The sequence below is a fragment of the Notamacropus eugenii genome, chromosome 2, assembly GCF_028372415.1.
Source record: "Notamacropus eugenii isolate mMacEug1 chromosome 2, mMacEug1.pri_v2, whole genome shotgun sequence".
Lineage (NCBI taxonomy): Eukaryota > Metazoa > Chordata > Mammalia > Diprotodontia > Macropodidae > Notamacropus > Notamacropus eugenii.
In genome coordinates, this window is record NC_092873.1 from 51,363,492 (window position 1) to 51,434,660 (window position 71,169).

The 71,169-nt window shown below is 44.2% G+C and overlaps 2 protein-coding genes and 1 long non-coding RNA gene across 6 annotated transcripts; 2 read left to right on the forward strand and 1 right to left on the reverse strand.

Annotated features, from left to right (window-relative positions):
• Positions 1-8,924: 8,924 nt before the first annotated feature.
• SSC4D (scavenger receptor cysteine rich family member with 4 domains) lies at positions 8,925-33,974 on the reverse strand. Of its 4 annotated transcripts, XM_072640271.1 has the most exons (11): positions 33,896-33,974; positions 29,393-29,614; positions 22,908-22,943; positions 22,038-22,343; positions 20,646-20,720; positions 19,476-19,790; positions 17,039-17,119; positions 13,623-13,688; positions 13,150-13,461; positions 11,752-11,841; positions 8,925-10,321 (listed from the first exon to the last, which is right to left on the reverse strand). In XM_072640271.1, exons 2-11 carry the CDS (start codon positions 29,502-29,504, stop codon positions 10,005-10,007), a joined length of 1,710 nt encoding a protein of 569 aa, XP_072496372.1. In that variant the 5' UTR covers positions 29,505-29,614; positions 33,896-33,974; the 3' UTR covers positions 8,925-10,004. The 4 variants fall into 4 exon arrangements, with proteins under 4 accessions (XP_072496372.1, XP_072496369.1, XP_072496370.1 ...); XM_072640268.1 differs by lacking the exons at positions 22,908-22,943; positions 29,393-29,614; positions 33,896-33,974 and having other exon boundaries at positions 22,038-22,897; XM_072640269.1 differs by lacking the exons at positions 13,150-13,461; positions 22,908-22,943; positions 29,393-29,614; positions 33,896-33,974 and having other exon boundaries at positions 22,038-22,897.
• On the forward strand, positions 26,928-29,035 carry LOC140523471 (uncharacterized). The gene is made up of 2 exons (XR_011973408.1): positions 26,928-27,910; positions 28,615-29,035. It is a non-coding gene; the product is annotated as an uncharacterized lncRNA (long non-coding RNA).
• Positions 33,975-50,088: 16,114 nt separating the features above from the next.
• On the forward strand, positions 50,089-60,123 carry ZP3 (zona pellucida glycoprotein 3). Its single transcript, XM_072640272.1, has 8 exons — positions 50,089-50,518; positions 54,870-54,988; positions 57,763-57,866; positions 58,085-58,262; positions 58,339-58,456; positions 58,539-58,630; positions 59,340-59,461; positions 59,888-60,123. The coding sequence occupies exons 1-8, from the start codon at positions 50,105-50,107 to the stop codon at positions 60,085-60,087; spliced, it is 1,347 nt and encodes a 448-aa protein (XP_072496373.1). The 5' UTR covers positions 50,089-50,104; the 3' UTR covers positions 60,088-60,123.
• Positions 60,124-71,169: the final 11,046 nt, after the last annotated feature.

Consider the following 71,169-nt stretch of genomic DNA (forward strand, 5'->3'; position numbering starts at 1 on the left):
AAGGGGCCAACTCCCTCATTTGATTAACCAAGGAGGAAACCTTTGTTTCCCCAAGAAGCCACGACTTGCCCAAGGTCACACAATTAAGTGGTCCTCGTACTGTCAGTGTTCATTCCCTTGTACTAGTCAGTCAGCAAGTTTTCTTAAGCTCCTATTATGTGCCAGGCACTGTGACTGGGGATACGAAGAAAGGCAAAAGATAGTCCCTTCAATTAAGGACCTCTCAGCAACAACTAGGTAGATTCTAGATATACAAGTGGGGGGGGGGAGGGGCGGGCGTATCTCAGAGGAGAGGAATTGAGAAAAGCTGAAGCTTCTTTAGCTGAGACTTGAAGGAGGCCAGGGAAAACAGAAAACAGGGAAAACTCCCTACTGTGTGACCTTGTTTAACTTCTCAGAAAATCAGTTCCCTACCTCTAAAATGCAGGTGATAATAACCCCACTGAGGTAGCTGGGTGGTACAATGGATAGAGCACTGGTCTGGAGTTAGGAAGACTCCTCTTCCTAAGTTCAAATCTGGCCACAGACACTTAGTTGCTGTGTGACCATGAACAAATCACTTCACCCTGTTTGCCTCAGTTTCCTCATCTGTAAAATGAGCTGGAGAAGGAAATGGCAAATTACTCCAGTATCCTTGCCATGAAATCCCCAAATGAAGAGACAGACAGGGCTGAACAACAAATATTTGCAAAGGACATCTCATTTTTATCCTCACAATGACTCTGAGAGGCAGGTGTTATTATTATTATTATTTTCCAGATGAGGAAGCTGAGGCTTCTTCAACCAAGGTTAAAATGACCTGCCCAGGGTCACACGCTTAGTATGTGTCTGAGGCCAGATATGAACTCTGGTCTTCTGACTCCAGGTTCTTTGTGTTATCCGCTGCTCTTTTAGCTGCCTGATACAGACAATCAGGGTGATAGGAGTTCATGGTGGGGACCTTTGGGAGGACTTCATGAAGGAAGTGGTGATTTGTCTCTTCCAGTGAAGGGAAGCCAGTATGAATGACCTTGACTTAAAGTAGCCTCTGGAGGTGGGGGTACACTAATAGCTCCTATCATTTGACTTTAGGTCAGCTCCGTTGGCATTTACTCCTGCCTAGACATTTGTCTCTCTTCACCCAAGCTATACCATTCCTAGTGCCCACGCTACCCTTGCCCACTCAAGAGTACCTCATGCTGTCCCCTCCACCATCTGTCTGCTTTCTACTCTGTTCCCTTCTCTGGCTTCCAAATCTCTGCTCAAAGTTCACCTTCTTTGTTCTACAGGGAACCTCTCCGACCCTCTGCACAAATGCTTTACCTCACCCTAGTGAATCAGCAGCATTCATAAATGCTGTTTCACTGGGCACTGGTTCATCTCATTTTCTAAATTGGTTTTACCAAGGGAGACCCCAGTGTTCCAGCCAAAACCTCATCTTATGCACAGAAGACCTTTCCATAACTGACTGATGATGCACCAAGAGAAAAAAGATCTAATCTCACATACTGACAATCTACTTGCAGGGAGGCCCACTCCTACGCAATACCAAAGTCCCTCTGTCCTCTCATCCTTTCCCTCAGCCTGCCTTTATTCCTTTTAGAGCTGCCTTGGTTTTCATTCATTCATTCAGCAAATACCTGTCAAATGTCTGTCACATGCAAAATGTGCTAGGTACAGGAGGGATCCAAAAAAGAAAGAAAATGTGATTCCCTGATTCCTTATCCTTATAGAGCTTTACAGGGGAGACAAGGCATGTTCTCAGGTAACCATGAGACAAGGCAGAATGGAAGAGAAAAATGTAATAAGAGGTGTCAATGGAATCATGGAAGTTTTCAGAGGCAGGAGCTATCACTTCTGGTCAGGAGGAGGAGAGGATGGTCATAGTGTCATCGATTTAGAGTTAGGACAGTTCTCTGAGATCATAGAGTTCAATCCTCATCTCACAGATGAGGAAACTGAGGCCCAAAGAGATTAAATGACCTTGTCAGAGTTGAGTTAGGATCTGAACTCAGGCTCTCTGATTTCATTGGGACTTCATGATGCCTCTTCTTTCCCCAGGTCAAACTTTGCATCCTCTTCCCCCATCCATTTTATACAACTCATCCCCTTGCTTTCATTCTATGTGTAGTTATACAATTGAAATGTATGTTTTGTATGTTCAAGTTGTTGGGTTTTCCTTTTGGTAATATCTCCATTCTCTTTATTTTCACTGAAAAATTTAACCTATCTATTTTTAGGGTTAGATAATTCATTGCTAAGTGAATGAAATTCTGGGATGAAAATCACCATTTCAGAGGCAAAAAATAGTTGGGCACCAAAGAGGGGACTCCAGGCTTGGAAAGAAGGAAAAAAGGGAGGAAGAAATGGAGGGGGGGAGAGAGGGAAGGGAAAGAGGGAAAGAGGCAGAGCGGGGAGGGAAGAAAGAACAGAGGAAGGAAAGGAGGGAGGAACAGAGGAAGGGGAAAGGAGGGAAGAAGGAAGAATTTTTTAAGTACCTACTATGTGCCAGGCACTGTGGCCAAGTACTTTACAAATATTCTCTCCTTTGATTCTCTCAACAGTCCTGGAGGGAGTTTCTCTTATTGTTGCCATTAGAAAGTATCCTTTGGAAAACTTCCATCAGCAAATATTTATTTAACGCTTTAGGAACTGTCCTCAAAAAAAGGCAGGCCTGGGTGATGCCAAAGGTCTGCAGATGAGTATGCAGGGCAATTAGATGGCCCAGTTTGCAGAGAGCTAGATTTGGGATGACCAGAGTTCCAATCCTGCTTTTGACACTTACTAGCTAGCTGTGTGACTCTGGGCAAAATCACTTAACCTCCAGTTAACCTTCACTTTCCTCATCTGTAAAATGGGGATAATAATAGCACCAATCTCCACCCACTCCCAAATTGAGCAGCTCAAATGAGATAACATCTGTAAAGTGCTTAGCAAAAGTACTTAAAGAATTTTGTTAGCTAGTGTTACTATTAAATAAATATGAGAGACCTCAGGGGTCCATGAAAATTCTAGGAGGGGGAAGACACATTCCACTGGGGGATCAGGGAAAGCCTCATAGAGGAGGTATCACCAAAGGGAAGCCTTGAAGGATGCTCAAGATTCAGAAAGGCTGAGATGAAGCCAGAAGGAAGTCTAGGCAGGCGGAGCATCTGTTTATGTGCCCTGAGCTAGAGGGGACATGAAACATTTGGGAGAAAGCAATAGGACATCTCCAGATGACATCTTGTTTTAGGAGTATCTCTTTGAGAAAACTTTGCACTGACACTGGTCACGGCCCCTTCTTCTTGACCTTTTCTGGAAATTTCCATCCCCTGCAATTGTTTTCTTTATGTCATTCCACAAGGCCTCCCCTGTCCAGCATTTAGCATCTCCCCATCATTGACATCAAAGATGGGAAACTAACTATATGGGTTTGGGCAAGGACCCACCCCTTCCCTATGACCTTTGTAGAGCCCATGGAACCAGAATCATAGAACTAAGCTGGAAGAGACTCCAGAAACCATGCAGTCCAGTCCTCTCATTTTACAGATGAAGAAACTGAGGCCCAGAGAGTTGAAATTATTTGCCCCAGGTCACCCATGTCGCAAAGGGCAGGGCTTAAGATTTGAACCATGATGCTCCTGCTCTAACTCCAGTATTCTTTCCACATTTCCTCATAGGTGCCCTGTCATAGAGGTGACAGGAATCCAGATGTCCAGAAATGGGTGTGACCAGCCTCTCCAAAGGGCCATAACTGGCTCTCTTCCCTCCTCTTCCTATGGCCTGAAGGGCATCAGAATCCAAGATTCTGGCGGTTAATGTCTAGTAATTAAGACCCACCACCTTCCTCCGCTTTGGGAACCCGAACTGAGCAGTATATCCTTGGGCATAAATCTCACTTCCCCATTTCATTTTACCCCTTGGGTCTTCCCTTTGAGTCCAAACACTCCATAATAAAGGCCTAATGCCTTAGGCATCATGGCCTATGTGATCCTCTGGTGGAACCCCCTTGAAGTCTACCCACTGCTAGTATCCAGTGGGATAAGCCATGAGTCCAGTTGGCTGGAAAGTTGTGTGTGAAGTGGGGGTTTATGTGAAATAAACCTGGGAAGACAAGAGGTTTGGAGCTCAGGGAGCTGTGGCTAGATAAAATAGCTTAGATAAGTAACTGCCAGTGAGGTAGTTATGGGGAGGCTTTTGACTACACCCAGGCCAATTCCTGTTATTTCTGTAAAATGCCCTTTTCCCTGAAGAATACTAGCTCAACTTTCTTCCTGCTAAAATGGAGATAATGATGCTCCAGCTACCTGTCTCTCAGCATGGTTGTGGGAGGGGGGTAGGGAGGAGAAGGAGGAAATGCTGCACAAACCTTGAGCTCTATAGAAACCAGAGCTCTGCTCATTGTGAATAAAAGCAGCCCTGTGGTCTGAGGCATGTAGTGGGAGGGATAATAAAAGGAAGAAGGAAGTGAGGGCCAGGACTGGGTGGCAAGATATGGAAGCAGGAAGGAAGGAAGGAAGGAAGGAAGAAGAAGAGGGGTGACTAAGGACCTGGGGGGAAGGGTCACTGATCTAGAGGTGGAAGGGGCTTTGGAGGTCACTGAGTTCAATTCTCTCATTTTACAGATAAGGAAACTGAGGCCCAGAGAGGGGAAATGTCTTGTTCAGGATCTCACAGCTGGTAAATGTCTTAGATAGGATTCAAATCCAGGTTCAATCTACAGGTCACATATTGACTTGAAAAACCACAAATTGGGCCTCACTCACTGGGAGCTTTGCCTCAGCTTGGGCCCATGGGTTTGACATGTCTCCTGCCCCCATTACACTCTGGAGCCTGGAGCTTGGCTGGCCAAACTGGCTTAAGGACCAAATTCACAATCCAGTGGGTAAGCAGCTACTCATTGTGCAAGATACTGGGCAAAGATTTTAAAATGAGGTCCTTCACCTCAAGGCAGGGGTGGGGAATAGGGTGGTATGTCACACCCAAGAGGTTCTGAAGGTGCTTTTGGGTTCAGTGATCAGTAAATCTTGGGAAGGAAAGCCTGAGATGAGGGCAAAGCACCCTAGATTGAATCTGAGAAGCAGCTGAGGCCTTGAACATCTGATGAGATCTGCAATGCCCACAGCCATAGGCAGGAATTCTTGGAACCAGGACAAATCCACTTGTTGAAGAACAGTCTGTCCCCACTAATATGATGCCCCAGGGACAGCTATACCAGGGAAGGGGACAACCTATTCCTCAGAGAGATCAGCTTGTACTCTTTAATGTGTAGGAAGAGGCTGGGGTGGATAGGTAAGGAGGCTGAAGGGAGAGGTATAGCAGTAGGGGAGGCACACTGAAGGAGAGGAGCATCACAGAGATGGGACTCTTGAGGTGGCAGTACATGCTGCAGAGAAAAAATACAATGGACTACTATGGGGAGGAAGAATCGCCTCCCCTCCCCCACCTCTCACAAGATATTGGCACCATGAGACAAAGCCTTGACTGTCCCACCCTAGTTTTATGTCTGGCAAAGCCTAAGAGTCTTGGCAGAATCCTTTTTGGTGTTTGAGTATGTGAGTATAGATGGGGGTGGGGTGTACTGGGACAGACACACAGTCAACACTTGAGACCAATTGATTGCCTGGCTGATGGACTGACTTCTTGTGAGTGGATGTAGGGAAAGGGAGGGGAGGATGAAGGGAATGCCTGAGGGTCAAGAGTGGTCAGCAGAGTATGAGGTTGAAAGTATTGTACATCTTGGTCCTACTTCATGTAGGTCCTCCCTATACCTCCCTAAGCCTCAGTTTCCCCATCTGCAAATTGAGGAAACCATACCTGCTTCATGGGGTTGTTGTAAAATCCTGTCTGTAAAGCGCTGTACCCATGTCACTGTTTACTTTCCTTCTCATTAAGTGACTTTAGAAAACTCTCTCTACTTCCCTGTCCTCATATAAAAACCTCATTGTTTGTTATAGAGGTCAAATAAAATAATGTAGTACATAAAAATATTTTTTTTATTGAGAGGCAGTTTTAGGTAGAGAGCTAACCTGAGGCTCCAGAAAACCTGGGTTCGATACTGGCTATGAAACCATGGATAGGTCACTCAACTTCTCAGTGAGTAATACAGATAACTCTCTAAGACGATAAATTGTATGACAGGCATTCATCCACACTGAGAGAGCTCCCTGTACTGATGAACTTCTATGTCCAGGAAAACACAAGAAAGGCTTTTTATTTATTTTACAACTGAGGAAACAGGTTAAGTGACTTGCTATCATCACAATAGCAAGCGTCTGAGCCAGGATTTGAACCCAAATCTCCTGACTGCAGAGTGTGGAGCACAGGGAGAAAAGCGGACGTCATCTCTGACTTCTTGTCTCTAGGTTTTCCTGTCTTTTAAGCCAGAGGGCTGAGCAAGGACCTGGCGCTCATCCCTCCCTTAGTCTTATCCTCTTAGCCCCTTCCCCCTCCCTTGTTTGATGCATTGCGACTTGGAAGGCTTTAAAGTTCCACCACATAGGGTGGCATGTGGAATAGAGAGTAATTCATGCCAGGGGCCAGGTTCTCAGACAAAGAAAGCCTGCATCTCCACCATTTCCCAGTCTGGTCCAGAGCCAGGTTGGGTGGGTTGCTGCCTTTCTGTCTGCTCCCAGGCCCAGAAGGAGCAGGAGACAGTAGAGAGAGGGGCCAGAGGGTCTGGAGGTCAAACCCCCTGACTGCTGGAGATCCTAGGTTGCCCATTATATATGGGGGAAATTTATGGAAGTGGAATGGTGGACTCCAGTATCTCTAGCTTCCCAAAGGCCTGGGGATTGCCTGGTGAGGCCCCTTCAGAGGAATAATGAGGACAGAATTCTGGCTGACCTTTGAGATGGTTTGTCCAAGGAATCTCTTGAGGCAGACACAATATCCCTGGATATTGTGAATCTTAATATCATACATTTAGGGCTGGAAGGCACTCTGAGGTCATCCAACACCCTCATTTTACAGATGAGGAAACTGAGGCACAAGCCATTAAATGACTTACCCAAGATCACACAGCTGATTTAGCCCAAGCTGCCACACAGGGGCAGAATGGAAATCCAGGCTTTCCTGACTCCAAGTCAAAAACACACCATGCTTCCTTGTCTTTGGAGGAGAAATAGTAGAGAAGAGAAGGGTTTATGCCTGAGTACCGGCTTAAAGGGACTTACTCCCTTTCCCAAAGTGAGAAGGCTAGGGAGAGAAACAGAGGCAAGTTCTCTCAGTCTAATTATTTTCATGGGAAAATGAGGTCTCTATCCAGATTGCAAACCACTAGGGGAACAAGGAGAGAGAAGGTATAAAATAACCTTCATAGAATTCTTATCTTCCTCCCTTCCTTTCATCCTTCCCTCCTTTCTTCTCCTCCTCCCTAGTGCTGAACAAAGCTAAAGTCTAGCCAGAGCTGGATAGGAAGTGGGTTGGGCTAGTCTAGGCTGACCTGGGCTGACCTGGGCTGACCTGGCTGACTGGGCAGGCAGTGTTTCTGAGAGCAGAGGTTGCAGGGGAGAGGGAGGATGGATGTACTGAACTCAGGCTCATAGTTTTAGCACTAATCCAACCTCTTAATTTTATAGAGAAGGAAGCAGGCCCAGAAAGGTTAAGTGATTTCCTAGGGTCACACATCTGCCATTGGCTGATTTAGGAAAGGCCTCAGATGAACACAGGTTTGCCTCTGTCCAGAACACCTGGAGCGCTTGCCTGGGAGAATGTGTATGTTGAGGTTGGGGAGAGGCAGGAGTGGATGGCTCCTATAGCCTCCCAAAGGGAAGGTATTTGGGGTGAAGAGTTCCAGCTGCAGAGAAAACCTAATGGTCTCTACAACCTTATCAGAAGGAGGACTTTCTTGAGAGCCCCAGAGGAAGAGGGATACAGCCAGGTACCTGGTGAAGGGAGAGGGAGAGAATGAGGATTTTCTCCATGCCTTCTGCAAGTCAGTAGGAAGTAATTTCAGACTGAAGGATCTAGCTCAGTGGAGATGGGGGCTCAGAGCCAATGATGAAGTGGTTGACAAAGCATCTCCAAGTCATCACCTCATTTTATCTTCAGAACAAGAGATGCAGAGCAGTAACCATCCCTCCTGACTTTAGGGTGATTTACCCTTTTGAAAATCAATCCTGAGAGCTCCCAAGGATGAAGGGATAAAGAGGGGGCAATATAAAAGATTAGGGTGATCAGGGCAAACTTGGGTGACAGGGGGAGGAACATGATATGTAGACTGAGCCCTATAGGGTGGGCAGGACTGGGACACAAAGGAGAATAAAATAGAAGATGAGAACAGGCCCAGATAAGGGGTCAGTATTTGGGGGGAGGTAGCTGGGTTGGGGGCTCAGGTTAAAGCAGGGGTGAGGTGCAGCCTCAAGGCCACATGTGGTCCTCTAGGTCCTTAAGTGCAGCCCTTTGACTTATAGTCCTCCCTGCCTGCACTTGAGGACCTTTAGGGCCCCAGGTGGCTTCAAGGCCACAGGTTCCCCACCCCTGGAAAGGATGTCATTGGAAGGTTCTCTAGAGTAGCCCATTGCTCTGCCTGCGTGTGGAGTTTGTCCTAAACTTCATGATTTTTCCTCAACAGAAGGTATAGGCGGTGTGTCCTTTGCTCCCTGATTCAGTGGGAGGCAGGGACCACACCCCTGGAAATTCCTAGAATACAGGCATTTAGTATAGCCTTTTGCCTCCAAGGACCAAGGCCAGATGGACAAATAGGCTGGAGTGTGTGTGTGTGTGTGTGTGTGTGTGTGTGTATGTGCGTGTATGTGCGTGCATGTGCGTGTGTGCGTGTGTGTGTGCGCGTGCATATGTGCACACATACGCAGCCCTTCTGCCGACTGGAACTCTTAGTCATCCACCCCTTACACTTTTCAGACACTGTTTAGGCCCCGTTAACTTAAAAGAGCCTTTTCTTTGGCTTTTAATCGGATGCTACAAGGAATATCCCACTGATGATAAAACATTGATTTCACTTAAAAGAATGAGAACAAAATCCTTTATTTACTTGATGACTCTAACTTGGTGACTATGCAGAATCCCTATGTGGTGTGGGGACTCAGGATCCCCTGACTACTGACTTGCCCAGTAGGGAGGTGGGTGCTGTGCCCTGTAGGAGGAAAGGATGCCAAGGGATAGAGAAATCACCCCCCTGCTCCTGAGTTTCCCCTTCCTCTTGGGGACAAGAGAATTTTCCTCCTCTGCACCTGATGAGGGGACCTTTGAGACAGGGACAGAGAGCACTATACAGCCATGATCACTGCCTTTGACACCCTTGTCCCAGAATTGAAGGCACTGTGATCCCCATCCACCATGCTCCAAGCACCATGTGTGAGGGCTCTTGCTGGGGTTGGAAGGGGGGGAAAGACCCAGGCAGGAGGTGGGGGGAGGGGGTATGTCTGGCTGCCCCTTCTCAGAGAAAGATAAGCATAGTCCTGAGGTGGGAGATCTTAGGAGGGGGAGGGTCTTTCCCCAAGAAGCACCTAAGGGTGTCCAAGTTGAGGCTAAGACCCCATTGAAGCCCTACTCCATGGAGCTCACACCTCCCCCTGGTCCTTTCCCCCAGTGATGGTCAGAATTCCTGATGATCTTTGGCTTTTAGACCTCGAAAGGAGGGGAATCTGACCATGTCACCATCCCCAGTGATCCCAGGTAGGGGGAAGCATTGCTAGGATCCAAGGCATCCCTCTCATTTTTGTATGCATCTTGACTTTGAGTTCACTGTAACCCCACCAGGATCCTTCAATAATTTAGAGAAGGGTGGAGATGTTTCTTCTCCCATGATACAGATGGGGGAAACTGAGGCCCAGGGATGTGAAATGAGTTTGTGAAGGATGATGTGATGGATGAAAACTCCAATGCGGTGTTATTTTTCTTGGCTGGCACTGTCTGGATGTGTGTGGCCTCTGTCCTCACTCCCCAGGAGGGGACTCCTGGTATCAGTGAGAGCCCTTCCCCATTGAGAGTTGCTGGAGACCTGGGGGAGCCTTGCTCTTGCACACAAGGTTATGGAGTGGGCTGCTGGGAAGAAAACCGGAGGGCAGGGATGAGAGGGATCACCGTGGCTGGCACTGGGCCCCAGCATCCTCAGCATGGTCACAGTTGTGTGCATTCCATCGAATGTGAGAGCAGCGGAGCAGGGAGGCCTCATTGCCACGACATTTGACATTGTCCAGGAGGATGAGGCCCTGGCCTGGGCCATACTGAGCCTCTCCAGGGGCTGCCAGGGCTTCCCCACAGCCCAGCTGGCGGCACACCACTCCCACAGCCCGCAAATCCCAGGCATCATCACAAACAGTGCCCCACTGACGCAGGAGATACAGCTCTACCCGCCCCTCACACCGGTGGCTGCCATTTGCCAGGCGGAGATGTCCTGGATGGGAGGTAAAGGGGCAAGAAGAGGAAGAGGAAGAGGAGAAGGAAGGAGAGGAAGAGGAAGAGAGAGAAGATGAGGAATCCAATGTGAATGGGGACAAAGCACAAATAACTCCCCACTTCTCACCCTCAATCTGTGTCCCAGGAACCAAGCCCTAGAACACTGTCAGTTGGGACACACCAAGAATTAAGCAAGATGTCATCCCTGCTGCTCCCCGCAACCCCCCACCCCTGGCCTTCGCCTGATGCAAGGAGACCCATTTCCTGCCCTTTGAAAGCCCCCAGTCTGATGGAAAGACACAGCTCCTGTCTTTAGGGAGTCTCAGGTATGATGGAAGAAATATGTGGAAAAGAGATGACAGATATTTGAAAAATCTATTAACAAGTGTAAATTAATAGGAAAAATCAGAATCTTAGCGGTGGAAGAAACTTTAGAGGCAGCTGAGTTCAGCTCTTGCCTGAAGAATTCATCACTGGCAGCCCTTAGCATGGTACCTGGCACATAGTAGGTGCTTAAGAAAGGCTTGTTGATATTTTTGACTGATTCTAGAACATCCCTAGTTCTGTTCACTGGGAAGCAAACAGAAGAAGCCTGATCCCTTTCCCACACGACAGTCTTTCAAACTTTTGTAGGCTAATATCAACTTTCCCCTATGCTTTCTTCTTCAGGCTCAATATCCTTAGTTTTTTCAATAGATCCCCATATTACATGATCAATATATTCTTGGAGGGGACAGCTAAGTAGTACAGTGCCAGGCCAGGTCCAAATCTGGCCTTAGATACTTCCTAGCTATATGACCTTGGATAAGTCACTTCACCCTGTTTGCCTCAGTGTCCTCATCTGTAAAATGAGCTGGAGACGGAAATGGCAAACCACTCCAGTATCTCTGCCAAGAAAACTCCAAATGGGGTCACAAAGAGTTGGACACAACTGAAAATGACTGAATGACAAAACTCCTCCCTAAAATGTGACATTAAGAAGTAGACACAAAATTCCCACATGGCCTGACCAGGCTTGGATACAGTGGAACTCTTTACCCTTCATTCTGAACACAGGGTTTCTGTTAGTGACTTCTCCTATCTGCCATGTTCCACTTTTAGCTTGAGCTTGTGGTCAACACAAGTGTGTGTATTTCCCCCACTAGACTCTTGGGGAACCTGTGTTTCTTTAGGCTTAATCTATCATTTATATGCCATCCCTATGCCCCTTTCCAGTCCCCTTCTCTAGGACTCCATGATTATTGTAGGCTGTGAGCTGGGCTGCCCCTAGAAGCCTGACTGGCCCATTTTATAGATGAGGAAATAGACCCTGTCCAGGGTTTGAAGAAGGATTTGAATCCAAGTCTCCTGAATCATAGCCCAATTCACTATTCATTATACCACCCTCTAGTCTAGGCAGAGGGGGACCAGGTTGGGGTACCCACTTACCATCCCTGGGAGGGACACTGGCTACCACCTTTGTTGTAGTCTCAGGAACATCCTGCCAGACCTGTTGTCCTGACTCCTCTACCCCTGGCTCTGTGAAAGAGAAAGACCAAGTGGCCGGGCCAGGAAGAAACATGGGCCATTTAGAGCAGAATAGGAAGTCACAGCATTCAGGAAGGGGGGAAGGGAAGAGAATAAATGTTTATTGAGTACCTACTATGTGCTAGACCCTATGCTAAGAGCTCTAAAAATATCCCCATTTTACTTTGAGAAAATTGAGGCAGGCAGAGGTCGAGCGACTTGCCCAGGGGCATCATATTAAGTATTTGAGGTTGGATTTGAATTCAGATCTTTTTAACCCCAGGCCTAGCGCTATATGCCCTGATGCCTCTAATTTTGATTCTAAGGGGGGAAATGCTCTATGAGGTGGGCAGTGCATTGCGGCCACAGGTCGGTAGAGATCTCTTCCCAAGGTCACCATTTTTCCTGATATGGAGTCCTTAAAATTACTCTTCTTGACAAAAGGGTAGAAGCTGCCTCTCTCTTTCCTCCCCATGAGCCCCCATCCCTGGGGGATGTCTCTCAGTCCTGGGTCTGTGGGAACTGAGCCAGAAGAGATTCCCTTTCACCTCAAGTAAAGAGCTGGGATGGGAGGATCTAGAGCCATCTAGGCCACACCCCTTGAATGGATAAAAAAAAAAAACAACTAAGGTCCAGAGACAGGGAAATGACTTGTCTAGAGTCACACAAGTAGCACATAGAGGGGCTAGGAATCAATTACAGGACTCCTGACTCCCCAAACAGTGCTGGGTTCAAATGTCACCACTGATGCTTAGTACTGGTATGAACTGGGGTAAGTCACTGCACCCTGGGCCTCAGTTTCTCCATCTATCAAAGGAGGGGGTAGGCCTAGCTGGCCTCCGAGGTCCCTTTCGGCTCTGGGCCTAGGCTTCAACCAACACTTCTGTGTCCCCCTTCCATTATATCACAGGTTTAAGTGAAAGGGAGAGAGAAATGGATCCTGAGCATCTTGAAAATGAGGCTGCCTCTTCATAATTAGATATCCTTTAAGCAAGGGGAGAATTTTAAAATGTGATGGGGGTAGAGTAACCTGAATTCCAGGGACCGAAGGGAGAGAAAATTGGTTGAAAGGAAGAGGAGAAAAGACACTAAATGCTGGTGTGGTCAGAAAGCCAGGCCAGGCATGAAGGAAGAGCCAGGCTTGGTATCTAAGTAAGCTTTCTTTCTGGGGTTGGCCTCCATCTTGTTTCCCCCTTTCCACTCCCATGAGCCCTGAGAGCTTCCCTCCTCTCTCAGACCCCAAAGGTTTAGTGCCTCTCTTCTCTATACCCTCTCCACCCTCTGTGGGGGCCTAGCCCCAACTACCCCATTCCCACTCACCCCTACAGATGGCACCAGCATCCTCATGGTGTCCGCAATTGTGCTGGCCCCAGCCCAAATGGAAGCAGTCTGCCAGGCGGGTCTCCATGCCCGTGCAGTCCACATTGTCCAGCAAGACAGGGCCCTTCCCATAGCCAAAGTAGGCCAGGACGGTGGCCCCAACAGCTCGCCCACAGCCCGCCTCCCGGCATGCTACCTGGGCATCAGCAAAATCCCAGTCGTCATCACACACTGTGCCCCAGCGGCTTTCATGGAGAACCTCCACTCGGCCCTGGCAGGGGCCATTCCCACTGACCAGGCGGAGGCGGCCACCTAGCATTCAGGAGTAGGACAGGAGTAGGACAGAGACACAGTCTCCCATGCCACCCCAAGTCTTTCCCCCAAGGCTTGGCTTTCTAAGGATTTCCCCTAGCTCCTCCACTTCAGAACTGCCCCCTCCCTGGCCTTCATCCAGCCCTGAATAACTCACTTACTTTTCTTTCCTGGGGCCATGGTAAAGATGATGGTTTCCCTAGTGGGCTCCACAGCAGCTTCTGTTACTGAAAAGACCATAGGCCTGAGAAGGTTCTGGAAGCAAGAGGCCCCTTGGCTTCCTGCCAGGGGTTAATCATGATCATGGGCATAGGATAGGGACCAAGCACGGAGACGGGTCTGAAGGACAGATCTACCAAGCAAGAATCCTGAAAACAATCTCTGGTAAAGCCTAGGTCCTTAGCCCTCTACCCTCATCCAACCCCATCCTTTATCTCCTGACCAGATGCTTCCCCTTAACCTCCCCCTACCCCAGCTTCACCTAGCCAGTAACGAAGGAGGCAAGCTCACATGTTTCTGACTCCCCATCCTGGATTCCATTCACTACTATACCTAGCTGCCCTATTGATAATTGTCATTATTATCTAGAGACAGTCATGGTAGTGGAAAGGGTTTCAACTTTAGAGTCTGAGGTCCTGGGTTCCATTTTACCTACCACCCATGTGACCTGGGGCAAAGCATTTAACCTTATAGTTTCCTGATTTATAAAACCAGAGAGCTGGACCAGTCTCTGAAATGCCTTCCTACCCTAAATCTATGATCCATTTATGTCCTTCTTAGTTTCCTTGAGTCCAGGATCTCATCATAAAACTTTGGGGAACACCTCTCAGTCCTGGTTCCATAGGGACCAAGTCAGAGAGAGATCCCAAATAAGTCCTCTGGAATTCTACATCCCAATTAAAGGTCCCTACCAGCTAGGTGATACAGTGGAGAGAGCACTGGGCCTGGAGTTAGGAAGACCTGAGCTTAAATTTGGCCTTCCTAGCTGCATGATCCTGGCCAAGTCACTTAATTTCTGCTTGCCTCAGTTTCCTCATTTATAAAGTGGGGATAATAATAGTACCTATCTCCCAGGACTGTTCTGAGTATCCAGTGAAATAATCATTGTAAAGCACTTAGCACAGTTCCTGGCATATAGTCAGCAATATATAAATATTAGCCATCCTCATCATCATCACCATCACCTAGAAATGGTCCTGGGACAAGTCACTATCCATTATTTTTTCATACTCAATATTCTATAGACTATTGTGCAGGTGAATAAAATCATTGTTTTTGTGGTTGAAATAATTATTATTTTAAACCAACCCTAATCCCACCCTCAAATTTGGCCTCATTCTAATGTCCCCAACCTCACACTCGAACCTAACCCTGCTCACTTCAATGCTCTCCCAAACCAGCCCTCAAACCCTCACTGTGTTCCCACCCTAACTCCACATCCTGTTTCAAGCCCACATGAAATCCTAATTTTAGCCCCAGGTTCTAATCCCATCCCAATGTGGGTTCCAATTTAACTAAATACAAACTCTAACCTTAGTCCCCTATCCTGTTGTAATTATTTTAATTTGGTAAGGCTAACTCACATTTATACAACCCTCTAAGGCTATCCCATTGGGATGATGGGATAATTATCCTAATAATTATTCTAATAATGGGAGATTATTCCATTCCATCTTCACATTAATCCTATGAAGTAAGTGCTACCGGCCCCTCCCTCCAGAGTTGGTTCATTGTTGTCCTTCGTTCTCAAAGAGGACCAAAATGACATTACCATGATAAAGTCAAGTTTCAGTGTGTCTGACTGTGGCTGATCAGACCAATGGGCTCGGAATGCTCTACCACAGATTGGGCACAGATAGTCCATGTGAACATTTGGGGTGGACACATTTTTTTGTGTTACCACCGCAGAGTGGGATTCCCCACCTGGGTTGGGTAAGCAGACAACGTTAGGGCACCTTTTCTAGCCCCCTTCCTCACACCGGGAGGTGAGCAGTGCAATCCTTAAAAGGCTGCTCAGATACTTGGGGCTGCCGAGTTTCACTGCTGCTTCCAGTGAGAAACGACCCTATGGCCTGGGCCGTTTGCGTGCAGGGTCGTGACTACAGCTCCCAGCGTACCCTCACCTGCTGCTTCATCACTTGCCTGTCACCACAGGACTTTGAGGTATAATAGTGAAATGGTATGGGTAATGTCTTTTGTTCGTGCATAAATTGGATTTAAGTGAGGCAGAGTTGCACAAAGTCATCAGTCTTACTCTCTCCTCCAGAGTCAGCATAGTCCAGTGGTAGGACAAAGTTAAGATGACTGGTGATGGCTCAGGATGCAGTGGATGACCTTGGCGTCTTCAGTGTCTAACGAAGCTCTAAGCGCTCCACATCACCTGCTTCAGCTGCCTTCATGGCCATTGGAACAAATTGTTCTCATCTGCCTATTGCACCAGGGGAAGTCTTTACATGCTTGGGTTAGATACCCCCCCTAACTCAACAATGGGCTTGAGACCCCTTAGTTACCCTCAACCTGGTTTGGCCCTTCTGCTGAAACAGTTTACCGGGGTGCGACCTCTGGACATGCTACAGCTTCTTGGAGCCACAGGTGAGAATTGGGTAGAACAGGTGGACACCGAAAGTGGAAAGAGCCCTGAAAAGGGCTCGGCAGCCATCACACCAAAGGTACTGATCCTCTCTGAATACACCCTACATCCTCCAGGGTTAGGGACCATTTAAAAAACTCCCTTGAGGTGCCACTAGGTGGTGCAGTGAATAGAGTACTGGCCCTGGAGTCAGGAGGACCTGAGTTCAAATCCAATCTCAGAAACTTACTAGCTGTGTGATCCTGAACAGGTTACTTGACATCAAGCTGTGGCATATTGCCAGAGGTGGGCAGATATCTGCAAAAATCCCAGTCCTTATCATCCATGGGGTATTCTCTATAGCTAGCCCTGCCCTACCTTTCTAGCCTTGTGTCCCACTACTCTCTTCCACGAACCCTCCATTCCAGTTAACTTAGAATTATAGTATTACATAATAGTAGAAGTGACCTCAGAGTCTACCTAATCGCACTCCTTCATTTTACAATTGTCTTCTTGATGCTTCCCAAGTGTCCCTTTTCCTCAGTTTCCCTTCCATCCCCATGAAGATTTCTACCTTCAGGTTTTGGGGCTCTCACTGTTTCTGCCTCCTGTGGTGGTACCTACTCCCCCCTGTCTGGATCCTACCTCCCCTGAACTCCTTCACTGATCATGGCAGCCCAAGTGATCTTTGATCCTACTTCCCCTCCCCCCTTCTCAGCTGAACTCTTCCAGGAATGCAGACTTATCAGAACCTATGGTCTTTCCATGGACATGCCATTGACTGACTAACTAAATGATAAACTCCTTAGGTTAGGGGAGAAGTTAATCATCTCCTCCCCCAAATAATCAAGCTTTTGCTTAATTCTGACACCTACCCACCCTTGCACTGATGACTAAGCTATGAATGCCCTGCCCAGAGGCTCGACAGCTTGGGGATCTGCTCACCCAGGAAATGCCCCAGAGCTGTCCAGCACAGAGGGTTCAGGAGGCTGTCTTCTTCCCGCTTACCTGTGACTGGTTCAGTGAGCCTGACCTTGCTATCACGGGTGACCAGGGATGGTGAGGACATAACAGTGGGAACACTGCGTCCTATAAAAAGAATCAGAGAAAATAAGGTCTGAGATTCTGCAAAGACTAAGAAGCAGTTAAGGGACATGCCCTGCCAAGGTCGGTGATTTTATCCATGTAGGAACTTCCCAGTGTGGAAACTCCCTCTTCCAATACAGTTCCATACATTCCCTGCAATTTGCCTAGAGCACTGACAGCAACTTCAGAACAGAATAATTCACTTGCGGTAGCCCCAGCTGGGCAGTCAGAGCACCTGGGTTCAAATTCTAACTTTGATATTTTGTGACTGTGTGACCTTGGGTCAGATACTTTGACTCTCTGAGCCTCAGTTTCCTCCTCTGTAAAATGAGGTTGGACTAGGTGACCTTCAGGGTCCCTTCTAGCTCTACCTCTAGTTGCCTATGACTTGCCCAGGGTCACACAGTCAGTGCATGTCAGGAGGAAATCTTCCTCACTCTGAGGTCAGCTTTCTAGCCATTCTATTTCTTTTCTGGGTAATCCTGGGACCTTTTGGAGTAGATTTGTGTCACCAGATTAGTGGCATGAATTATTACTGGGGAAATCTGGGAAGCAGAGTTGGACACTTTTGGGGTCAAATTCAACGCTCCCAGGAGTAGCCCAGTAGTCCCTATTTGCCTTATACCCATCAGTTCTTGTGTGTACACATGTCTAGGGCAATAGAGCATGGAAAGAGGAGAAACTCAATGCCCCCCCTCTCTGGCAAAGCCCCAGAAATAGATGGTGCCCAGCTGGCTAATAAGGGATGCCAGGGGCTGATTAACATTAGAGACAGTAATCAGCAGATCCAGCAGAAATACAGAAGGCGCATGAGGAAGAAGGAGCTAGGCTGGCACACAGCAGCTCCTTCCCAGAGGCAGAATCTCAGCCATTCAGAGCCACTCCCTTTTCACACAGTCAGTGTCCAGAGCACCCACACACTCTTCAGGGATGCTCTGCGGCTAGTTGTCCTTGATCATTTCTTCCCTCCTCTCCATCAGATAAAGAGATTATGGGGCTAGTCCTTCACTAAGCAGAATGATTGTTGTTTCCATAGACAGGAGGGTTCAGAAACCACTCCTCCCCAACCAAATCCTGCTGAAAGGATTTGGCACCAGTCTGCCCTAGGATCTCCAAATGTCCATTAGGCTTTTTTTTACTCCCCTGGGGTAAGGCATTACCTTCTGCAGACTCCTGTGATAATGAAAGCATGGTCCCTGACAGGGGAGGTTCAGATAACCTGGCGAAGGTGGTGACTATTCCTTCTCTATTGAAATGCCACCACCAGACCTAGGGGCAGGTAGTTCATGGGGGAAATCTGGCTGCCCCTTTGGCAGAGCCCTGGGGGTTAGGGTTGGCACAGCTCAAAGGATGGGTGAATTTGGATTGGGGGAAGGGAGCAGGAAGGAGAGAAGGAAAGAGGAATGAAAAAAGGCAAATGGAAAGAGGAATGGAAAGATGGGTAGCATCTGGGAAGAAGCGGGACCTGGTTGACAATGAGAGTGGGTAAGGACCAGATCACATCTCCAAATGCTGAAAGCTCACCTTGAGTTCACTTTGGCAAAAACAAGCTTAATGGATTTTTGGTGTGACCTTAGGAAAAAGGCTCAGTGCCAGGGACTCAAAGGGCAGGGATGGCACTAGGACTTTGAGGTGGAGTAGCCTGTGGTATGAAACCAAGATAATCATGAATATAATTGCTATGATTATTTTTTTACAATCATTTACATCCCTATAGCGCTTTATGGTTACAAGGGGTTTTCCCAGCGGAAGACTAGAAAATCCCAGCTTTGTCATTTCTTAGCTGTGTGACCTTAGACAAGTAACTTAACCTCTCTGAACCTCATCATCCCGATGTGCAGAATGAAGGTTTTGGACTGGATGGTTCCTAAGACCCAGTGTGTCTTGGACATTTGTGATTCTGTGATCTCATTTAACTCTCACAACCCTGAAAGGGAGGCAGGATCAAAGGATCCTATTGTTAAGACTGGAAGAGACTTTAGGGTCCATCAAGTCAAATCCTCTTATTTTATAAATGAGCAAACTGAGACACAGTGAGCTTAAGTGATTTGTCCAGTCACATAGCTAGTCAATATCTGAGGTGGTATCTGAACCCAGGTCTTCCTGACTCTAAGACCAGTATCCTATCCATCTCACTATGGCAGATGTCACTGTCCTGAGACTGAGAGAGAAAGTGAATCACCCAAGGTTAAGTGGATGCCAGAGCTGACACTGAGAGCCAGGTCTCTTACTTGCTAGTCCAGCCCTCTTTCCTCTAGAATACATTATGGAGGGTTTGGCACAATAGAATGTTGTCTCCCTGGCAAATAGGAAATGTTTAAAAAATGCTTGTTTTTGATTAGCGCTCCTCTCCCAGTACCTGAGCAGATGACACCAGCATCCTCGTGGTGCCCACAGTTGTGGATGCCCCACCCCAGGCTAGGACACGCTGCCAGGCGCAGCTCTCGGCCATCACAGTGGACGTTGTCTAGCAAGATGTGGCCAGTGCCATAGCCAAAGTAGGCGTTGGTCTTAGAAGCCACAGCACTGCCACAGTCCAGTTGGCGGCAGACCACAGTGGCATCTGGGAGCCCCCAGTCATCATCACACACAGTGCCCCATGTACCACCATGTAGGATCTCCACTCGGCCTTGACAGGGGTTGGCGCCTCTCACCAGGCGGATGCTGCCATCACCTGGGAATGGTCAAGGGATAGGAAAGAATTATACCCATAATGCCATGTACCTTAGAGCCCACAATCACATTCTATGCATTGTCCTGACAATCCACAATATATCACAATGCCTAGACAGTGCCCAGTGGTCCCTTTCCATTCACAACTTCCCGGGACCCTCACCTGTCCCAGCCAAGTAGGTAGGGCATGGCCAAAAAGTCTTCCCAGTAAAGATTACCTTCCATAAAACATCATTCTGATCACATCATTTCCAGGCTTATTACTCATTATTCCTTTTCTAGAATTCTATGTTCCAGACAAATTGGCTTCTTGATGTTCCCCAAACAAAACATTCCATCTTTCCTCCATGTCTTTGCAGTGACCGACCCTCATACCTCAGATGAACCCCACCCCTCCTCCATCTCTATCTCTTAGAATTATTCCAGTCCCTGTACAGGGGGCTGACTCCGTTTAGATGTCCACTTCCTGCTCAAGGCATCTACAAAGCCTGCCAGTTGCTGGTTCTCATTCCTAAAATTACTTCATGTTTATTATTTAAAAATAGAAAAACTTTGTATTTACTTAAGATCATAGATCTAAAGGGGAAGAAATTCCCTAGGACTTTCTGGTCCAACACCTTTATTTTATAGACAGCAAATGTGAGGTCCACAGAGGCACAGTGACTTGCCAAGGTCTTATTTGTGGAATTGGCTTATCTTCCAGTAGAATATATGCTTCTTGAGGACAAGGCATATTTACTTTTAAGCAAAAGTGACTGGTACATATCACCCACTTACTGAATGTTCATTGGATGAACGGTTGAATAAAACCAGCTCTGGAGGCTAGGAACTAGGAGAATCTTCCCCAGATACCTACCTATCCCATTCTTCAGGGGGATGGTGGTGGGGGCTCTGCTTGTTAACACTTTCTTGGCCAGCGTTGGTAAGAGCTCTGAGGAGGGAAAACATTGAGGTGAGAAGAGAGGTGAATGGCTGTGATGAGTCCTGGGGGAATCTTGTATTCATCCCTGGGGGGGGGGGTCTTACCTGCCCCAAGGAACTCTGGATGGGAAATATTAGCTTCTTAGAATCTTAATGGGGGAGACAGATGGGGCAGTCAGAAGGGGGACCCAGGTTCTAAAAACTCAAAAGCACTGTCTCACAGATTTTCTAGGGAAGGGTGACCACAAACAAAAAGTGAGGGGGTGTGTGTGTGTGTGTGTGTGTGTGTGTGTGTGTGTGTGTGTGTGTGTGTGTGTGTGTGCAGGAGAGACAGAGAGAAACAAAGAGAAAAAGAAAGTTGGAGAAGGTGACAGAGACAAAAGAAAGACAGAGGCAGATCTAAACATAGAGACAGAAATAGGATGAGACATGGAGAGAGACTGAGAGACATACATACACAGAGATGTTTTGGCCCTAGATGGCCTTGGAAATTTTTTAAGACTAAGATCACTCAGGGGAGCTAGCAAATGCTGATGAAACTGTACCCTGCAAACACTGAACAGAGGGGAGAATTCTTGAGCAACAGAAGAACTGGGGAAAAGGCAGCTCATTACCCAGAGAACATGAACTCCCAGGGAGGGGGGAAGGAACCCCTTTATTATTCACATTTTATTCATCCATCCCCCTGCCCTCTGGCACCCCAAATTTCCAGGCTGTCTTCCAAGCCCTCAATTGGAAATTAGGAGACAAGTTCAAATTCCAGTCCTGCTGGTAATTGACTATGGGACCATGGGCAAATCACTTTTTTTTTCTGAGCCCCACTTTCCTCTGTATAAGCTGCAAGCAATAATTCCTTTCCCTCCCATACAGTTCTTGTGAGAGCAGAGTGAACTGAAGAACAAATTATAAGTCCTCTTCCAATGTGAGGAATCATTCTTAAAGGACTTTTAAGAAGAATCTGATCAGTGTTTCAAATGTGGAACATTAGAGCCTGTGAGGTATTTGAGGCCAAAGACGGAATCTTTAGGCACCTTCTTGGTATCTCCAGCTTCTAGTAAAGTGCCTTAAATAGAAGGAATAGGTTTTTAGTATGTCCTTGATGATCATGATGCATCTAGAGAAACTGAGGGCTGGAAAAGTCAAGGGACTTGCCCAAGGTAATGGTAGAACCTGGATGAGAACATGGGTGAACCCTGGCTTCCAGTTCAAGGATTTTCCCACAGTGCCCTACTCTCTTCTCTGTTCCCAGTCTGCTGGTCCCCAGTTAGATGAGAAGGGACCACAAGGTTCTGATACCCTCTTGTGGTTTCTTCTTCATCCCACTCACCGTCGCACATGACAGCCACATCCTCATAGTGATAGCAGTTATGGATACCCCAGCCGTGGCTACCACACTCACTCAGGGCCGCCTCTTGTCCTTTGCAGTCCACGTTGTCCAGGTGGATGGGGCCCCGGCCCTGGCCAAAGGCAAGGGGCAAGGGCACGGGCAGGGCATACCCGCAGCCCAGCTGGCGGCAGGCTACATTGGCATCTACCACGTCCCAGTCATCATCGCATACGGTCCCCCAGGAACCATTGTACAGGATCTCCAGCCGGCCCTGGCAGCGGCTGGGTCCCCCCACCAGCCTCACCTCTAGGGGCAGAGGGGGGCCAGTGGAGGGGAGGGAGCTTACTTCGGGGTAGGGCAGAGGGCAGTTTCCAGAGCAGGCCAAGGTTGGGAGGCATTCAGATCCCCAAACTATGGGATTCCTGAACCTCCTTACCCATCCCATTCCCTGCTCTCCCATCCCACCCTGGGGGAAGGGGCCTTCTAAATTCATATTTCCCACTCCTATCCATATATTTGGTACTCCACCCCATTTAGGCCATGGTCATTAGAAAACTAACCATATCTTTAGCATGGCACCACCCACCAGGTTTTCTGTGTTTGAGATGTAAAGAGGAGAATGAAAAGGGACAAACTCATTTATACTTAGGTTGTCCTTAGAGTCCCACTAGTGGGGTTCTATCACTGATTCAATCACTATCTTTTCCTCTATTTGGACTCATTTTAGCTCATCTATAAAATGGGGGTAGGCATAGCTTTTTTAAGATCCTGGGGTGGGGGGCCAGTTTGGAGTGGGAGAAGGGAGGCCCATAGCTTATCTAGGCAGGAACCCTGTTATCCCACCCCACCCCACCCCACAGAAGGTCCTACCTGGAAATGGTAATGGAGTAGGCTGCAGGGTGCTACCTGAAATAGAATGGAGGAGATGATCAGATGAGTCTGCCCCATTAGGGAAAGTACCAAGGAGTGTCACTGCTCCCTGAGTACAGTTAACCCACTGTCTTTCACATATGTCTCCTTTTTGTTCCCACTGCAACCATATAAACTCAAGGCATCAACAAACTATACCTGGATTATTAGAACAGCCTCCTAACTGGCTCCTCCACCAACAGTCTTTGCCTTCTCCAATGCATAGGTGACATAATCACTAGCACAATTTTGCCAAAGTACAAATTAGATCATGACATTCCCTCACTCTGAAACTTTCAATGGCTCCCCGCTTACTACTTAATAAGGTTCAACCTCCTTAGTTTGCAAGGTTCTCCAGAATCTGCCTTTAACTTACCTGTCCAGTCTTCTACTCTTTTCCCAGGGTTCTAGACAGACGAGAGCACTCAGGGCTCCTTAAACACGTCACACCCTTTGCTCCAATGAACTGTTTTCCCTTCTCTTTATGGTTTCCCCCAAATCATTATCTCCCCAAACCTTTAAATGCCACTTTTAAGTACCCTCCTCTGTGAAGTTTTTCCTGATTTCTCCCTTTCCCCAGAGAAGTGAGTTCTCCCTCATCTAAATTCTCCACATTCTTTGGCTCTATCCCTCATGACACTGGCTCCATTCTGTCCCAGAGTATCACTTGTGTGTATCCCTCAGTAGGCTATGTCCTTCAAGCCAGATATGGCTTCAATCATCTTTGTTATCTCCTACAGGATCGAAGACAATTGCCCTGCCAATCAGTTAAACACCACATGCTCATCAAGCAGCTACTGTGTTCAGGTTCTGAGCTAGGTTTTGGTGATACAAAAATGGAAATGAAACGGTCCCTGTCCTTGAGGATCTTACAGTCCTCCCATAAGGAAGAAAGATCTAGCCATAAGCCTGGAGTCAGGAAGACCTGAGTTCAAATCTGGCCTCAGACACTTATTTGCTGTGTGACCCTGGGCAAGTCACTTCACCTTGTTTGCCTCAGTTTCCTCATCTGTCAAATGATCTGGAAAAAGAATTGGCAGACCACTTCAGCATCTTTGCCAAGAAAACCTCCCAAAAGGGGTCATGGAGATTTCATCAGACACAGCTGAAACCTTGGCAGAAGGGCACTCATAACTAGGGGACCAAGAAAGGGCTCATGGAGAGGAAGATCTTTGAGCTGGATCTTGAAGGAAACCAGAGATTCCAAGAGCCAAAGGTGAGAAGGGAGAGCAATTCCAGGCATGGGGGACAATGAGCGAAAACACCTGGAGATGGGGGATGGAGTGGCCAATCTGTCTGGGATCTTAGAATTTTAGAGGAGGAAGGTGGGATAAGACTGGAACAGCAGGAGAGGGGGTGAGGGAAACTGCAAAGGGTTTTAAATACCACACTAAGGAGCTCATATTTGAGACTGAGTTAAGAGGGAGTCACTGGAGCTGATTAAGTAGGTGGGGCCTAGCATGACCAGACCTGTACTTTGGCTCTTTGGCAGCTGTAGAGGAAGGCTTGGGATGAGGAAGTCAATAAAGAATTTGTTGAATGAATGAACTTGATTTCGGAATTGAACGTCTCCTTCACATAGACTTCTCTGCATGAACCTGGCAGAAAGCACTTCCTCAGCTTTTGATAGAAATCTGGGACTGGATCTCTTTCTTACCTTCACTTTATATTACAACTATTTGTAGAGTTGCCCTTCCCACCAGCTAGAATATAAGCTCTCTGAGATCAAGGGCTAGGTCAACATTGGCTTTGTGTCTCCAGCTTTTAGGCAGTTACTTTGCTGACTCTTCAGACTAAGTTCTCTTTAGCACGCCTGGGGGCACTGAGGTGCTACATAGTTTGTGACTGAGTTACATAATTATGTTCATTGAAAATCCACATCTTCAGACTTTCACTCAATCCTTCATCTCCACCTGCTCCTCGCTGGAAATTTGGATTCTGTCCCAGAACCACCCTGGACTCCTAGGTTTTCTCCTGCCCCATGCAGGCCTCCAGCTCCCTCCCAGGCCATCTCCATACACCCTTTCTTTTCTAACAGTCCTTTGTGCACTGTCTTCCCCTATCTCAGTGTAAGCTTCTTGAAACCAAGGGGTAAGGGGTTCAGAGGGGGGAAAGGTTACTTGTGCCCAGGAGAAGGGGAAGGCAATGCTGAGGATCAGAGCTAGGAGTGACATTCAAAATCATCTCATCCGATCATCCCATTTTATAGAAAACTGAGATCCAAAGAGGGGAAAGGACTGCTCGAGGTCATGCAGTGAGTTAAGATCAGAGCTGGGTCTTAATACCCAAAGCTCACAATCCCCAGACCAGGGCTTTTTGCACCACTGTAGTGGAATGGTTTCCATTTTCTCATATGTAAAGCGAAAGGCATTCGACTAGGTGACCTCTATCCAAGTCTTTTTCTGTGGTCCTCTCAGGGGGGTGCCCTTGATTTTGTATGGCCAAGGAGCTATAGGCTGAGGTCTAGGCTGGCCCAAAGGTGGGAGTCTTCCAATCCCTGGCTCCATAATTGTCCAAACTCTGCTCCAAGACCAGAAGATGTGAACCATTCTCCTTCCGTTCCGTCTAATCAACACCTTCCTCTCTACTCCCCTCTTTTCACCAGTGTCTCAAGTCCTAGAAGCATGAGATCTAGAATCAGGAGGCTCTTTATTGGTTACCTAATTCAGCTATCTCCTTATTTTACAAAGGAGGAAACTGAGGCAGTAAGGGAAGAACCTGTTCAAGGTCACATATTCAAACCTAGGTCTTCTCTCGCTCTACCACCTCCAAGTCTGGGAGGTAAGTGACTGACACTAATGTTCACAATGAGGGATTGGGGACCCCATGTGTACTCCCTGAGAGGATGGAGGGCAAGGAGGAGGGAAGAAGGGAATGTGACTTTTAAAAGAAGAACCCAAGAGAGCAATGCTTATTGTAAAGGAATCTCTGGAGCTGGAAGGGACCTCAGAGGCTCCCTCTTCCACTCCTTCTTTTTCCTGATAAGAAAACTGATGTTCAGAAAGAGGAAGGAACATGAGATCAGAGGATCATACCATACAGAACTATAGCAAAGCCCTCATTTTAGAGATAAGGAAATTGAGGCCCAGAGAGGGGAAAGTTATTTATCAAAGGTCACACAGCTAGTAAGAAACAGAAGCAGAATTCAAACCCAGGGCATAGGATCATAAATTTAGAGCTAAATGGAACCTTAGAACTCATCTAGTTCAACCCCATTTTATAGATCAGAAAACTGAGGCTAAGAAGTTAAATGACTTTCCAAGGTCACACAGGTAATAAGTGACAAGATCAGGATTTGAGACCAGGTTTTCTGACTTGAAATCAGGTGATCTTTCCACTGCATTAAGGGAGGTATTTTGAGGCAAAGGAAGGGGGCAGGCTATTTCCCTGGGTCCCACAACATCAGCTTTTTCTATAAGTGACTTCAAATGCCTCCCGTGCATTCATTGAGAACTCAGGAGAAATCCTTGGCCACATTTTCAAATATTCACAGGATTGCAGACCTAGCCCTGGAAAGGACCTCAGAGGCTAGCCAACTCAACCCTTTTATTTTACAAATGAGGAAACTGAGGCCCTGGGAGTGACTTGTCTAAGGTTACCTAGGTAAAATGGAGGGGGGGGGGACTAGATGGTCTCTAAAGGTTTCTTCTAACACAATTATGGGATGACTCTAAACCTTTCCAGATCATCCATCCACTTCTCTTCCACACACACCCCCACTCCCACAAAGCAATCTTCCTACTATACATCCCATACTGCCAGGGAAGGGAAGAGGAGAGGGAATTTCTTCTTCCTTGACCTCTGTCTGGTTCATATGAATTCTCTTTCAATACTTAACCCAACTGGAGCCCATCTCCTTCCTCCCTTTCTTCCTTCCTCCCTTCCTCCCTTCCTTCCTTCCTGTTAAAGAAAGCAGGTTTACTTAATTATATCATGGAAAGATATTCAATGAGGATACTCTAGACTTACGTTGGATAGACTCATCCCCCTTCCCCCTTTTTTCTTTCTCTCTTTTCATTTTCATTTTATTTTTCTTAATAGTATTATACCACACCTTCTGAAGGACCCCAGGGCCTCTAGGGGCTGGCCACAGCCCAACCAACCCTTTGTTTCTAAAGCTGCGGCAACTACACATCTTGGATGGTTTGTGGAGCTAAAGCTCCCTCTTGTGGTAGGAACCTGTTGCTGCAGGTTTCGTTCTCAGGGATGCAAAGTGGGGAGGCCAGGGCACAGAGTGGGGGATTTTCTTCCAGTCCCCTTCTTTAGATCCCTAGGGTAATAAGATGCAAGGGATGATGGAGCATCAGGGGGCTGAGCCCTGTTGGGATGAATTGGTTGTGGGAGACCTCTTCCAGCCAGCCAGAAGGAGGCCCCTCCCGAGGACTAAATTCTCCTTTCCCCAAACAGTATTTCTGGGAACTCTCTCCTCCCGCTACATTTCCCAGAAGGTGATTGTCTGGGAAGCTAGGAGAGAAGCCGTATTAGAGACAAGACTGATGAAAGTCCCCTCTCTCAGCTCGGCGGGACTCAACGCAGAATGTTCCATGCCATTGTGGACTTGGTTATGGGCTGCTTAGCTCTGCTGAAGTGCTTTCTCCCATGTTCAGATTTTTGTGAGTGTTATAAGGGATGGTTCTGGAGAGAGGGAGAAAGAGGTAAATATACTGGGAAGTGTAGGTAATGTTAAAAAACAAAGAAACAAGTAAAACACTGCTTTTGGACGGAGGATGATAAGCAAGCTTAGATTTCACTTTCCCCTTCCTTTCTCTGGCAGAAAAAGTCCTTCCTTGCATCAGACATGGGAGGGTCAGTCTTTCGTCTCTAAGCTTGACCCCTCTTCAGCCAATAACAGGGTCCGGGGCACTGAGGACAGGAAGGAGCTGGATCCCACAGCTGTCTCGGATTTCTGTAACTGCCAACTTTCAGAGTTCTTTAACCACTTCGACTCGGAACAAGATGGAGAGGTTAGTACCACAGCTTTTTTTAAATTTTTGTACTGGACCAGTGATTTCCTAGGTGTGAGGAAATTCACTTGATTAAAGGAAAAGCAGTAAGTGCTCTGCAAATTATAATCTTGGAGAATTGAAAGGGCACTGTCAAAGCTTGAGGGACTTAGCCAGAGTCAAAGAGGCAGTGAGATTTGAATCTAAGACTTCCTGGATCAGAGACCAGCTGTTTATTCACTAGGCAGCAGCTGCTTCAGCATAGCTATTATCATTCCCATTTTACAGATGAGGAGACTGAGGTCCACCTCACACATCTGCTAAGTGTCAGAACAGTTCAGCATATACTATCCACTCTCACACTTGGTCTCTTCCTCACTTAATCTTTCTCAACTAGTTTCCTCATTTGTAAAATAAAAGAGTTGAACTGAATGACTTGTAAGTCTTTTCCAGCTCTAAATCTGTTTTTCAATTATTCTAAGTCTTCCCTGATCCCTCCCCTCTCCCCACTCAAATGATCTTGTATTTACTCATCCATATACCATGTTGAGCCCTTGTCTTCTAGAATTTGAAGGGCCAGTATGTGGGGGCAGCTAGGTGATGCTACAGTGGATAGACACTCACCTTCCTGAGTTCAAATACAGCCTCAGATGCTTACTAGGTATGTGACCCTGACCAAGTTATCTCACCCTGTTTTACTTCCTCATCTGTAAAATGAACTGAAGAAGGAAATGGCAAACCACTTTTGATCTTTGCCAAGAAAATTCCAAATGGAGTCATGAAGAGTCAGATATGACTGAAGAAAAAAAGCTTGTGGTGGAAGGATGACATGTGCTTGGTCCCAGACAGAACTAGGAGCAATGGACAGAGAAGTATGATCAGGAGACAATACAGTTCAATGGAAAGAGCATTTCCTGTGGAGTTGGAAGATTGAGATGCTTACTACCTGTGTGATGTTGGCTGGACTGCTAGACCAGGAGTCAGGACAATGAGTTCACATCCTGCCTCAGGCACTTGCTAGCTGACTCCAGGCAAGCCTCTTTGCCTCAATTTCCTCATCTGTAAAATGAGAATAATAGTCCCTACCTCCCAAGTTTGTTGTGAAGATAATAAAATAATATTTTTAAATGCTATGTCAATGCTGGCTATTATGGTTGGCTTTAATTTCTTCCTCTATAAAATGAAGGGATGGAAATAGGTGGTCTCTGAGGTCCCTTCCACCTCCAGATCTATGATAGTCATGGGCAAATTTCAGGTCAATATAGGGAAGGCCATACATATGTGTGCATGTATATATACACACATATGTATGTATTTGTATAGATATGTGTATACATGCATATATAAGTGTATATGTATTGATATGTATTTTGTGCTTATACACACACATATTCACACACCAACCAGCTTAGAGATCCTTGTACTTGTAGACCAGCTGTGATCCAATATTTGCCACAGCTGGATCTCACATTGACAGGTTGGGGGCATGATGGAGTGGCTTACCCAATGGTAGGAAGAGAAAGACCAGGGCAGGGAGAAGGTTAAGGCAGGCGGTATTCCTTTCTTCTGGTCTCCACCCTCTGCTTGTCTGAACTGGGCAGGGACCAATTCTCATTTCTGCTTCTCTTTGGATTTGGAGGGTCTTCAGATGGTCTCTCCAGGGAGTGGAGAAGTCACAGCTGGAACATCTGGAAGTCTGGGATGAGGCCTTGGGGGCAATCCGAGCTAACCAGGGGAGGGCAGGGAGGGAAGAGTTAGGCTGTGGCCTGGTAGTGATCAGTCTTGCAGGGTCCCCAGCCCCCACCCCAGATAGTCTTCCACTTGTGCTATCAGGTCTACATAATTACTTTCACATCTTGCCCATTAGAATATGAACTTCTTGAGGGCAGGGAGTGTGTTTTTGCCTCCCTTTTTTTCACTAGGTGTCTGTCCTCCATATCTGGAATGTCCCCCCCCTTCTCCACCTCTGGGCTTCCCTTGTTTCCTGCAAATCTCAGCTAAAATCTCACCTCCTATAAGAAACCTTTCCGAGTTCCCCTTAATGCTAATAGCGTCCCTCTTCCAATTTAACCTGTATATATCTTGTTTATAGGGCACTGAGGTGACATAGCTGGGCCTGAAGTTAGGAAAACTCATCTTCTCAAGGTCAAATCTGGCCTTAGATATTTCCTAGCTGTGTGACACTGGACAAGTCATGTCACCCTCTTTGCCTCAGCTTATCTGTCAAATGAGCTGGAGAAGGAAATTGCAAAATTTTTACCAAAAAACCAAAACAAAACACTCAACCCAAATAGGGTCAGGGAGAGTTGGACATGAGTGAAAAACAGCTGAATGTATTGTTTTTGTGTGTTTGTTTCATTTCCCACCATTATATTGTGAGCTCCTTGAGAATAAAAGCTATCCTTCCCCTTTCTGTGCATTCTATGCTCAGTACCTGTGTTGTTCAGTCATTGGCCTTCTAGTAGTGAGCTCACTTGGGGTTTTCTTGGCAGAGATACTGGAGTGGCTTATCAATTCTTTCTTCAGCTCATTAGACAGATGAGGAAACTGAGGAAGACGGAGGCTTGCCCAGGATCACATAACTAGTAAGTTTCTGAGGTCATATTTGAACTCAGGTTTTCCTGACTCTAGAGTCTCTGTGCCCCTAAAGGCCACAGAGCAGGTGTGGTGCTCCATCTGCACCACCAGCTGCCTGGAATGAAGGAGACCATATGAATATATATGAATGAATGAAAGATTGGATGAATGAATGAACTATAGGGAAAAATATATGGTCTCCAGGCAAGCCATTTCTTCTCTAGTCAATCAAATCTTTACTGAACTCCCCTTTGGTCCACCTTGTACTAGATGCTGTAGGATGCTTACGATGAAGGGGGGCAAAGTCTTGACAGTCTCACCCCCTTGACAAATAGCAGAAGCCTTTTAGTCTGTAGGCAGACTGAGAGTGAGGCCCCTCCTCTGAGGACTATGAGGCTGCTTTGGTTGAGATCATAGAGTTAGGTGTGGAAGGGATCTCAGGACCTCTGCCCACTATCATTTCATAGACATACTGGTGGAAATCAAATTACTTGTCTAAGGTCACATAGGCAGTAGACATCAAAGATGAGACTTAAAACCATTTTCTTTGGCCCCAGAACAATACTTCCTCCACTGTCCCATAGTGCCTTCCATTCATTTGTACTGCATTACCATCTGAACACTGGCTTCCCCTCCCCAGATTAGAATTTTCTATGGGCATCCAAAATGTCTGTGGGCCACAGACAGCAATGGCCAGGACTGGGATGGGGCAAAAAGATCAGATTCTGAGATGGGGGAGGGAGAATTGTGAGTTAAAGGTAAGTTTTTTTGTGCCAAAAAACTTTAGGTTGCTGAAGCCTATGGGCCACCTCTCAGATAAAAATGGATGAAAATGCAAAACCTCAGAGGCTGGTAAAAATCAAGGTATCATTTTTATCCACATCCTAGTTCATGGTCCAAGACAGCTAGGTGGCACATTGGGGAGCCAGGAAGACTCATCTTCCTGAGTTCAAATCCAGCCTCAGACTCTTTACTAGCTATATGACCTTGGGCAAGTCAATTAACCCTGTTTCCTCAGTTTCCTTATCTGTTAAAGGAATAGGAAATAGTAAACTACTCCAATATCTTTGCCAAGAAAATCCCAAATGGGATCATGAAGAGTCAGACATGATGCCAGCATTCCTCAAATTTTCCCCCTCCTCCTCTCTACCTTCTGGCTTCCCTGGTTTTTCTTGTCTCAGCTAAAATCCCACTTTTTCTAGGAAGTCTTCTCCAGTGCCTCCCTCAATTGATTAATCCCCAGCTTATCATTTATCTATCTTGTCAATAGTTTGTATGTGGTCTTCCCCAGTAGATTGTGTGCTCCTTGAGGGCAGGCACAGTTTTTTGCCTTTCTTTGTATCTCTAGTACTTAGTACAATGTCCAGAATATAGTGATCACTTAATAAATCTTCATTGATTTGAATTAATAGTTTGTGGTCTTGTGCAAATCTCTTTCTTTCCCAGAGCTCAGTAGACTCCTTTGTAAAAAAGGAGAGAAAAATAAGTGCCTCATAGTGTTGCAGAGACTGTTGAGAAACAGTGCAGTGTTGCTGAGAGGATGAAAACACCTGATAAAGGAGAAAATTTGTCTCAGATGCTTCACCGGGCTTCCTTGTTCAGGACTTTAATTTACACACCAATCAAAGAGGATCTTGGGATAGAGGCAGGCTGCCTCACTCTACTCAGGTCAGCTGATGGCCAGCCTTGTCCTGAGACAGAGTAGATGGTTGACTACTAGGTATTATTTCAGGGGCCCTGGGAAGACTCTGCCTGATCTCTAAATCCCTCCCTCCTGCACTCCAAAGCAGAGTAGAGGAAGGAGAAGCCCAACTGAACACTCTAAGTGTCATCAGAGAGCAGCCTCTGCATGGCTGGGAAGTTGCCTCTCCCACCTAATTCAGTGGGAGGATAAGGGTTTCTGAGGCCAAGCTGGGCAGGATCCCACCAGTGCAGTCATCAATCCCCGTACCACAAAGAGTTGGATTACAGGGGAGTCAGAAAGCCAGATCCTAGCCTGGGCACTGGTTTCTCAATACTCCATTCATCTGGCAGAGGGAAAGGCCCTCCCACTGGAATAATTGCCTTTTGTCCTCTGGGTTTGGCCCTCCCTTCTTTTCTGAGGAGCTGAGGGTAGCTGAAAGATGGGAGCTGAGATCTGGAGGAGGGGGTGGGGGCAGCTGATTCTCTTCCTGCCCCAACCCAGCCTCTCCAGCACCCAGCTCTAGGAGTGGAGCAGGAAACCTCCAGTCCCCATTTCCATGTGTCACCCCCATCTCTGTGAACCTGCCTTCCCTCATTCCTCCTTTGGTCATCTGGGCCCTCCTGGGAGTTGGAAGGATAGGAGCAGGAGGGCACTGAGGAGAAGATAATCTTTGAATTGGCCCAGGTCATCTCTTCCTCCCCCTATACAATGGAAAGAGGAGAGATTGCCAGATTCTTGTAAGGGAAACGCTCCTGCTCCCTTCCCCACCAAGGTATGTGTGTGTGGTTGGTCGTAGATAGTCTAGCTCTGTTCTCCCTTATGCCATCCCATCTCCCTTCCCTAATATCTCATAGCACCTGCTTTCAACCCCAAGGATATTATCAATTACTGGCTTGAGAATGGAAGAAAGAGGGAAGATGGGAAGGGCTGGGATGCCTTTTGGAAAAGTCTGTACATAGCTTTTCCATGTCCTTAATTTACTGTGGATGATAATATCAAGCATGTAAATCAGAGAACAAGTTAATTCCTCCTCTTCCTTTAACCTCCCTCTTTATCAGGATAGATTTAGAGCTGGAAGGGATTTGAGAACATTTAATCCAACTGTCTCATTTTGCAGATGAGAAAACTGAGGCCCAGACAAGGATGAAATGATTTGCCTAAGGAGATGCAGACAGTAAGTGAAAGAGCTGAGAATGAAAGCCAGACCTTGGGACTCCAAATTCAATACTTTCTGCCCCATTATCTTCTCCTTCCCCCCGTTTTCATCAAAGAGTAGTCTCAATGTCCAGTTCTAACAGGCTCAGTTTTCTGGAGTCATCAAAGCAGGTTCCCAGGAAGGTACACTCCAATCCAATTTTATTAAATGGCTCTGGCAGAAACAACAGCACTAGGCATAACGAGATTCTATAGGAACGACCTGAGCAGTCAGCCCAATGGTGCCAACAATGGGACTTTGGAACACTGTGGTCAGATTGGGCGATAATGGATCCAAGATGTTACTGAGAAACATCTTGGTCAAGGACGAGGTTAGAAAGGAAAGACCTTGGGACCCGGCAGTGCCTAAAACAATGATTGGTGGGAGCCTTTTACACCAGCTCGGAATGATACCTGAGAGCCCAAACTCTGGGAAGAGGCCTTTAAACTTGTTTTCTTTCTGGTTCCCTCAAGGGTTCAATAAAATCTAGCACTTTACAAATGCCCCTTCTAACTTCCCCCTGGCCAAAAGGGAATAAAAGTGTACATACCTTGCTGGGATTTCTTCAGCTTTATCTGTCTTCCGCCTCCTTCTCCCCCTTTTCCCTCCTCCTCCTCCTGCCCCTTAGAAACAGCTGCTGATTAAAAAATCAATCAATACAAGTGAGGAGTCATTGCTTCCTCTCTACCTGAGGGAGGCCACACTGAGGGATGGGTGAGTGGGGGAAATACAGAAAGCTTTTTTTCTACAAAAATAAATGGAAGGAAAAAACAAAAAGAGGAAGAGAGGAGAAGAAGGAAATCGCTCATCTGTCCCCAGTCGAGTGGTCGCCTCTTCAGATGGGGGAAGCAGGGCTTGGGGGCTTGGAGAGGTTGGAAATCCCCACTCACTTCCAGCATGACACCCTGGACCCCACACAGAAGGAGAAGGAGGAGAGAGAGATAACAAAAGGCAGGAACACATCCCAAACAGATCGGGAGGGCTGAAGTCGGGTGGTGGCTCAGGTTTCAGCGAGGCAGACCTGCCCTGGCTCTGGCCCCTGCACTGCAGGAAAAGGAAGGAAGGATGCCATTCATCACTTCGGACCCAAACTCTTCACCTTGGCATTCAAGGCCCTCCTCAAGCCCACTATGACTTACCTTTGTAGCCTCCTCTCATGCTTCTCCCTAAAAATGAACCCACAGCTCTAGTCAGGTCAGGATTCCCACTGCCCCCTGGTCACGTAGTGCTTATTTCTGATGCTGTTTCTTCTCCTTCCTCCTCTGTCCAAATTCTCATTGTCCTTCAAGACCCAGCTCTAATCTCCCCTGCTCTGTGAAACCATTTCCTTCTTGTGTGACTCAGAGCAAATCCCTTCTCTCTCCTTCATAGGTTTCAGTAAAAGTTGAAGTAGATAATGGCTAAACTCTCTTCCATCTTGAAATCCGCCAATCCTTCCCAATCCATTCCAGCCCCCAGTGATCTTTCTCCCACTCTGACCTCATGGCCCTCACCATGTCCAGAGGAACAGGAGCAAGCCCACAGGACTGGCTCTCAGAGTTCACAGAATGGACATACACCGGGGCTTTTGCTAAAAGGCATGCAAGATCAGAGGCTCCTAATCACTTGTCTTCATGATGGAGACTGAAGAGGCTAAGTGTGTGCATGGGTCACTCTGGTAAGATTCGCTTTGGCCTCTCGCCTTTTTTTAAAGTTTAATTCTGACTTTCAATGTCAAGAGAAAGCGACAAATAGAAACAGTCAGAAAAAGAGAAAGAGACAGAGAGCACATATTTCTATGCAGCAGAACACAAAAAGAGGATTCTATATTTATAAATATATAAATTGGTGAATATTTCATACTCTTAAAAAAGTAGAATAAATTCTACACATTTACTTTCAGAACTGTCCAGTTTGTGTCCACTTCTGAAAATCCTACTTTTGTGCATTTAAAGAAACATTATAGTGGTCCTCTTTTTTTTTTTTTTAACATCCTTATTGCTAAGTCCATCCATCAGTAGGATGTAGACTCCTTGAAAGCAGGGTCTGTTTTGTTCTGGTCTTTGTATACCTAGAATCTAACATAGTGCATCACCCTTAGCAGGAATTAAACAAATGCTTGTCAGACTAAATTGAGTAATCTCATTGGATCCTTACCACAACCTCAAGAGGTAGGTACTATAAATTTTACTGTCCCATTTTGAAGATTCAGAAACAAGTCCACAGAGGTAAAAATAACTTGGTCAACACCACACAACTAGTAAGAAGAAAAGAGAAATTCAACATCACATTGATGCCCAGGTTGCTTGATTTCAAGTCCAGTAGTACAGCTAGAATGCCATGCTCCCTTATCTGCTTCAACATCAAGGAACAGTTGCTAAGCACTTACTATTTACAGGGTCCTTCCCTATTAGTCGTATGATGAAGTTGAAAGCTTTTATGTCCACTGCTGGTCCAGTCTCTTGGCTATTTCTACCCTCCAAGACTCCTTCAAACACACTAACTTCCCAGTTCCTCCATTTCCTCATGACCCATTCCTTTACCCTCCCTCAGCTACTCACAGAGATGGGCACACCCTGGATCTTGCCATCAATCACAAATGTTTCACTTTCATGTTCATAAATTCTGAAATTCCTTTATCTGATCATAATCTTTTCTCATTCCACCATTCCCTTTATTTTATACCTCCTAGCTTTGTTTTTCATCCTCACTCTGACCTCCAATCGCTTCACCCATCAATTCTTTTCTGGGTCATCACTCCTAAACTTGCTATACTCTCCTGCCTTTTCTACCTTGACCCTTTGGTGAGCCACTTCAATTCTGTACTCTCCTCTTCTCTCTCCCTTGTCCTCTTGTCCTATCACTGATCTTGTTCTGCTAAGCCTCAGACTTGGATTAATTCCACCATTTGTTGCCTTTGCTCTTATTTACATACCTGAACAAATCAGTAGGAAATCAAGGAACCATTGCGACTCAGTCCCCTAAGTATTTCTATTACATAATCTTACCTGGGCCCTCACTACAACAAGGCAATCCTGCTACACCTTTTTAACCTACTCATGATCCCACTCACCACAGCATGTTTTCCAAATTTTTTCATGCTTTCTCAAACTTCCCACAGCTTTTCCTCCTTCTACCCTGTAAGCTCAGAACCTTGTCTCATATTTCACTGAAAAAAGAAATTGAGGCCATTCGCCAAGAACTCCCTCTTCTCTCCTGTTCCCCATCTTAGCTCACTCAGATGCCTTCAACCATTTTTTTCACCTCTGCCTCACACAAAGTGGCCCCTACGCCTTGTCAAGGCAAATTCCTATAAATGTACAAGTGATCCCATTCCATGCTCTCTTCTCCAGAAGATTAGTCTCCAGAGATGATTTCAGAAAAATCTAGGAAGACATCTACGAAGTGATACAAAGAGAAGAGAGCAGAACCAGTAGAATACTGTACACAGTAAACAACAATGTTGTAATAATGGCCAACTCTGAAAATCTTATCTGCCCTAAACAATACAAAGGCAATTCCAATAATCAGTACTGAGACAATTCCAAAAGACCCAAGATGAAAAATGTTATCTACTTTCAGAGAGCGAACCGATGAACTCTGAGTGCAGATCAAAGCATATTTTTTTAAAAAATTTTCTTTGTTTCTCTTTTTTGGTAACATGGCTAATATGGAAATATATTTTACATGAGTATGCATATATAACCTATATAAAATTACTTACCATCTTAGGGAGAAAATTTGAAACTCAAATTTTTTAATTAATTTATTTGTTTTCAGTTATCTACAATCACTTCCATAAGTCTTAGATTTTCTTCCTCTCACTCCCCCTTCCCTCCCTGAGATGGCATGCAGTCTTATATGGGTTCTACACATGGGTTCTTATTAAATACACTTTCACATTAATTATGTTTCATAGAAGAATTAAAATGAATGGGAGAAACCATGAGAAAAATCCAAGCAAAAACAAAATATAACACAAGAGAAAATATTCTGCTTCATTCTGCATTCCAGTTCCATAGTTCTTTCTGTGGTCAAAATTTTATTTTTAAAAAAATGAATGTTAATTATTTTTACATGTATTTGGAAAAATAAAATATCACTTATAAGAAAAAATATGTTTCACATGATAAATATCAAACTGCCTACCATTTTCATAAGAAGGGGAGGGAGAAAATTTTAGAACTCAAAATCTTGCAAAAATGAATACTAAAAAATTTTCTTGATATGTAATTGGGAAAAAATAAAATGCTTAAATTTTTAAAAAGAAAGAAAAAATAAAAATAAAGATCAGCAACAAAATAAATTTTAAAAAATGATTAAAAATAAATAATTTTTAAAAAATCATACCCTTTATCTTCTCTACTCTCTCATTAATCTTATATCTCTCCTTGTTTATTGGCTACTTCCCTGATGCCCATAAATATGCCCATACCCCCACCTTTCCCCAAAGCCCTTAACTTGATCCATCTATCCCTACTAGCTATCTTCCTACCTTGCCTCCCTTTCATGGCCTTGAGAAGGCTGCCTACAATTAGTGCCTCTGCTTCCTCCCTTCTCACTCTCTTAAGGCCTTGCTTTTCCTCACATACCATACTCCATTTCCTGACTCTAAGTATTTTCACTGACTGTCCCCCATATCTGGGATTCTCTCCTTCCTTATTTCCTCCTCCTGGTTTCCCCAGTTTCTTTTAACTGCCAGCTAAAATCTCACCTTCTACAAGGAACCTTTCCCAACCTCCCTTAGTACCATCTCTCCATTATTTCTAATCTATAAATTGTATATAGTTGCTTCCATATTTTATCCCCCATTAGTCTGTGAACCCCTTGAGAGAAGGGACTGGCTTTTTGTTTTTCTTTTCATTTTCTCTGGCCTTTCTTTGAATCCCCAACACTTCATACAGTACCAATCCCATAATAAGAACTTAATAAATGCTTGTTGACCTACTGAGTCTCTGCAGTCTGGTTTCTGACCTCATCATTTGATTTGAAACTGCTCTTTCCAAAGGTACCATTGATTTATTAATGGTCAAATCCAATGACCATTTTCTCAACCTTCATCCTTGACCTCTCTGCAGCCCTTAATTCTGTTGAGATTCTCCTCTTCTCCTAGATACATGTTTCTCTCTAGGTTTTCATAATGTGCTCTTTCCTGGTTCTCCTCACTCTCTTCCTACTCCTTCTCTGCCTCCTTTGTCATCTGGGCCTCCCTTGCTAAACTTGAGTATCCCCCAAGTCTCTGTCCTTGTCCCTTTTCTACTGTTTCACTTGGTGATCTCTTCAGCTTCCCTGGATTCAGGGATCACTTCTATACACATGATTCTCTAGCTCTAGTCATCCAACCTTAACCTCTTCCCTGACCTCCAGTCTCCTATCTCCTTGAACTGTATTATCCTGTAGATGACATCTCAACATGTCTAAATCTAAACTCATTATCTTTTCCCCTAAACCCTCTCCTTTTCTTAATCTCCTTACTATTAAGGGTACCACCATTCTCCCATTTACCAGGCTTGCAACCTGGGTATCATACTCTATGCATCACTCTCTCACCCCTCAGATCCAATCTGTTGTCAAGGCCTGTCAATATTACCATTGTAACAACTCTGGCACAAATGCCCCTTCTCTTCTATGATTCTGCCACCACCCTAGTGGAGAACCATATCATCTCATATTTATACTCTTGCAATAACCTGCTAGTTGGTCTCCTGGCCACAAGTTTTCCCCACTGTAGTCCATCCTCCACTTAGCTGTCAGATGATTTTTTTTAAAGATCTTTTAATGGTTCATTACTGGGTAATGTCAATGTTACCCACTCCTATTGGATAAACGTCAGTGACTGTCTATTTACCTCCCAGATCAAATACAAAATCCTTTGCTTGGCATTCAAAACCCTTCATATGCTGCCTTCCCCCATCCTTTCAGTCTCCTTACAGTTTACATCCTACCATGTACTCAGAGATCCAGTGATATTAGACTCTTGCTGCTCTCACACTAGGTACCCCATCTCCTGACTCCAGACATTTTTCCTGGTTGACCCCATGCCTAGAAAACTTTCCTTCATTGCTGCCTCTGGGCTTCCTTCAGATCCCAGATAAAACTTCATCTTCTACTAGAAGCCTTTCTTTATCCCTCTTCATTCTCCGATTGTTCCTGTCCATGTATGGTTTGCATATTGTCTCCCCCACTAGGCTGGCATATCCTTGACTCTTTTTGCCTGTTTCTGTATGCTCAATGCTTATAGCACAGGGTCTAGCACACAGTAGGCACTTAATACATGCCTACTGGCTTCACTTGCCTCTACAGGACTGTTGATGGTGCCATTGAACTACTCCTTGAAAGTCCTCTACTTCCATCTGCTGGTCTTCTTCAAAATTGTAGCTGCTATGCAACTTCTCTATTGAATGGGGAGACATCTGTTTACTTTTTAGGGGACAGTCTTAGGAAATGTCTCATCAACCAGGCTCTAGCAGTTGTGGGGTAGGGTGGAAAGAGTTGGGGGAAGGGATGGGGAGAAGGAGGGTTTGAGGTGAAACTTGGAGGAAGCTGGAGAAACCAGGAGGCATTCTAAACATGGTGGACAGCCATGAGAAAAAGCCAGGGCTGGGATGTATTTGGAAGGGAGTAAAGTATAATAGGAATAAAAAAGAAAGGGGCCAGGCAGTGAAGGAATTTAAAAGTCAAAGGGGATTTTAGACTTGATCCTAGAAGTAATAGGGAGCCACAGGGGTTTATGGAGAAGGGGAGTAACATAGTCAGACCTGAGCTTTAGGAAGATCACTTTGACAGCCATGTAGAAAGAGATCATGGGGCAGCTAGGTGGTGCAGTGGATAGAGCACCAGTACAGGAGTCAGGAGGACCTGAGTTCAAATCTTACCTTAGACACTTGGTACTCACTAGCTGTGTGACCTTGGGTAAGTCACTTAACCCCAACTGCCTCATCCTGGGTCATCTCCAGTCATCCTGATGAATATCTGGTCACTGGATTCAGATGGCTCTGGAGGAGAAGTGAGGCTGGTGACCTGCACAGCCCTCCCTCCCTCAAAACAAAAGTCAAGTGCAAGTCATGTCATTACTCTGATGGCATGGTCTTCTTCAGCAACAAAGGACAAACACACACACACACACAGAAAGAGATCAGAGAGGAGGAGACCACCCTGAAAGCTATTGCAATAGTCCAGGGGAGAGGATCCAAATGAGGAGGATGAGAGAGGCTCAAAAGTGTCTAATTAGAACTGAGGAGTACAGTGCTATGTCCACTATACTGGTTAATTGCCTAATCACCTTAGGAATTTCACTTAACAAATCTATAGTTTTTAAAATATCATGCTACTAGTAATAAAGTCTCTGCTCTCTCTAAAATATTACTTGTTCAGCCTATAGAACACATATGGATTTATATATGTATTCACAGAGCCTCTTTGCCATAAATCTAAGGGCTATGGTCAGGTTGGAAACCACTGACCTACACAATATCTCAGGCCTTTTCAGCTCTGGTGTTCCATAGGTGTTGAAGGGACTGACTCAAGTCTAGAGATGGTACCAATGTCACTCTTAGACGAGGCACAGAACCAGATGACTCTTTGAAACTCCTTTCATATCTTTCCCATAATCCAAAGTAAATATTTTGTTCTAGTTTGGCCCAACTGTGTTTCTCTTTTAGAAAGATGAGGAAGTGTGTGTAAATAACATCTCATTGGAGAAAGAAGCTTGTTGGAGGGTGGGGAAGACTAGGGGCAAAGAGCTGGGGCACTTAAATTCCTTTCAGTAACCCACTCAAGGCCTTTCTCTTTCAAGAAACTTGCTCTGACAGAACCAGAACATTGTAGGCAGTAACGGCCACATTGTTCGATGCCCAACTGATAGACTTAGCTCTTCTCAGCAGTACAATGATCCAAGACAATTCCAAAAGACTCATGATGGAAAATGCTGTGCACACCCAGAGAAAGAACTATGGAGTCTGAAGGCAGAGGCTGCTTTCTCTTTTTTGTTGTTGTTTCTCTTTCTGTCATGTTTGTTCCGTTTTGTTCTGATTCTTCTTTCACAACATGACTGATGTGGAAATATGTTTAATAGGATTGTACATGTATAGCCTAAATCAGATTGCTTGGCATCTTGGGGAGAGGGGAGGGGAAGGAAAGAGGGAGAAAAAAATTTGGAACTCAAAATCTTATAAAGAGGAATGTTGAAAATTATCTTTACATGGAATTGGAAAAAATAAAATACCATTAAGTGGGGAAAAAAAACCACAATAAAATAAAGGAAAATAAACCTGCTCTGAGTTCTCCAGCCCAAACTGATCCCCCTCCCCTCTCCCTGGATTCCTGTGGCACTTCACTATATCTCTCTTAATAGACCAGTGGCATTGTAATTCATAGGATGGAGGCTTATTCTTCTTAGACTTGACTGTAAACTCCTAGATGGGAAGTTGGGGCCACCATTCCTTTGTTTCTCCCCACAGGGCCAAAGCAAGACCAGAGGCAGAGCAGATAGTAAATGTGTAAAGAATAAATGGGTTGATAAATGATTCACTCCCCACTGAGACTTTGTTCATCCCTCAAAAAGGACATTGAGGCCCAAGTGGGGGAGCAATCCGGCCTACAATTCGTTAATTCACTGATCAGGTCTAAATCATTAATCTGTGCTTTCTTTGGTCTCTCTGTACAGTCTTTCCCCCATCGATGAATTCTGCCCTTCCCATTCTTTGATTGTTTCCCCAAGGTGATAACAACCTTTGCTTGGCTCCACTGTTCTTTGAGACATCCTTACTGGCCAGACCCTCTTGCTGCCTCAGTATCGAATCTTTCCCATACAGCCAGTCATCTGTATCAATAAGAGAAATATGCCTTGGGTTTGCAGTTAGTGGAGTGCTGGTGGTTAGTCCTTGACCCCTAGAAGATAATTGGATGCATCTCCTCCCAAAGGAGCTGCAGGCTTTCTGCCACAAAGAATCTGAGCAGGGGTGCTGCAGTGGCAGCCCTTTTCTGGAGAAGTGGGATAAGCTGGGATGCTCAGTCCCAGGCCTGGTGCTTCAGGATTTTTATCCACTGCTTTTAAGAGAGGCCATGTCAACCTTAACTTGCTCATTTCTGTTTTGTGCAATTCAATGAAAGGCAATAGATAATTACCAAGCCTCCTTGCATAGATCCTTGTGTTCAACTATGTTGTGCAGGGTAGAGGAGGAAGTAACTTCAGGAAGTGACCAGGACATGAGACTGGTGACTTTGCACAGACCTCCCTCACTTGCAGCCCTCCATTCACTTGCAGGTCCTGGTATCACCTTCCTGATGTCACGGTCCTCTTCAAGGATGAAGGACAGACAACATCTCATTGGAGAAAGAAGCCCAAAGCCCGTGAAAGCTAAATTAAAATATAATACTGACTGTATCTTACAGTGTAAGACTATCGATGAGCGCTGGGTTAGAGGTCAGATAGAGTTGAGAAGTCAAGGAAGTCTTCATAGTGGAGATGGGATTGGAGCTGGGCCTTGAAGGATGGGAAAGATTTGGAGAGGCAGAAAGGAAGGAGGCAGGCATTCTATCAGGGTGTCTAGGTAATAGAGTGGATAGAACACCAGACCTAGAGTCAGGAAGACTCATCCTTGTGAATTAAAATTCTGGCCTCAGCCACTTACTAGCTGTGGTACCCTGGGCCAGTCACTTAACCCTGTTTGCCTCAGTTTCCTCATCTATAAAATAATCTGGAGAAAGAAATAGTAAACCACTCCAATAACTTTTCCAAGAAAACACCAAATGGAGTCACAAAGAGTTGAACGCAAGTAAACAAGACAGAGGAGATTAATAATTTAAGGGTCTGTCATTAAGTATATTAATAACTAGCACTTTAAGATCATCTGAGTGAATCTTCACTGTGACCCTGTGAGGTAAGTGTTATTATTATCCTTTTTTACAGATGAGGAAACTGAGCCTGAATGCCCTGAGTCCCAAAGCCTCATAGTGTCTGAAGTAGGATTCAAACTCAGGTCTGTAGAACACAGGTCTCTACTTTCTTCACTGTGCCAGAGAGCTGCCTCCAGCAGTGTAGACATGTGTGCCATACCTCAAAGCAGTGGGTGGCCCCAAGGTTCAGCAGATTTCTGTTCCACGCAAGGAAGAACAGTTAGAACCATCCAACAATGAAATGGATGGTTTCTGAGAGAAGCTAGTGACTAGGAGAGCTTTCAGGCAGAGTCCAAATACCTACCTGGGAGAAATGTGACAGAAGGGAAGCCTGCATCAGACAGGGGTGAGACCAGATGATGGCCAAAGGCCCTTCCAAATGTAGATCTCCATGATTCTGCAAGAGGAGAGCCAGAAAGGGTAAATTGGGAAGGGGGACATGAGAGAATAGGCCCTTCCTAGGGAGAGGGTAGGGACTGTAGAGACCATGGTCATTGAGGCACACCCTCCAAAAACTGAGTCCTGGAGGAGAAGGTGAGGGTGTGGAGGATCAGGAATTAAGTGGGGAAAGACACACCTTCCACTGTCATCACATCATTTTTACCTGGGCCAATCCAAACCTCTGCCTCTTGGACACACCAGCTCAGGCAGCATGTACCGAATTCCGAATTCTGTTCCCTTCTCCTCATCTCCCACCTGGGGGGCAGGAAGGTGATTCCTTTCTGCCAATCAGAGGAAGCATACAGTCTTTCTCCCTAGTTAGTGACACTCTCTAGACTTTCTCTCCCAACCCACGTGCCCATGAGCAGGTTAGGTCCCCAGAGCTTGACTGACTACATTTCCCCCTTAGGATTCTAGGGGCATTCCAGGGGGCCACAGGGCTCTTCTAATCCTATCATTCTGAACCCGCTCTAGTGCTCCAGGAAGGGTATTTATTTCCACAGCATCACCGGTGGTCAATGCTTCAATATCATTTCACTCACTGATATTTCCTGAGTGTCATCACAAAGCAATTCCAACAAATGATTTTTGACAAAGGAATGTTTTCTTGAAAGATATAGCAAAAACCCAAATTACAAAATTTTTCCTTCCAAACCAGGGACACATTTCCCCATTCCTACCCCCACCCCTACTACCACCACCTTGGATCAAACTTAAAATAATTAACATAAGGCATTTGCCCCACCCAGGTCACTTCCAGCTAAGGCACAGCCATGGTGCCCTGGGAGCAGTCACTCCCTGACCACAGCTAAGACAAGGCTCCTCAGAATTGATCTTCTGCTGGATCCAGCGGGTCACTTCCCAGGGCTGGAGGAGAAGGCAACCAGAGACCAAACCCAGGTATCTGTTTGTTTGTTTGGCGACACAAAGGCCTATTGTGTGTGTGTGTGTGTGTGTGTGTGTGTGTGTGTGTGTGTGTGTGTGTGTGTGTGTGTGTATGTGTGTGTAAATATCAACTCACAATTGAATTCAGTACCACCATGTCAGAGAATTCTTATAAATTTTGCAGAAATGAAAAGTCTGTTTGTAAGAGTTTCACCAATCATATGCATAAAAGAAATCATTCAAGAAAGAAGCATGAAAAATGCTGTTTGGCTATGAATTCATTTAGAGCTCCAGATTTTAATGACTCCAGTTCAAGTGGGGCCAGAATACCTACAAATGAGAAGAATGTGGACTTTACTTCCTTAGAATATCACTGTGTTCTGTGCCTCACAAAATAGCCTCAGGGAAGCAACATTTGTGGAGGCAAATACTGGAATATGAATTTGAATTTTCACGCCTATTACAGAATCCACTCTGGTGAGAAACCTACAAATATATTGAGTGTGAGAAATGCTTCAGTGTCTAGTGTCTACACCAGAAAAAAATCCTATAAATGTGACTGTGAGAAATAAATACTTGAACCAAAAGTTCACTGTACTCTTCACACATTAGAGAGTGCTACACAGGGGAGCAGGAACAGGCAGTGTGGCAAGGAGAACACAGCTATGTTTGTATTTTGGCTTCTCTGCCACACTCTTGACTCATGTTGATCTTTACCACTAAGACCCTCAGATCTTTTTTTTTTTTTTTTTTTTTTTTTTAGTATAGACCTTTGATGGGAGAGGCAATCAGGCAATCAGGGTTAAGTGACTTGGCTAGGGTCACACAGATAGGAAGTATTTGAGGTCGAATTTGAACTCAAATCCTCCTGACTCCAGGGCTGGTGCTCTACCCACTGTGCCACATAGCTGCTCCTAGACTTTTAAAATATGTTATCTATCAATACCTTCTCCATCCTCCACTGGTGTAGAGTTTTTTTAAACTGATATATGGTGCTTTTTTACATCCTTCATTTCCTAAGATTCACTTCCCCTTTGTGGTTAGTCATTTCAGTCATGTCTAATGCTTCATGATTCCATTTTGGAATTTTCCTGGCAAAGATACTGGAATGGTTTTCTATTTCCTTCTCTAGCTTATTTTATGGATGAAGAAACTAAGGCAAACAGGGTTAGGTGACTTGCCCAGGGTCACCTAGCTAGTGAGGCTAGATTTGAGCTCACAAAGATGAGTCTTCCTGTTTCCAGGGTCTATCCACTGAGCCACCCAGGTGCACTCATTTCCCCTTGGCTACCCCTTCTTTCAAAGAATTTTTAAGAAGCAGTCTAGCAAAAATAGCCAAGTATCACAGTGTATGCTACATTCCACACTCACAGTCCCCCACCTCTTCCAAGAAGGGAGTGAGGTGTCTTCTTAGATTGTGTTTTCTAATTACAGTATCCATTTTATTACTGTTCTCTTTCCCATGGTTGCAGTCTTTCCTACTGGTACTGCTGATCTACGGAGCCCAAGTAGAAGACTTTACAATTCTTCCTATTAAGTTATATGCCATTAGATGAAGCCTCTCAGTCTAGAGGGAAGGGAATGAGCATTTACTTAGCATCTATTATGTAAGTAAGTGTCTACAACAATCCTGGGGAGGTAAGTGCTAATTTTATCCCCATTTTATAGTTGAGGAAGCTGAGGCAGACGGAAGTTAAGTGATTTGCTCAGGGTCATATAGCTAGTAAGTATCTGGGGCTGGATTTGAACTTAGGTCTTCCTAACTTTAGGCCCAGTGCTCTATCCATTGTACCGCCTCGCCTGCTAAACTCTTTATTTGGCTCCTAACTCAATCATCTATGACACCAAGTGTCCCAGCTTTGTGCCATCTGAGAATTTGATGTGTGCTATCTATATCTATCTTCAACTAAGTTACTGGGGGGAGGTGGGGAGGAGTCCTACTCCACTGCCTTTAAAAAAAAATCTGTTGTCTTCCATTGCCATAATCTAAATAAGAATTCTATCCCATCAAGTCTCTATGCTACCTATAAAATTATAGTTATTTTCTCCCATCAAGATTTCTGAGTCATGAAAGCATGGATTAAAAATTAGTTAGAAACTAAATAATCTAATCCTAAAGAATGCATGGGTCAAAGAAGAAGTTATAGAAACAATCCAAAAAGAGTGACAACAATGAGAAAATTTACCAAAATTTGTGGGATGCAGAGAGAATTTGAAGGAAAGTTTATATCCCTAAAAGCATACATCAACAAAAGAGAGAAAAAATGGAACAGTGAATTGAACATGCAACTAAAGAGGCTGGAAAAAGAATAAATTAAAAAGATCCAATTAGGCACCAAAATGGAATCCTAGAAATCAAAGGAGAGATTAATAAAATGGAAAGGTTTGTGGGGTTTTTTTTTAAAACCATTGAACTAATAAATAAAACTAGGAGCTAGCTTTTGGGGGGAAAACCCAATAAACTAGATAAACCATTGGATAGTTTGATTCAAAAAATAGAGTGAATGTACAAAAAATGAAGATGAAATTAAAACGATTATTAGGAGTTATTTTGCCCAATTGTATGCTAGTAAAACTGACAATTTAAGTGAAATGGATGAATATTTACAAAAATATAAATTGCCCAGTATAACAGAAGAGGAAATAGAATACTTAAATAACCCTATCTTAGAACAAGGAAATTGAGAAGCTTTTCACAAAATACAACATCCATTCCTATTTAAAACAAACAAACAAACTAGAAAGCACAGAATAAATAGAGGCTTTCTTAAAATAAGTAGTATCTATCCAAAACCAAAAGCAAGTATTATCTATAACAAGAATAAACTTGAGCAGTCCCAATAAGATCAGGGTGAAGCAAGCATCTATTATCACCACTATTATGCAATATCACATTAGAAATGCTAGTTATGGCAATAAGACGAAAAAGAAATTGAAGGAGTAAAAACAGGCAATGAGGAAAGGAAACTATCACTCTTTGCATATGACGTAATGTATACTTAGAGAATCAACTAAAAAACTAGTGGAAACAATGAACAACTTCAGCAAAATTATAGGATATAAAATAAACTTATAAATAATCAGAATGTCTGTATTACCAACAAAACCCAGCAAGAAGAGATAGAAAGAGAAATTCCATTTAAAATAACTGCAAATATAAAATACTTGGGAGTCTACCTGCCAAGACAAACCTAAGGGCTGTATGAACACAATTACAAAGCACTTTTCCACAAATAGAGTTAGATCTAAATAATTGGAGAAATACAAATTGCTTATGCATGGGTCAGCTGAGCCAACATAATAACAAAATGAATAATAAAATGATACAAATGACAATTCTACCTAAGTTAATATACTTATTCAGTGTCATATCAATCAAGCTACCAAAAAATTATTTTATAGAGCTAAAAAGAATAATAACAAAATTCATCCGGAAGAACAAAAGGTCAAGGATATCAAGGGAAATAATTTTTTAAAAATGTGAAAGGAAGTGGCTTAGCAATACCAGATTTCAAACTATGTTACAAAGCATGAGTCATCAAAAAATCTGATGCTGGCTAAGAAATAGAGTGCTGAATCCTTGGAATAGAATGGATACACAACATATAGTAGTAAAAGACCCTAGTAATCTAGTATCTGATAAATCCAAAGATCCAAGATTTTGAGGCAAGAATTCTCCATTGGACAAAAATTGCTGGGAAAGCTGGAAAATGGCTTGGCAGAAATTAGGCACAGACCAACATCTCACACTGTATACTAAAATAAGGTCAAAATGGATAAATAATTTAGACATAAAATGTGATATCATAAATTTATTAGAGGACCATGGAAAAATGTACCTGTTAGATTTATGGATAAGAGAAGAGTTTATGACCAAACAAGAGAAGGGGAGGATCATGGTAGGTAAAATGGGTAATTTTGATTGAATTAATAAGTGTTTGCACAGAAAAAACTAATATAGTCACAATTAGAAGGCTAGCAAGAAACCGGAGGGAAAAATTTTTTAAAGCATGTTTCTCTGATAAAGGCCTCATTTCTCAAATATACAAGTAACTGAGCCAAATTTATAAAATGAGTCATTCCCCAATTGATAAATAGTCAAAGGATATGAACAGGCAGTTAGTTTTCAGAAGTCAAATCTATCAAAAGTTACATAAAGAAATGTTCTAAATCACCATTGAGTAGAGAAATAGAAATTAAAATAACTGAGATTATCACCTCTATCAGATTGGCAATCATGACAGAAAAGGAAAATGACAAATGCTGGAGAGGATGTAGAAGAAAAAAGATGCTTTGTTGGTGGAGTTGTAAACTGGTTAAACCATTCTGAACAATCTGGAACTACACCCAAAGAGTTATAAAATTGCGCATACCCTTTGACCCAGTAATACCACTACTATATCTGTATCCCCAAAAGATAATAAAAATGGGAAATTATCCATACAAATATAATAGTTCTTCTTGTGATGGCAAAGAATTGGTGATTGAAGGGATGTTCAACTGCAGAATGGCTGAACAAGTTGTGGTATACGATTGTGAAGGAATACTACTGTGTCATAAGAAATGAAGAGCTCGATGGTTTCTGAAAAACCTGGGAAGACTCATATGAACTGATGCAGAATGAAATGAACGGAACTAGGAGATCGTTATACATAGTTACAGCAAAGCTTTAATGATAATCAGCTGTGAACATTGACCTCGATAATCCAAGACAATTTCAAAGGACTCATGATTTATTTCCACCTGTAGAGAGAAAACTCGTTAACTCTGAGTGCAGATTGAAGCCAACTTTTTGCTTAAACTTGTTTATTTTTCTTAGGGTTTGTGTGTGTGTTTTATGTTGCAACATGGCTAATGTGGAAATATATTTTTCAAGACTTCATACATATAATTGATATATTATTTATCTCCTCATTGGGTGGGGAAGGGGCAGGCAGGAGGGAAAGTGTTTGGAACTCAAATATTGTTTAAAAAAATTTTTAATGTAATTGGGAAATATTTAATGATGTGATATGTATATAATGATATACATGCATACGTATACACAAAACCTCTAGTTGGCTTTGCTTATTATCCAGATTTTGTGCATTGATAGACTTGATAGACAGCAAGGACTTTTTTTTTTTTTTACTGACCTTTACTCTAAATCTTGTCTCCGGTGAATTCCTGAACCTGTTGGGGATGAAAAGCAGTGGAAGATAGGGCTGCCCTTTTTCATAGCTTGGTAGGGTCAGAGGAAAGGAGAAAGGGAGAAAATGGGGAATCTTTTTGCCTGGGAGTTGGAGGGGTGGAAGATGCCAGAGAAGACCCTTCATTTGGGTACTTCCATGCCCACTGTTCCATAGATGTAAGCCTTAACATCATCACCAAGACTAACGATGCTCCTCAAGGTGAAGGATGCTGTCTCCCCAACAGCATAGGCTGGGCTGCTCAGTAAAGATTTGTTAATGGGGTTGGCTGTTAATGTGATTGAGAGAGGCAGGTGAAAGTGAGATGCCTCAGAGTGGGAAGGGCTGGGCTATGAGCTCCCCAGGTGTGAGCAGTCTGTGCTCCCTCCATGGGTATAAACAGGCCCTTTTCCAAAGGGAGAATCTGGAAGCCGCATAGGCCTAGGTTGTGGCTGGTGGTTGGGCTCTTGCTCTGGAATATGGCTGAGGGAGGCTGTTCTTGGCCTGGTCTTGGAAGAGCTATGACTCACGGGTCCTCCAGCCTTCTCCCTTTCCCTGTTCTGCTCCTGATGCTTGCCGGGGCTTCTTGGCAGGCACCCTATTCTCCCCAGCCTGTGCAGGTACAGTGCCTGGAGTCCCAGATGGTAGTCAGTGTTCAAAGAGATCTGTTTGGCACTGGGAAGTTGGTCAAAGCAGTGGACCTTAGCCTGGGCCCAGAGGGCTGCAGGCCTGCAACTTTGCAAGAAGATGCCCAAGTAGTCACCTTTGAGGTCGGCCTCCATGAGTGTGGCAGTGTTGTGCAGGTAAGACTCCAGCCCCCTTCCTTAGGGAAATGTATGCATGTTTCCCTAGGCACCAACACAGTTCAACCAACTGCTATGAACTGCCTATCCATGCTTGGGAGCACCAAAACCAGAGACAGCATCCTAAGGACTGCCCCGGATCTGGGGAAAGACTTCATCCTGACTCCCACTTTCTGAAGTGATGATGGGATCACAGACTTAGAGCTAGTAGAGACCTTACAGGTCATCCCAACATCCCCATTTTACAGATGAGGAAACTGAGGCTCAGAGAAGTAAAAGGGAAGAACAACAAAAATAATGGCTAAGATTTACACAAGGGGCTGAGTGGTGCAGTGGATAGAGCCCCAGGCCTGGAGTCAGGAAGACTCATCTTCCTGAGTTCAAATCTGGCCTCAGACACCTACTAGCTGTGTGACCCTGGGCAAGTCACTTCACCCTATTTATCTCAGTTTCCTCATCTGTAGAACATCCTGGAGAAGGAAATGGCAAACCACTCCAGTATCTTTGCCCAAAAAACAAACAAACAAAAAAAATCAACCTAACTTAAATGGAGCCACAGAGTGTTAGACATGACTGAACAGCAAATGTGCTGAGTACTTCACAGTTATGATCTCATTTGATCCTCACAGCAATCCTAAAAGGAGGTGCTATTTTTTTATTCCCATTTTACAAATGAGAAAACTGAGGCAAGATGGGTTAAGTGCTTTGCCCAGGGTCGCACAGCCAGTGTGTGATAGGGAAATGGTGTGAGAAAGCTGGAAAAGTAACAGAATTTGAAGCTCCATCAATGTCCAAATAAAAAGTTTATCCTTCATTTGGTTAAAAAAAAAAATGGGAAGCCATGTCCAGTACTTAAGTAGAAGAGTGTTACTTATTGAGTGTGTGACAAATCACTCCCCTTTTGGCCTTGGTTTTCTCAACTGCAAAAATTAGATTTTGTACCAGCTCACTCCTGTCTCTTAGCACCGACGTTTTACAAGCCTGGGATATCTTTTCTACTTGAAGAGGAAAAGGTGGCCATCCTGCCTTCAAGGGCATTAGAGTGTGGTTGAGCAGACAAGAGGGAAATATACAAAGAAGCTGGATGAATTACTAAGATGTGTTGATTATCTTAAGTGAGCTCAGGGAAGGCTTTTAGTACCTGGTACCCCACCTGGAAGGATGAGAAGAGTCTGCACAGGTGAAGGAAGGTCTTCCATTTGGAGAGACCAATGTTGGCCAAGACCTGGATGAAGGGATATCTATGGCAGGCTTATGTTGTCTTATGTTGGGGCAGGGGACAGTAATTAACAGTCTAGAGTGTGGGCCATGGGAGGAATTATAGAAATCTTCTGGGGAGGGGGGCGGGAATAGGGCATGTGGGGCAGCTGGTGACACAGTGGACAGAGCACCAACCCTGGAGACAGGAGGATCTGAGCTCAAATCTGACCTCAGATACTTACTAGCTGTGTGACCCTGGGCAAGTCACTTAACAGCCATTGCCTTAAAAAAAAAAAAAAAATGAAAAATAGGGCAGCAGGCAATGGTAGGGTGCTTCTCATTCACGTCCTTTTCACATCTCACTCCAACAACATCTCTCAATTCTCCTTGCTTCCAGTCTCTTTACTGCACAGCTGTTAAAAAATCACCTTTCTAGGCTCCAACCTTCCGAGGCTACCCATTGCCTCTAGAATAAAACACAAACGTCTCCCCCTGCTATCTAAGGCTCTCCCCAATCTGACCCCAACCTACTTTTTAAGCCAAACGACTATTAGATCTCCCTTGAATTCTGTATTCTCCCTCCTTTCTCCATGGAGTCCTACCTTCACTCATTCTAGAGAACCTGTTTCCACCTCTCGACGACTCCTTGGAATCCAAGTGTTCTCCAAGGCTGAGCTGAGGAGCTTTCTTCTGTGATGACCTTGTTCCAGTCATGGGTGCAGGCTCCCTTATCCTCATCACCCTGCCCCTAGAGTGGGCAGGGACTCTGTTCTCCTTTGGGGTCCCAGAACTGAGCTCAGGATTTTGCATGCAGTTGGCACTTGATGTTGTTTTAGTGATACCTTTAACATTTTATTTCTGGAAACAGCCCTTTCCTACTCAGAAAGCCATCTATTTTAACACAGAATGTAACGAAAGGGCAGGGCACAAACAACAAAAACAAAAACTGCAGCTAACCACCTAGGTGGTATCTGAGTATGGGTTTCACATTCACAGTCCCCTCCCCCCCCCCCCCCCGCCCCCGTCTCTGTAAAGAGGGGAGGGAGGGGCATTTTTTTCAATTCTTCTCTGCGGTCAAATTCAGTCATAGATATGTAGCATGCAGTTTCCAATGATTTGTTTTGGGTTTTTTTTACTTTTTTTTTTGGCTTTCCTTTTCAATGTGGGCGAGGGGGACAGGAGGGAGGGAGAAATCAGAACTCAAAATCTGAAGGAAAAAAAGAATGTCAGAATAGTTGCTACCTATAATTTAGAAAAATTTAAAATAAGAGGAAAAAAGACTTTTTTTTTTTTTTAAGATGATGTGAGGGGAGACTCAGTCACCCTATCTCACTCAGGTTAGAAGTTCAAAAGTTATTCAACAGGTCTAACCCCACTGCTGATCAGCATGGAAGCTTTGACTCATTTTGTTTTCTACCTGGGCCAGTTTGCTTCTCCTTAGGCATCCTGGTAGCCCCCCACTTCAGGGACTTCGCTTGACCCAGTCTAGACATTCAATCGGTTTTTTCTTACAGGAGCTCAAAACACTCCAGTTCAAGACATCCCCTTAAGCCCTCCTGGAGTCAGGAAGACCTAAATTCAAATTTGACCTCAGACATTTACTGTGTGATCCTGGGAAAGTCACTTAACCCTTTTTTGCCCCAGTTTCCTCATCTATAAAATGCGCTGGAGAAGGAAATGGCAAACCACCAGTATCTCTGCAAAGAAAACCACAAATGACGACTTGAAGAGTCAGATACATAGTCAGACACACTTAAAATAATCAGCAACAAAGCACTTTGAGGTTTGCCGCATGCCTTATCTCACTTCATCTTCATAAAAACCCTGTGAAGGAGATGCCAGTATTATCCTCAGTTTTATAAATGAGGAAACTGAGGCTGAGAAAAGTTAAGTGACTTGTCCAGGGTCACAGGTATTTCTACCCGAGGCAGAATTTGAGCTCCAAAATTCTTGATTCTAGGTTTATCCTTTATGTCACCTAACTAGCTGCCTCTAACACTGCAGATCAGTACCTGCTCTGGGAGACTGGGAGGCTGGGAGGCTGAGAGGTTGAGAGCTGGACTTCAGATAAAGAAACTGAGATTTAATGATTTGACCATGGTTACAGTGCTAAGAAGGCTCAGAGGTCAGATGTGAACCCTTCTCCTTCCTGACTCCCACGTCCTGACTCCCTGACCTTGCCCCACTGCTTTTTCAGACTGTACTTCTGCTATTCATATTTCTCTACTATCAGACTACAGAGGCCCTTTTGTCTAACTCTGCCCTATTGTACACCCATTAGCTTCATTTCTCATCTGGCTGCGCTTCTCTGGGACTTTTCTGACTTTATCATGTCCAAGAAGCTAATTACTGGAGAAGCCTGCTCAGCCTTGGGACTCTACCTCACTATTACTGGAGCCTCCCTTTAAGGAGGGAGTGTGGCTTGAAGCGTTTCCTCATTTTCCACTTTGCTGCAATACTTTGGGGTTTCTCTGACTTTTTTGTGGTGCCCTGGGCACCTTCTTGCCCTACCCTACCCCCTTCAGCTTTCTTTTCTTCCTCTTATTAGCTTGTAAATTCCTCGAGAGCAGGCACTTTTTTTTTTTTTTTTTGTAGCTCCAGCTCTTAGCAAAGTGCCTGGCACATTGTAAGAGCTTAATACATATTGATTCATAGACTAATTGATTCAATTATAGGAAAATTACAACCTCTTAGATACTCATTTGTAAAATGAAAGGAATGAGCCTTACAGGTTTGGTGTGATGAATTAGTATTGTAACCCTTATAGCACCGTCAAATTTTGACTTGTATGTAATGGGAACGAAAAACCCCATGTAATAGAACTTTTGGCTATGCTACTCTCATATGTAGCAGTCCTATGATGGAGTATCCCACAAAGTGGGAACAAGATTTCCCAAGTGTTTCTGGAGAGAAGCAAACCTTCATTCCAAAGCCAGCTACCTACTTGACTGTTACCTTATTCATTCTTTCACCAGGTTCAAAGGCAAGGTAGGACTATGGTCTGGGTTAAGGCTTGTCTTTTGGAAGGAGGGGTAGTCTATGGGACCTCATACACGATAAGTAAAACCACATTGAATTGAATTATAACTTGCTATAATGGAGCCAGCTGTGATAAGGGTTAATTGAACTACTTCACCATTGGTTCTTTCAGGTAACTCCAGATGGGCTGATTTACCGCACAAGCTTGTTCTACCACCCACGCCCAGTTGGAAATTTTACCATCTTAAGGACTAATCAGGTGGAAGTTCCCATTGAATGTCACTATCCTAGGTCTGTATCAGATGGCAGTCTGCTTTTTCCCTTCCAACGATAGAGAGCTCACTAGGCAGATTGACTCCTCTCTATAAATCTCAGTTACTGAAAGCTTCAAACTCCTAAGTGTTCCCCTCAGAAACATGGAGTAAAACAGAGAACCTTCTCAAGTTTCTTCCCTCCTTCCTATAGTTTTTTCTTTCTTTCTTTTTCCATGGCTACTTATATATTTTCATTCCCTGAGACCTTGCTGCAATTTCCCTTGTCTTTCTTTTTACCACCCTCGATTATTGTCCTTGGGCAGGAGTGGGGAACCTATAACTCAAGGCCACATGTGGCCCTCTAGGCCCTCAAGTGTGGCCCTTTGAATGCAAATTTCACAGAACAGATTCCATTGGAGGCTACATGTGGCCACAAGGCCGCAGGGTCCCCATTCCTGTCCTTGGGTAACTTTATGCTTTAACTAGGGGGCAGCTAAGTGGTGCAGTGGATAGAGCACCGGTGCAGGAATTCAAATCTCACCTCAGACACTTGACACTTACTACTTGTGTGACCTTGGGCAAGTGACTTAACCCCAGTTGCCTCATCCTGAGTCATCTCTAGTCATCCTGATGAATATCCGGTCACTGGATTCAGATGGCTCTGGAGGAGAAGTGAGGCTGGTGACCTACACAGCCCTCCCTCGCTCAAAACAAAATCAAGTGCAAGTCATGTCATCATTTCTCTGATGGCATGGTCTTCTTTGGCAATGAAGGATGAACAGAATTCAGAATTAGATGACAGTATGAGGACTTGACTTACGTCTCCTGGTTCTGTCACTAAGAAATAATCCACAACTTACATAGAATAAGAAGATCTTGGGCCTGTCTAATCTAATCCCCTTCTTTTACAGATTAGGAAACTGAGGTCCAGAGAGGTCAAGATTTGTCCAAAGTTTCTAAAATGGGCCTTGAGAATAGGTCTGACTTGCCACCAGGGCTACCTAGCTATCTCCATTTTGATTTTGTAAATCTTAGCTTCATACCAAGCAGATGTGGGACTGGTATCATGAAGCTGTTTGTTAAATGTCAACCATGGCACCAGTCAGAGGAGTGTTCCCAGAGCCCCTGCTGAGGGAGAGTCATCCACCAAGACTCACCCTAGCCTCTGGGAAGATGCAGGGGATGTGAAGGTGCTGGATGAGCCTAGGGTTGTCCTCATACTTCTTTTAAGTGGTTGAAAACACGTCTAAGACAACCCAACCCCTGAGTGAAGGGTGTGTGGGTAGGTGGGAGAAATGTTCTTGTCCTAGGCTGAAGGGCATGTGAGTACTGATAAACTTCGTTACCTGAGATCCAAACGGTAATTATGTGAAGAGGTAAGCACATAAATCAAGGAGGTTCTGTTTTGTTTTTCAGAAAATAGGCCTTTCCAGGATTGTGTTTGTGAATCTTTTCTACTGATAGGATTTAGAGTTTCAAGGAAACTTTATCATGGAACTTTAATGTATACTCATACCTCTTATTTTAAAATTCTCATCCCTTATGAGAGTTTCTTCATCTGAGACATGGGAATAACTAAGCAGAGATCCAAGGTAGCCTAGGATAGTAGATGAAAAAACCATGGATTTAGAATTGGGTATTTTAATTCCTACCTCTGTCACTCTGTGTGACCAAAAGCAAGTCACTTTGCTCTGCTGAACCTTGGTTTCCTCATTTATAAAATGGTGAATAATCTGCCAAACAGGGTTGTTGCAGGGCTATTTATAAGGCCTAAAGGACTTTGCTATTTCCTTCTCTAGCTCATTTGGCAGATGAGGAAACTAAAGCAAACAGGGTTAAGTGACTTGCCCAGAGTAACATAGTGTCTGAAGTAAGATTTGAACTCGGAAAGATGAGCCTTTGCAATTCCAAATCCAGCGTTCTTTGCACTATGGTGCCACCTAGCTGCCCCCAAAGGGCTTTGTAGAAGTAAGTTATTGAGTGGTAGATCTCTAATTGAGGAGTTCTCAACCTTGCTTAGGTCATGCATCCCTTTAGCAATCTGAGGTCTATGGACCCTTTCTCAGAATAATGTTTTTAAATATACATATGATTACAAAGGAAAGCAATTATATTGAAAATACTTATAAAAATATCTTGAAAAACCCAAATTCAGACTTAGGTCATGATTATCAGATACAACCTGGATGAAAATTCCAGCAAAAGACTAAGAAGGAATAATTGGGTAGGAGAAGAGCCAGGAGAGAGTAGTGTGATAAGAACCTAGAGCAAAGAGTCTATCAGGAAGAGGGTGATGAGAACTGTTGACTGAGAAAATGTCACTGGAACAATTAGAGGGGTGGGGAGACTAAGCCTTTGTAGAGTGCCTACCTTGTTCCAGACACTGTGCTAAGTGCTTTACAAATCTCTTCCGAACCTTGCAACAACTCTTAGTTGCTATTATTATCCCTATTTTACAGTTGAGGAAACTGAGGCAAACTGAAGAGCACACAATTAGCGAGGCTGGATTTGAATTCTGATCTTTTTGACTCCAGGCTCAGAGCTACCTAGCTGAGAGTAACTTTGGAGAAAACAACTGAATGTTGAGAACAAAAGCCAGATTACAAAGAGTTAAGAGAGTGAGAAGAAAGGAAATAGATGGCCTTCTGCAGATGGCCTTCTCAAGGAGTTTAGCCAGAAGAGAGAGAGAGAAAATAGAGAAATCCAATGAAAGGTTTTGGAAGATGGGAAGAGATGGGCATGTTCAGTAACCCTCCAGGTCGGCTCTATCATGTGATTCAAGCTAGGCAGACACTCTGTCTCTTCTCCCAGGTGGGGCAATGTCAGCAGCAGAGATATCCAGCCTACGTGGGTGCCCTTCAGGTCCACCATAGCTTCGGAACAGAAGCTTGGCTTTTCTCTGCGCCTGATGAATGGTAAACCGAAGGGGATGAGGGGGAGGAAAGGAGCCCTACCCAGCCCATACACATAATCCTCTCATCCTGTTTTAATTTATGTGTGAAAATGTTCCTTATTAGGTCTCCAAGTTCAGAATTCTAAAAGCATTAAAGAATTTAAAAAGACCAAAACCAACAACTTTGCCCCTGCTTTTTCAAAGTATGTGTATAATATTCTTGGTGACTCTGCCTTCCAGATGACTGGTCAGCTGAGAGTACCTCGGCTCAGTTCCAGCTGGGTGACAAAGCCCACCTTCAGGCTGAAGTCCACACGGGCAGCCATGTGGCCCTGAGGCTCTTTGTTGATCGCTGTGTGGCCACCCTGAGCCCAGACAAGAACTCAGAGCCCCGTCATGGTATCATTGATCACCATGGGTAAGTACCCCATTCCACCAAGCTCAGACCTCCCTCTTGAAGAGTATATCCCTTCATCCTCTTCTTGTTCTTCTAGGTGCCTGGTAGATGGCCTTTCTGATTCCTCTTCTGCCTTCCAAGCCCCCCGGCCTAAGCCAGATACTCTCCAATTCACAGTGGATGTGTTCCACTTCGTCAATGATTCTCGGAAACTGGTAAATACTTTCCTCTACTGAGAGTCAAGGAGATCACTGTATCTTCCTACCCCTCCCCAATATCTGACCTCTTCTCTCCTAGATCTATATTACATGCCTTCTGAGGGTCACTGCCACTGACCAAGCCCCAGACCAGATAAACAAGGCCTGTTCCTTCAACAAGTCCATTAATAGGTAAATGGGTCTTGGGAGTAGGAGTAGGGAGGTGATAAGGTGGTTACCCATCAACTAGATCTCTAATCAATTTTCCACAATTGGCACAAGGATATTCCTAAAGCCTAGGACTGACCATGTCACTCCCTCATCCTTCCAATAGCTCCTTATTACTTGGGAATAAATCTACATTCCTCTGCCTGGCATTTAAAGCCCTTCACAGCCTGGCCCAAATCTGTAACAATGAACATTTTTCACACACAAATTAGAATAGGATGATAGGATTGTGTGTATGGAGTGGGTAGGGTTCCTTTCTTCTTCCCTCTTCCCCCCCCCACCTTCATCTTATATATTCCTGTCACCTTATACATGCTCGCCTTCATACAGACACTATAGCCTTACTGTTCTTCACACATGGCATGCCATCTCCCATCGGCTACACATTGCACCTCCAACTTTTTTGAATTGTTAGATTTCTTCAAAACTCTGCTTAGACACCCTCTTCATGAGGTCTTACTGATTGGACTCTTTACCCCCAACTACCTACATGTTTGCCTAAAACAATTATCTCTACCATCTCTCCATCAACCAATGGACTATAAGCTTGTTGAGGACAGACAAGGACTGTTTTACATTGCTGTATCCCTAGCATGTAGTAAATATGCCATAAATGTTTGCATTTCTTCTCCTCATTTCCATCCCCCTGGCCTGCCCCCATCTCTTTTCCCAGCTGGTTTCCAGTAGAAGGACCTCCTGACATTTGCAGATGCTGCAACACCAAAGACTGTGGACACCTAAACAGGTCCAGGAGACTACTTCCTATCTCTTCAAAGCCGTTGCAACAGCGACAAGGTAAAGTATATATGAAGATAGCTAAGGGTCCCCAGATTCTTCATCCTTAGTTCATCCCATCCATGCTTGGATCTAGAAACAGTTCTCTCAAGCATGGAACACTCTTAGGATTCCATCTCTTGTCAGATGGCTTCCCCTACAATTATTGAACACTAATAACAAAGTAGGATGATCTGGGTTCAAATTCTGATTCTGCTGCTTACTACCTAGATAGATTGATTTGGTTTCTACTGCCCAGGCCTTCATTTACTCATCTGTAAAATAAGGTGACTGGCTAGATCACCTCCAGGGTCCCTTCTAGCTCTGTAACTGTGATTCCGAAGACTACTTGGTCTAAATTTAGCAAGGGCTAGTGGGGCATCCAGTCATAGGTATTAAGCCCTACTTTAAGCCATGAGGTTTCATCTTCTTTCTCTTCACCCCCAGAAAGAGAAGCAGACATCACTGTTGGGCCTGTGTTCTTGGCACTGAATGTCAGCCACCACACCCCATGGGAGCCCAACCCGGATTTTGTGGAAAAGTACGCAGCCCTTAGCCTGGGCCTGTCCCTGATTGCTGTCTTGGTTTTCACCTTAGTCATCATGGCTCTAGTTCTCCTCTGTAGGAAGCACAAAATTGCCTCTTGATTTTTCTGTCACCCAATAAAAAAAAAAGACTTCTCATGCTTGACTGGTGTAGTATTAATGAATCAGCCTAGAGATTACAGGACTTGTTCTCAGATTGGTCACTGAAAATTGCCCTGGGATGATCCTGGGGAGAGTAGAGGCAACAGCTCCCCAATTATTATTTTAAATACATTCATCTATTGTTGGGGGTTGGGGGGATAGGGAAAGATGGGGTAGAAAACATTTAACTTGTGTCCTAGTCCCAGGAATAGACCCTTCCTTGATGATCCCCAAATGAGCAAACTCCAATCACATGTTCTCATTTCTGCCTGAACCATCAGAGAAGATACCATCTGGTAACCTGTTTAAATGTCTCTAGGCAAGGAGAGCTCACTACTTTATCATCATAATACCCATGAGAAAGATGCTTTATTCCCGTCCCTTTGAATAAAGATTCATCTCATGAGATCAAAGAAAAAAGTAGAAAGACTTTCAAGTCCCTTCCTGGGAGTTCAATCTGCTTGATTTTACCAGAGAAGAAAACTGAGACCCATAGAAGAACTTGCTTGGGGTACATAGTGATAAGTATCTAAGGCAAGATTTGAACCCAGGTCTTCTTGACCCTAAATCCAGTGCCCTATCCATTCCTTGATGCCTTCCAGCCTTTGTTTTAAAAATAGACCTCTTGAGAGTACCTGGGATCTTCCTTTGAAGGAGGATACCTCATTCTTTCGCAAGTCATACCCTACAGCTAGCCAGATATTTGCCTAGCAGTGAATTAATTTTGCAGATATGTATCATGAAATGACTTGTAGAGGCTAATGTCTGACATGTTGTTTGGTATATTTGCCACTAGCTGCCAACAGGATGGGGCAGAGGGTATTCTGTTTTCTTCCCATCACTGGAAGAATAGAGAGCTTTGCTCATATGTACGCAGACTGGTTATAATCAGGAAGCATCCTTGGGAATCAAACTTCAGTAGGTAAGACAGAGACTAAACTGAGGTCCACTAAGATCAGATTCTCTTCTTGGGGGCCTGGGAGTTCACTCCTGCCTAAACATAGCTTTGTCATCTACTGTTAAGTGCCCGATTTGGGCTAAGAAATGATGATTGTTCCCCAGTTGATAAATGGTCAAAGGATATGAACAGGCAATTTTCAGAGGAAGAAATTAAAGATATCTATAATCATATGAAAAAATGCTCTAAATCACTATTGATTAGAGAGATGCAAATCAAAACAACTCTGAGGTACCACATCACACCTATAAGATTGGCAAACATGACAGAACAAGAAAATGATAAATGCTGGAGAGGATGTGGGAGAGTTGGAACACTAATTCATTGTTGGTGGAGCTGCGAGCGCATCCAACCATTCTGGAGAGCAATTTAGAACTATGCCCAAAGGGCTACAAAAATGTGCATACCCTTTGACCCAGCAATATCGCTACTAGGACTGTATCCCCAAGAGATCATAAAAATGGGAAAGGGTCCCACATGTACAAAAATATTTATAGCAGCACTCTTTGTAGTTGCCAAAAACTGGAAGTCAAGGGGATGTCCATCAATTGGGGAATGGCTGAATAAATTATGGTATATGAATGTAATGGAGTACTATTGTGCCATAAGAAATGATGAACAAGAAGACTTCAGAGAGGCCTGGAAGGACTTATATGACCTGATGCTGAGTGAAAGGAGCAGAACCAGGAGAACTTTGTGCACAGCAACGACCACAGTGTGCGAGAGTTTTTTCTGGTAGACTTGGAATTTTGTAATAACGCAAGAACTTCTTATAAAAAAAAAAATCCCAAAGGTGGTTCTCAAGGCAAAATGCCTTCCACACTCAGAGAAAGAAATATGGAAGTCATTCGCAAAATGTAGCAGATCATGTTTGTGTATGTGTATGTGTTTGTGTATCATGTTCTGATTTGTTATACGATTTCTTTCATTTATTTTAGTCTGACTACATAGCATGACTATAGTGAAAATATACTCAATAGGAAAGTATATGTAGAACCTATACAGAATTGTATGCAGTCGTGGGGAGGGAGGGGGGTAGTGGGGGCTAGGTGTGGGGGGATAAAATCTCAATTGTATGGCAGTGATTGTTAAACATTAAAAAATAATTTAAAAAAAGAAGAAAAAAAAGAAATGATGATTGTGAGGCAGCTGGCATGGGTGTTAAGAGCATTGGATAGGGTTCTAGTTGAGCGTCCTTTACCCCGCCCCCTCTGAGATCATGGGCAAGTTGTTTTACAGATCTGAGCCTCTAATTCCTCCCTCAATAAAGCATAAGGGCTAGGCATCACTCTGGAGACTCTTTAAGGCCAGCCATGGGGTATAAGGGGAATGGTTCTAGATTTGGAATCAGAATTCAATCCTACCTTTTACTTCCTACCTATGGAACTTGGGCAAATCACTTTATCTCACCTTAGTGCCTCATTTGTAAAACTGAGTATTGAAACAAATGGCCTTGAAGGGCCATCCCTTGCAGTTCCAAAATTGATCCTAAAGTTCATAAGAATAACAGGTCGATCAAGGTAGTTCCCTGATCACCTTGACTGAGCTGGGAGGCTGATGAACCTTGGGGGCTTTGTACCTGACTGCTTGGGATATGGGCATGACCCTTGTTGGTCTATGGAGTATGGCCTGCGGTAACTGAGGATCAATTGTTTTCCTGGGATTGTTCCGGGAGAGGTCTTCCTTTCCTCTTGTCCTATAAAAGGCAGTTTCATAGCAGATATTTGCCCTCTTCTGAGCGCAGGTGAGAGACCTGAGAGGAAACTGATCTTGGGGTAGGGGTGGTCCTGCCCAAGAAGTAGTAGTAGCATCTTGGTATTCTAGCATTAGAACACTGAGTGTGCCTGGGCCCAGAGTTCTTAGAAACTTCTTTTTATTGGCTAGCACAAAGGAGTGGCTCCTCTTACTATGGGTCTGCCCATCAAGCTATCTATCCTCAATCCCTGAGACATCTTCCATGAGGCACCAAGAGACATGTCCATGCCTTCCTGAGAAAGATGCAAAGTCTTAAGTAGAGGGTCTCCATTTTATATGTTTGTCAATTTGATTAGGAAATTCTCCTCGTCAGTTTTCTTCTCCTCACTGTACTGTTCCACTACAAAGGGATGAGTTGGAATTTGGCCCATAGAGGTAAAGTCACTTGGTCAGGGTTCCAGGCCCAGGGAATTTCAAGATGGCATTCAGAAACATATACTGATGCTAATCACCAACTCATCTATTAAATAACTTCAGATGATGGGATCGTAGATTTAGAGCCAGAAGGTGACCTCAAAGGACATGGAGTCCAAACCCCTCATTGTAGTGAGGGGGAAGCTGAGGTATGTGGGAGTTAAATGACTTGCCCAAAGTTAAGTAACACCAGTGGAGCCCAAACCCAGGTGCTCTTGCTTCCATGTGGTTGGTGTCTTTCCTAGTGGGAAACAGTGAGAGGCCGCACCATGAGACATGCATGTCTCCTGTGCTGTGCATTGTGAAAGCTACTAAGGAAATAGGTATCAGCCTGTGCCTTCAAGCAGTTTATAATCTAATTGTAGAGACAGCTGTATATTCCTGGGTACTTAACGCTACAGCAGAGGCACTGGGGGAGTGGGGAGGTATAGGCCTATAATCCCTGCTGCTGGAGGAAACTGAAGTTGGTAGATCACTTGTGGTCTGGAGTTTTGGTTTTTCCATTCACTCTAGACCAGAGATTTATAACCTGGGGTCCACAAACTCGGAAAAAAATTTTGATCACCTTTGAACTATAATTGGCTTCCTTTATAATCCAATGTATTTCATGTAGTATATTTAGAAACATTCTGAGAAGGGGTCCACAGGCTTTACCAGCCTACCAAAGGGACCCTTGACCTGGATCATCTCTAATTTAACCATAATCCTCAGTTCTAACATCCTCTTCAGAATGATCATGATGGCTCACATCATATCCACTTGGCAAATCTCTGCATTTAGAAAATCAAACCCTACCTTCTGAGGCTTTTTGGACAATATTTTTGGCTTCTGACTTCTGAGTTTATGACAGGAAGTGAAGAGTTCTTATAGAAAAGGTAAGGGTACCACAAACAGGACACTGCCTCCAGTCCTCACAACAGTAACTTGTGAGAGGCCTTGAGTAGTCATTGAATTTATGAAGGTTCTTCTTCCCTCCCCCCACTCCCACCACAGCATTAGGGGAAAATATCTGAGCAAAAGTGAATGAGATTTTTTTTTTAATTTAAATTTATTTTCTTACACAAGTATGTTTGTTCTACATTTCAAAAATGCCACCATCAAACTGTTGGCATGTTTATGGGCAAAACAGATTAATTAGAATACCTGCTACAAAGCATTCTTTGTGAAAATATAAAGTAATACCAGGGAAAAGCCAAAAGCTTCATTATGTGAGCTTAAAAGACAGTTTTTTAAAGTCTCACAAACTGTTTAAGACACAAACTGGAACCCTATAACAATCAGGAGGAGGTACAAAATACTTCATTGTTGTTGAATAAGTGTAGTACAATGCATGGCAGTATGGGGGCTTGTGAACTAAGCCTTTTAAAATTAATGCTGACCCATAATATGACTCAAATTTGCAGTAGCTCTCAAGGGACCCATGTGTGAGGGGGATCCTGGCAGCTACCAGTCAGTCCTTATGCTGTTTGACCTCTGGGCAGCTTCTGACCCTGTTGGCAACTTTTGGATACTTTTCTCTTAATGGCAGAGTCTTCTCTGTGTGTGTGTGTGTGTGTGTGTGTGTGTGTGTGTGTGTCTGTCTGTCTGTCTCTCTCTCACTCTCACTCTCACTCTCACTCTCACTCACTCTCACTGACTCACTCTCACTCACTCACTCTCTCTCATTCACTCTCACTCACTCTCACTCTTACTCACTCTCACTGACTCACTCTCACTCACTCACTCTCTCTCACTCACTCTCACTCACTCTCACTCTCACTCTCTCTCACTCACTCTCACTCTCTCTCACTCTCACTCACTCTCACTCTCACTCTCTCTCACTCTCACTCACGCTCACACTCACTCACTCTCACTCACACTCACTCTCACTCACTCACTCTCACTCACTCACTCTCACTCACTCTCACTCGCTCTCTCTCACTCGCTCTCTCTCACTCACTCTCTCTCACTCTCTCTCACTCTCTCTCACTCTCACTCTCATTCTCTCTCACTGTCACTCACACTCACTCTCACTCACACTCACTCTCACTCACTCACTCTCACTCACTCACTCACTTTCACTCACTCTCTCACTCTCACACTCACTCACTCTCTCACTCTCACACTCACTCACTCACTCACTCTCACTCACTCACTCACACTCACTCTCACTCACTCTCACTCTCACTCACTCACTCTCACTCACTCTCACTAACTCTCACTCTCACTCACTCTCACTCTCACTCACTCACTCACTCTCACTCTCTCTCTCTCTCTCTCTCTCTCTCTCTCTCTCTCTCTCTCTCTCTCCCCTCCCCCCTGACTCCCCTTTGTGTTTTCCCAACTCCATACCTTTGCTCACCTAATTCCCCATGCCTGGAATGTTTGTGTTACTCATCAAAGCCTATTAGTTCTTTAAATTTCAACTGAAATGTCACCTCTTCCATTGAAGCAACCTCCTTCCCCTATTAGTAATGAGAGAAATTATTATTAAATAACTAATTTTTAATATTGAGGAGATTGGCCAAGGCTGGGGGTGATTTGGAAGTAAATTGACAAGATCAAAGTAAGGTTCCTCCAACTCCTCATTAGAGTAGGTCCACCTTTCATAATATTCATGCCCTTTCGTTACTTGTTAGTCAATCAGAGTTGATTTCTATCCTCAGGAATCCACTCTTCCAAAGGCGTGGAATGGCCACCCATTAATCATTTTCTATGATTTGGCTTTGGTCTAAGAGAGATGGCCAAATGACCATCCTTTCATTCTTAATATGCTAGCATTGTTAATAAAATGATTAATTATCCAGAAACTATGTCTCTTCAACTTTCTATATGTCACAGTAATGATGACTTCTCTCCTCAAACCTCATGTAGCACTTTGGTTTTTCCCTCTGTCTACTTAGGATATAGCAAAGCTTAGACTAACATATTATAACCTATGCAATATATTTATAATGAGTAATCAACCTGAATATAAAAGCTCATAACTTTAAAAAAATTTTAGAAAATAAGATCAAATATCTTTCAAAAACTATGACTGAGGGAGAATTCAAACAATGGATAGTAGAGATCATAAAATGCAAAATATGTCACTTGGCATAAAATTTCTTTGAAATTGCATAAATAAAATCAATGGAGACAATTAGAAGAAAAACGGTAGAATGCAGAAAATATTTGCATCAAATATCATTAATAAAGGTTTGACGAAACATAAAGGAAATTGACAAATGTATGGCCCTCCAAGAGTCGTTCTCCAATAGATAAATGGTCAAAGGATTTGAACCAAATTTTCAAAAGATGCAAACTATAAATTATCAAAATACACTCCAAATAACTAATAGAGAAATACAAATTAAAAGAACTCCAAAGAACATACAAATATGTAAAGTTGACAAAAAAATTAGGAAAGTCCATATTGGAGGACTGGGGAACACAACCCAGTAATCCACTGATGGTGGAGGTACTCCAACTACTCTATAGAACAGCTTGAAGTTCTACAAGGATAATAGCTGGGGGGCAGTTAAGTGGTACAGTAGTAGATAGAGCACTGATCCTGGAGTCGGGAGGATCTGTGAGACCTGGAACAAATCATTTAACCACAATTGCCTCCCCGCAAAATTGCCTGAATTGTCCATATCCTTTGACCCAGCAATCCCACTACTGAGTATATGCCACTAGAAAGCCAAAGATAGAGTCCCAGTATGCCAAAATATTTAGAGTACTACTCTGTGGCTGCAAAGAACTGAGAAAGATGGATGCTCATCAACTGGGAAACGTCTAGAAAAAAAACCTGATGTATAAATGTAGGGCAGCATTATTATTCAGTCAGCAATAAATATGAGGAATTTTGAGTAAAGTAAGGAGAACCAAGAAAGCAAGCAAATGATGACAATGTAAACTAACAGATCACTAGAGTGTGTGAAAAACCAATCAATCCCTTTCACTGTTCGTGAAAGATGCCTCCTTCCTCACCCAAGAGAGGTGGAAGACTACAAGGACAGACCACTGTGTTGTCAGAGGTGGTCACTGCATCAATCAGAGGTCAAGGGAAATGTCTTGGATCTTGGATTTTTTTAAAAAGCATTAATAAAGACTATTTGGCAATAGGAAACAATTAGTAGGATAGTTTTCCTGGAATAAAGAGCTTGTGAAGGATAGGGATATAAAATTAAACTGCTACCAGATTGTGTAGCCCTTTAAATGCCAGGTGGAGGAATTTGTATTTAATCCCACAGAGAAAGGGGATCCACTAATGGTTTCTTAAGGGGAGTAGGAGGATGAAGTCTGTGCTTTAGATGGATTACTTTGGTATCTGGTTGAAGGATGAGTTAAACAGGGGAGAGATTAGGGGCAGAGAGACCAATTCAGAAGCTATTGCAATAAGCCACATTGTAAGATCACTCAAGACATGCTCTCAATCACACAAAGAATACTTCACAAGAATTTTAACAATTCATACTGCACTCCTGTTCTTAGAAAAATAAATCACAACGGGAAATATAAGAAGAAGTTTAAAAAATCCCAGGAGGAAATGAAGCTAGAACTTCTCAATGCAAAAAATTATAAAGTCAGGAAGAAATGACAAAAATGTTCAGCATGGAAAAGAGGATAGGAAATCTGAAAATATCAACAATCAGTAGCAAACTTAATACTGTTGGAGACAAGCATAAACAACAGCTGAAAAAGTGGAAAAATAATTTCTAAAATGTAAACTTTAAAAAGTAAAGCAAATGGAAAGAGATTTGGAAATCCCATAGATAAGATTTAGGAACATCAGCAACTCTCTCATTCTGGAGAATTTTTTTCAAAGTAAAAAAAGAAAATCAGATCACCCAAAGCAGTTGGTGATGCATTTGTAGATGGGTATGACAATTTCTGGGGTGATTGACATCTCCTGAGAAGCTTCTCTCTCTTCTAGATAGGATGTGGCCAATAGGCTGGTGGTGGGAGTCGTGATAGGTAGGAAGAAAAAAGGGTGAGCCCAAAGGCTTTTTTTGTTTTTTTAAATAGTGTTCTCAGAAACTAACACCCAAGATAAACAACAAAATCCCAACTCTTGCCCTGAATAGGCACCTTCCCAACTTTGCGTACAAGTCTTCTTGGAGAGTTGCCCCAGGGGATCTGAGAGGTTAAGTAATATCCCAACATCTCATAACCAGCATGTGTCTGAAATGGGTCTTGAATTCAGGGCTTCCTAGATTGTTCTCTCTCCTACCCTACACTGCCTATCTTATGCTTTTATTGATTCCAGAATGTACTATCACAGTAGATGGTCCAAATCTCTTTCAAACCCGTTAACTCCTCTCCCAGCTTTTGTCTCTCTATAGATGGTCTTGTCTTCTACTTCACCAATGTTGAGATTGTTTTTCTAGTTCAGGGGTCCTTAGTGTTAGAAACATGCTTGACATGCAAAAAAGTATCAAGGAAAATTTATTACAGCAGAGTTTAGAGGAGTTGAACGCTTTGGCCAAAGTGGACCCCACCCCTCTTTTCAAGAGGAGGAAGTGCCTTTTATGTTCCTTCCCCATCAATGAACTGGTAGCTCCCAAGTAAGACTACAGGAAGACTACAATTTGTTCAGACCAATGCAAGCCCTTTATACTGTTCCAAATTTTGGACTTTCCGCCACACCATCCACTGGTCTCGTGACTTCATGTTCTCCTCTCTGATAGGCTTTCTGTCAAACAGCTTGTCAAGCCTGTGCACAAGTTTCTGACCTTTTACCTGACAGTGATAAGTCTCAACTCTGATCACTTAAAGCTGGAATGAATTTTAGCCCTGTGGAAAAAGAACTCCTTCCTTGTTTCCCACACTTAATCTTCTAATCCGGACATAATCCTCAGGTCAAACCTGAGGTTCATGAATTTAAAAAAAAATTTTGATGGATCTATTTAGGAATGACCGGGTTCCTTTGCAATCCTCTGTATCTTATGCATTTATAGACTTGCTTCTGAGAAGAGGTCCCTCAAGTTCACCATCCGGACTGCCCAAAGGGAGACAAGCACACAAAGAAGAGTAAGGCCCCCTGCTCTCATCCTGTTTCTGATTTACAGAGGTTTCCGGGTTTCCACATACAGAAATAGAACTGTGAAACAAGATAATGGGAACTCAAACTTCCCTAATCCTTGCTGGTGCAAAGAGAAGACAGGGATCTGTGTGTGGTTATACAGATCTGGGGCTCCCTTGTCCTTCACTTGCCCTTGAGACCTCTTGTTTTTGTGCAAGGCACAAGGTGTAGCAGGAAGCCATTGTATCTAAACTGAGCCCTTGACTCTTGGAACTTTGGGCTTAACATACTAGGAGTTGAGGTACTTGGCAGAAGCCTGCCATTAGATCTGGGGTCTCTGTTTTATAGACAGAGGACTGAGACTGTGGCAGCCAGGAGCTGCCTTAGTCCAAAACTCAATCTAAGGGCACTCTAGACAAGGGCAAGACCAACATAATCTGTCTTATTGAAGATTGTTCTCATTCTCTCTTGGAGGCTCATCATTTATATCCTGCTGCCTTTGTGTGGACGCACCCCAGGCTTTGTCTTGGGCTCTCTCCTCTCATTGGCTCCCATGGATTCAGTAGCCTCTCAGCACAGGATCGTAGATTTAGAGCTAAAAGGGAAATAAAAAGTCATCTATACACCCCCTCGTTTCACAGATGAGGAAACAGAGGTCTAGGGAGGTCCTAGTGTTGAGGTCAGGGAACCATACTGTTGAGGGCCCCCCCCCCCCCCACCAACCCCAGCCCCGGGTCCTGCTTAAATAAATTCAACCCAAGCCTTCTTTCAATCAAAGTAAAGAAAGTTTATTAAAAAATCCACCCTATTAGGCTGACCCTTAAGAAGCTTCACCATTTGTGAGGCTTGTATTGACAAGCAGGTCAGATGGAATTTGAGCTTTGTTGAATCTGAACACCTTCATGGAGACAAGAAGGATCTTATATACAGAAAGACTGTGGAAGGGATCTGGGGGTGGTCTAGTAGCCTGAGATGATGGGAGGAGGGGTTTAGGGAGGGTCTTGAGGAGGAGTCCAAGGAGGATCTTGATGGGACTGCAGTGACTACAGATCAGAATCAAAAGAGTAGGATTCTGATGTGATCAAAGATGGGAAACTGCTGGAGGTAATCCAAAGGTAATAGACAATGGAGGGCCCGGCTAGGTTAAGGGTAACAGATTTGGGTATGAAAAGTCAGATTAAGTGGAAAGATTCAAGGAGAGTTCATGGAAAGATTCAAGGAGAGTTCATGGAAAGATTCAAGGAGAGTTCATGGAGGTTCCCAGAGTCTTTACCCTATCTTTACCCTAGAGCTCATTTAGTTCAACCTCCTCATTTTCCAGATGAGGAAACTGAGGCCCAGAGCATCATAGGTCTAATAAGTATCTTTGAAGGATATGAACTCAGGTCTTCTGACTAGTGCATTACCTAAGAGATGACCCTTCAAATCTACATATTCAGTCCTTATCTCTGAGCTAGCATCCTACATCTCCAAAATCTGTTGGATATTTCTACCTTCATATCCATGGATATCTCAAACTCAACATATCCAAGATGAAACTCATTCTCTTTCCCCCTAAACTCATCCCTCCTCCCAACTCCCCACACACACACTTTTTTTTTTTAATTAAGAGCCTTGCCATTTTTCTGGTCAGCTGGGTTTGTCGCCTATGAATTGTCCTTAATTCTTCACTTTTATTCATTTCCCTTCCCCCCAAAGCCAATTAGTAGCTAAATCTGCCTTCTCAGCATCTTTCATATCCATCCCTTTCTTTTCCCCCTAGGTTAGAGCCTCTCCATCTCTCACTTGGGCTGCTATAATAGTTTCCCAGCTGGTCTCCCTGCCTCAAGTGTCTCCCCTCTCCAAATTATCTTCTATTGAGCTGCCAAAGGACAGGTGTGACCATGTCATTCTGTTTCATGAATTCTCAGTGATTCCTTTTTGCCTCTAG

Excerpts from the sequence above, each read along its gene's own strand:
- SSC4D (XM_072640268.1), bottom strand. The coding sequence starts at position 22,530 with ATGAATTTAGAAGGCCCCTTCCCCCAGGGTGGGATGGGAGAGCAGGGA. Across the intron at positions 17,120-19,475 it reads TGCTGGTGTCATCTGCTCAG|GACGCAGTGTTCCCACTGTT; the intron begins GTACTGGGAGAG and ends TTCTTTTTATAG. Across the intron at positions 10,322-11,751 it reads CAGTGTCCCTCCCAGGGATG|GACATCTCCGCCTGGCAAAT; the intron begins GTAAGTGGGTAC and ends CCTCCCATCCAG.
- ZP3 (XM_072640272.1), top strand. The coding sequence starts at position 50,105 with ATGGGTATAAACAGGCCCTTTTCCAAAGGGAGAATCTGGAAGCCGCAT. Across the intron at positions 57,867-58,084 it reads TTCTCTGCGCCTGATGAATG|ATGACTGGTCAGCTGAGAGT; the intron begins GTAAACCGAAGG and ends TCTGCCTTCCAG. Across the intron at positions 58,263-58,338 it reads GGTATCATTGATCACCATGG|GTGCCTGGTAGATGGCCTTT; the intron begins GTAAGTACCCCA and ends TTGTTCTTCTAG.